Below are 71,282 nucleotides of genomic sequence, written 5' to 3' on the forward strand. Positions count from 1 at the left end.
CTAGCATCGTCCTCGCCATGCCGATGAGCGTCCTGTTCTTCCTCTCTACCACACCATTTTGTTGTGGTGTGTAGGGAGCGGAGAACTCGTGCTTGATCCCTTCCTCCTCAAGAAACTCTTCCACTTGAAGGTTCTTGAACTCAGACCCGTTGTCGCTCCTTATCTTCTTCACCTTGAGCTCAAACTCATTTTGAGCTCTCCTGAGGAAGCGCTTGAGGGTCCCTTGGGTTTCAGACTTATCCTGCAAAAAGAACACCCAAGTGAAGCGGGAAAAGTCATCAACAATAACTAGACCATACTTACTCCCTCCTATGCTCAGATAGGCGACGGGTCCGAAGAGGTCCATATGCAGCAGCTCCAGGGGTCTTGAAGTGGTCATCACATTTTTGCTGTGATGCGCTCCTCCCACTTGTTTACCTGCCTGACAAGCTGCACAAGGTCTATCTTTTTCGAATTTTACATTAGTCAATCCTATCACGTGTTCTCCCTTTAGAAGCTTGTGAAGGTTCTTCATCCCCACATGTGCTAAGCGGCGATGCCACAACCAGCCCATGCAAGTCTTAGCTATTAAGCATGTATCTAGACCGGCCTCTTCTTTTGCAAAATCAACTAAGTAAAGCTTGCCGTCTAATACACCCTTAAAAGCTAGTGAATCATCACTTCTTCTAAAAACAGACACATCTACATTAGTAAATAGACAGTTATACCCCATGTTGCACAATTGACTAACAGATAGTAAATTGTAACCAAGAGACTCTACTAAAAACACATTGGAAATAGAATGCTCATTGGAAATTGCAATTTTACCTAACCCTTTTACCTTGCCTTGATTCCCATCACCGAATATGATTGAATCTTGGGAATCTTTATTCTTGACGTAGGAGGTGAACATTTTCTTCTCCCCCGTCATATGGTTTGTGCATCCGCTGTCAATGATCCAGCTTGAACCCCCTGATGCATAAACCTGCAAGGCAAATTTAGGCTTGGGTCTTAGGTACCCAACTCTTGTTGGGTCCTACAAGGTTAGCACATATATCCTTAGGGACCCAAATGCAAGTTTTATCTCCCTTGCATCTTGCCCCTAACTTCCTAGCAATTACCTTTTTACCCTTTCTACAAATAGCAAAGGGAGCATTGCAAGCATAATAAATGGTAGAAGGTTTGTTCACAACTTTTCTAGGAACATGAGCAATATTTCTTTTAGGAACAACATTTTTCCTAGTAACATTTCTATCATACACATATGAAGAACTAGGATCAAACATGGCATGAGAATCATAAACATATGAATCAAAATCATTACAAGCATTTCTAGCATGTCTCCTATCATGGTACATAAAGGCATGATTCCTTTTTGCACTACTAGCCATAGGGGCCTTCCCTTTCTCCTTGGCGGGAATGGGAGCCTTATGGCTTATTAAGTTCTTGGCTTCCCTCTTGAAGCCAAGCCCATCCTTAATTGAGGGGTGTCTACCAACCGTGTAGGCATCCCTAGCAAATTTCAGTTTATCAAAATCACTTTTGCTAGTCTTAAGTTGGGCATTAAGACTAGCTACCTCTTCATTTAATTTAGAAATGCAAGCTAAGTGTTCACTACAAGCATTAATATCAATATCCTTACACCTAGTGCAAATTTCAACATAATCAACACAAGAGTTGGATTTATTTGCTTCTACTAGTTTAGCATTTAAATCATCGTTTATGCTCTTTAAGTTAGAAATAGAATCATGGCATGTTGACACTTCACAAGCAAGCATTTCATTCCTCTTAATTTCTAATGCAAGAGATTTTTGAGCCTCTACAAACTTATCATGTTCTTCATACAACAAATCCTCTTGCTTTTCTAAAAGTATATTCTTTTCATTCAAGGCATCAATTAATTCATTAATTTTGTCTATCTTAGATCTATCTAAGCCCTTGAACAAACATGAATAATCTACTTCATCCTCATCACTAGATTCGTCCTCACTTGAAGAAGCATAGGTAGAGTTGCGAGTACATACCTTCTTCTCCCTCGCCATAAGGCATGTGTGACGCTCGTTGGGGAAGAGGGTTGATTTGTTGAAGGCGGTGGCGGCGAGTCCTTCATTGTCGGAGTCGGAAGAGGAGCAATCCGAGTCCCACTCCTTGCCTAGATGCGCCTCGCCCTTTGCCTTCTTGTAATGCTTCTTCTTTTCCCTCTTGTTTTCCTTTTCCTGATCACTATCATTATCAGGGCAGTTAGCGATAAAATGACCAATCTTACCGCACTTGAAGCATGAGCGCTTCCCCTTCGTCTTGGTCTTGCTTGGTTGCCCCTTGTGACCCTTTAGCACCGTCTTGAAGCGTTTGATGATGAGAGCCATCTCTTCATCATTAAGTCCGACCGCCTCAATTTGTGCCACCTTGCTAGGTAGCGCCTCCTTGCTTCTTGTTGCTTTGAGAGCAAAAGGTTGTGGTTCGTTGATTGGTCCATTCAAGGCGTCGTCCACGTACCTTGCCTCCTTGATCATCATTCGCCCGCTGACGAATTTTCCTAAGACTTCTTCGGGCGACATTTTGGTGTACCTGGGATTCTCACGAATATTATTCACCAAATGAGGATCAAGAACGGTAAAGGACCTTAGCATTAGTCGGACGACGTCGTGGTCCGTCCATCGCGTGCTTCCGTAGCTCCTTATTTTGTTGATAAGGGTCTTGAGCCGGTTGTATGTTTGAGTTGGCTCCTCGCCCCTTATCATCGCGAACCGTCCAAGCTCGCCCTCCACCAACTCCATTTTGGTGAGCAAGGTAGCGTCATTTCCCTCATGAGAGATCTTGAGGGTATCCCAGATTTGCTTGGCGTTATCCAAGCCACTCACTTTATTATATTCATCCCTGCACAATGAGGCTAGAAGAACAGTAGTAGCTTGTGCACTCTTATGGATTTGCTCATTAATGAATATAGGACTATCCGAACTATTAAAGTGCATTCCACTATCTACAATCTCCCATATACTAGGATGGAGAGAGAATAGGTGACTACGCATTTTGTGGCTCCAAAATCCGTAGTCCTCCCCATCAAAGTGTGGGGGCTTGCCGAGTGGAATGGAAAGCAAATGTGAATTTGAACTTTGCGGAATACGAGAGTAGTCAAAAGAAAAGTTAGAATTAACCGGTTTCCTTTGTTCGTAGTCGTTGTGGTCGTCGTCCTTTTGGGAAGAGGAAGATTCGTCGCTGTCGTAGTAGACAATCTCCTTGATGCACCTTGTCTTCTTCTTCTTCCCATCTTTTCGTCTATGGCCTGAGCCCGAGTCGTTGGACTTGTCATCCTTTGGCTCGTTGACGAAAGACTCCTTCTCCTTGTCGTTGATCACGATTCCCTTCCCCTTAGGATCCATCTCTTCGGGCGGTTAGTCCCTTTCTTGAAGAGAACGGCTCTGATACCAATTGAGAGCACCTAGAGGGGGGGTGAATAGGTGATCCTGTAAACTTCAAAACTTAAGCCACAAAAACTTGTTGAGTGTTAGCACAATTATGGCCAAGTGGCTAGAGAGGAGTCAAAACACAATAACCACAAGAAATCAATCACAGAGATGACACGGTGGTTATCCCGTGGTTCGGCCAAGTACAAAACTTGCCTACTCCACGTTGTGGCGTCCCAACGGACGAGAGTTGCACTCAACTCCTCTCAAGTGATCCAATGATCGACTTGAATACCACGGTGTTTTTCTTTCCTTTGATCTTTTCCCGTTTGCGAGGAATCTCCACAACTTGGAGTCTCTCGCCCTTACAATTGAGTTCACAAAGAAGCACGGAGTAAGGTGGGAATGAGCAACGCACACAAGACTCGAAAATCAGAGCAACAACACGCACACAAGTCGCAACAAGAGCTCGCAACGCAACACAAAGAGTTCACAACTCCACAAGAGCTCTATATGCTATCACTATGAAACGAATGCGTGAGATTGATGTCTTGGTGCTTAGAAGAGTTGTGGGAATGCTTGGTATACTCCTCCATGCGCCTAGGGGTCCCTTTTATAGCCCCAAGGCAGCTAGGAGCCGTTGAGAACAAATCTGGAAGGCCATCCTTGCCTTCTGTCGTCGGGCGCACCGGACAGTCCGGTGCACACCGGACACTGTCCGGTGCCCGATTTCTTTCCTTAACAGTCGCAGCCGACCGTTGCCAACCGTTGCAGATCTGGCGCACCGGACAGTCCGGTGCACACCGGACAGTCCGGTGCCTCCTTCCGACCGTTGGCCAGACCACGTGTCGCGCGCAGATCGCGCGGCCGACCGTTGGCCCGGCTGACCGTTGGCTCACCGGACAGTCTGGTGCACACCGGACAGTCCGGTGAATTTTAGCCGAAGTCGCCGGAGAAAAACCCGAGAGCGGCTGGTTTGCGCCGCGCTGGTCTGGCGCACCGGACACTGTCCGGTGCACACCGGACAGTCCGGTGCCCCAGCCCGAAGCAGCCTTTGGCTGTACACAGCCACTCTCCACTTCTTTTTCTTTTTCCTGTTTCTAACACTTAGACAATTATATTAGTACACAAAACCAATGTACTAAGACTTAGAAACATACCTGTTCTCTTGATTTGCACTTTGTTCTTCCAGAAGCATAAATTCACATTTAAGCACTTGTGTTTGCACTTAATCACCAAAATACTTAGAAATGGCCCAAAGGCACATTTCCCTTTCAACATCCCACCCCGAATTGAGCACGAATCACGACGGCCATCCTAAATCACCGCACGGAGGTCGCCGGCGGCAAGGTTCCCTGAACATGGGATCTTTTGCAGTTTACTGTACCATGTTGATTTCATTCGGTGTGCCTGACAGAGCAACTTAAGGGGCCTTTTTCTTCAATTTCCATGTGGTGAGCTACTAATCCGATTACATCAAAGTTATTCTCCTATATACCAGCTTCAACTTTGTCATAATGATCTTAATCAGTTACTCACTGGATCAAGCACAATCCGGCTACAAAGTTGAGCAAATATCACTGACAGTCTGCTTTTAGATTAATGCTCGACTGACAGCCTGACTTCTATGGCATTTAATCCAATTTCTATACAATTATTGGGCTAAGTCACTTAATCAAACTTAGACTACTATAGTAGCTCTACAACTTTGCTATAACGACCTATAGCAAACTCCTTATAGATCAAGAGATACAAAATCTCAAAGTTAGCTCGCCCACACTGTTTTTCAGAACTCGATATTAGGATGGCCCAAGCACTTTTGCAAATTACTCCAAACTTCACCACAAAACTTGAAAATCTCCAAACATAAAAGTTGCTTAACTTTTGTTACTCTATCACCCTATATGGCACTGTTTAGGGTTTTTGAGTTCCAAATTAGGGTTTTGAGTGTCCTATGGTACATTTAGAACTTAAACTCTCTACCAACTGGTTAAGATAATCCCTTAGTGCTCATCTCATATGGCTACATGCTTCTAATCCTTGAAGAGAGACATTCCAACCTAGGGTCAAGAATCTATTTTACCAAGTTAGATCAGCACACAAGCATCATATCACATATTTGTTTTAAAATTTTAGACTAGTGGATGCATCATAGTTGTATCATATATGATGTAATGTCAATGCATATAATATCATGTCAAAATTTTAGTTTTCGTAACAACATAGAGGTATTACAAATATAGATCTAATTAAATTTAATAAATTTACTTTATCTTTTAACCTTTATATATGTATTTAGCCAAAATTATCATTCGATAAATTTGGCTGAATCGAACACTGCAGCAGCCGCAGCCTCCCTTAGACTGTGTTCAGCTGTTCCCCCTAAATTTCTCCCCCTATATCCCACTCACGTGCCACGTCAGCGTTCTCTTTCCTCCTATATCTCCACGCTCTACAGCGGTTCCCCCTATATAAAACCTCTATACCCCACCACACCAATATTATATACTTTCATCTTTAACTAACTCAACTACCATCCAAATTTTTTTCTTATTTGCTCTATGAACAGTGCGCGGCCGCAACTTAGTACAGAAATAATTAGCACACTACGTAATTAGTATAAATACGTTAGTAAAAAATATTTCTAATTATATGTTTTTTAAATAATAAGAAATTCGTAATCTTCTAGTACACGACTCGGGTGGCTTCCACCACACGACTGGCTTCCACGACACGCCACGACCTTCTGGCTTCTTTGACACGCCCAAGCCATCTATAAATAAGGTATCGTGCGCCTATGGTATACTCATCTCCACACTTTTCTCTTGTGTACCAGCAGCCATTCCATCTAGTGTACGTAGTACGTACTGTTCGTTCAGCTCGTCATGGACTCATTCAAAAGCCTAGTGTTGTCTTCGTCATCCGATGATTCAGACGAAGAGATCGATAACTTGTTGCTTTGTCAACATGTTGACGAACTTGGTATAGGAGCCTCGAGCACGCGACGTAGGCGCTCTTCATTGCCTCGCCGAGTTATCCATAGGGACCACGCTGCTGGAGAAAATCTTATCAAGCACCACTACTTCGGACCTAATCCAGTGTATCCACCGCATGTTTTTCGTCGAAGGTACATTTCCTAAGTAATGCTTTGACTTTGCTTTCGAGGTTCGTTTTCTTATTTTTTGCTTTGCTTTTCAGGTTTCAGATGCATCGTCCTTTGTTCCTACTTATCCTTCGGGCCGTTCAGCGAGAAGACGATTTTTTTCACTATTCGATGTGATGCAACAGGTTTAGCGGGGCTCGGTCCATTGCAAAAAGTATGTGCTGCTTTGCGTATCCTTGCTTACGGGTTACCAACCGATGCGGTCGATGAGTACATACAGATTAGGCAGACTACGACTAGGGACTATCTGATCCGTTTCTGTCGCGCAATCATATCCTGCTTTAGCGAACGATACCTCCGTATCCCTCCACGAAGACATTGCTCGCATACTTAGTGTAAACACCGATAGGGGGTTTCTGGGTATGCTAGGCTCCATCGATTGTATGCATTGGGAATGGAACAACTGTCCTACTGCATGGCGGAGACAGTTTTGTGGGCGCAATTCGAGGCCAACAATGATACTAGAGGCAGTCGCTGGGTATGACCTATGGATTTGGCATGCCTTTTTCGGAATGTCTGGTACTAACAATGATCTGAACGTGTCGCATCGCTCACCTGTGTTTGATCCGTTACGTAATGGGACCATGCCACCAGTGCACTTCACTATTAATGGTACCACGTACAGTTGTTCGAACACACCGGACCACATTACGCCGACACTAGGTTCACAACAAATGTTGTAACAATACTACTCTTCAGACATGATTGTTGATGAAAAACTCGATTAAACCTTTTCTCCTCGCGATGTAGACAGGTCTCACATCCTCTGGTAATACATCCATATCCATCGCTAGGAGTTCCTTCAGCTCTGCGTCCTTTCGGATTTTGTCTTCAATCATCATTTTCGTTTGCTGCATTTCTATTTCCTTGGATTGGACCTCCAACTTTTTCAGTCCAACTTCCTTCAAGAACTCAATATTCTGCTGTTTCTTATCTGATTTTTCTTCACTTTGCTTCAATCGTGCTATTTGAATGTCATGAATTCTTGATAGGTAGTCAGTAGACTGGGAGGAACTGGACATTGCCTTCTTCCTTGATGCTTTCGTGGAGTCCCGACCCAATGGCCTTTTACCTTTTATACCTGCTTCATCATTTTCCATATCATTAACAGAACCTGAAGGTGTACCACTACCAACAGGCTCCATCACCGCATTGCCTCTCCAGGGGCTTCCATGAACCATGGAATCCCATTTCGGTTCATTTTTCAGGCGCGTCCAGCAATGCATGAAATGAAAAGGTTTTTTGTGTGCGGTAGCATATATAGTTGCAGCTTTCAAAGTCTACAAATGAATTAAAATACATGTCAGATCATGAATAAATGTAAGTACACATGAAACCATATTCATACTTAAGTATTACAAAGGAAGTTATTTTACCTTGTCGTTGTCTGTTAGGCCACTCTGATTTTCCCTTAGGACTCTTGCGTAGAATCCAGCATATTTGCCTGTTTCAGCCCTTATTTTGTCCCATCTGCTGCTCAAAGCCCTATTTAGTCTCATTGGAAACTCCCCTCTAAGTTCGTTGTACATTTTCTCAATTCTAGCCCATAGACGCTCCTTCCTCTGCCCTGTGCTAATGAATGGGTCACTACTAATCTCTAGCCAAGTTTTGCAAAGCAAAAGGTCCTCATCAGGTTTGAAGTTCTATTCCTTTGTCCTCCTACCTGTCCCAGGTGTGTCCGAAGGTTTGGTAGGGCTGTTTACTTCCTGGACACTGTGCTCTGCTTCTGATTCCAAATTTATAGGGTCAGTCGTGTTTGTCACATGGGTATAAACCTGGGGAAATGGACTAGGTGGTACCATCTGGGCTTGACCCAATGATGTTTGTGGTGGAGGACCACCTGGATTCATCATAGCAAAATATGGGTTCCATGGATTGCGAAAGGGAAATGAAGATGTGTCATTAGGTCCCTGGGACCAGGTAGGATTGCTCATGTGGATTGTACTACCAGTAATTGTAGCAGGATGGGTTTGGTCTAATCCTTGGCCCTGCAAGAACTGAGGATCCCACATGGGTGGCGGGAAAATCTGGTTACCTGAACTGGGGCCAGCACCAGGAGGTCGAATCGGTGTGTTTCGGTTGTTCTCAACCATTCTGGGAATGAAATACATGAATCAATGAATTGGAACAACAGATAACACACTTTTACTAAAATATAGCAAGTTTCATGCATTCCAGAAAGGTTCATACAAAAGTAACATTAACAAACATCCCACATGTCCTACATCGGCAACCCATGCATCACAGACATCACACATAAGTTTTTATTTATTTAGATGCATTACTAGCACTAAGACTCTACTAGGTACCACATTTACAGGTTCCAAATGCTATACCTAGTGGACCTGTCGGAGTCGTACGAGTCATTGTCACTGGCCTCATACAATTCTGGTGAGGAGGGGGGAGGGGTGAAAGGATTTTGGGGCAGTGGGTTCACATGCTCCAATACTTTAATTTCTTCCTCCATCCTCTCCTTCTCTGGGTCTGACCTTGCTTTGCTCTCTAGTGCATCCTGCTCCATGAGGTCTACCTCCTTTCGAATTGCAAGGAGAGCATTGAGAAGGTAATGCTCGTCACCCAAATGCATGAAAGCCTCTTCTAGAAAGCTTCTAATATTGAATGCACCAGTTTCCACTGAGGATGCAAGATTGAGGACCAAGTTTTGTAGCAATTTGGCATCATGGCTGCTCATCTTGAATCCTATCCTCAGGCAGTTTCTCCTTGGCTAGACAAGGTGCATACATGAAAAAATTAGGCCCACTGTTGTTACTAATTAGTGAAATTTAAGTGGTCATGGCAGCTACCAAAATACAGGAAGTGTGGGTAACATGTATAAAATGTTGGGCCAAAATTGTTATTGTGGAAGAAGAATGCTAAACAAATGATACACATTTTATAAACACTTGAACCATGGGTAGGCAAATTTGTTGGTTACATATAGTAAACTAGAATTAGACTACAAACATGAAAGCATAGACATCATCCATGGAAACTAGACTTATGAAATTGATTAAAAACAATGAACTAAAGCGAAAAAGGAATTAGAACCTCAATTACTTGAAGTGGACGTCAAATAATCAACTAAAGTTTTGAAGCTGCATAATAAGTAAAGGTGTTCGTTAGTTGCATGCAATGGTTACTCTTGTAAGCAAACACTACCGCAAATTGTAGGTTGAGTTAGTGGAAATCATAGACAGCAACACTACGGACCAACATGGTAAAGGAAACTATGGATCCTTACAGTTATCGGAAATGAAAGCTAATTTTGGGATGAAATCAACCTACACAATGGTCGAATCGGAGATCCGAGAAAACCTAAACCCTAACTGTCAAAAAAGTTCAAGAACACCTAAACCCTAACTGTGAAAGGAGTTCAAGAACACCTAAACCCTAGTGTAAATCGAAGCTACGTATATTTGGGCAAGGGATTCAATTAGAGGTGGAGACATTGGCGAAGACACGAATCGTACCTTGGAGCTTGCAGATCGAATGAAGCAGATCGACTCAACGTAGATCTATGCCCGGATCGATGACTTCCCTTTGGACGAGAGCCCACAGATGACGTGCCGGCTGACAGAGAACAACGGCGGCAGCGTCTTCGCACGGATCTGTCGGCTCGTCGGTCGGCCAAGTTTGACGGCGGAGCCATGTCGAGGTCCCCACCGGTGGTCGCCGCCCGGAGCAGGAAAACGGAATCGCGGGAGAGGGCGGCTCGACGGGTACCTTTTCCGGCGGCGGAGACGACAGACTAGGTTCGCCTCCAACAGGCGCCTCGGAGTATTCCGCACCCGCGGTCGTGTGGGCGAAGGAAGCGGTGCAGGGGGATGAAAGCGGCGTAGAGTGCCCCTCCATGTAGCGTGAGAGAGAACGAATTGCGACGGGAGAGGAGGAGGACGCCGGTGTACGAGAGGGGAACTGTAGCCTAAGGTAGTGTTTGGATGGATGGATGAGGAAGGATGAAGAGGGATGGAGTGAGATTATTCTAACTTGACTCATGTTTGGTTTGAAGGTCCAGAGTCAGGATCAAGGAATATTCTTCAAAAATAGTGGATGGAGTCATCCCTCAAAAAAAAGGGACGGAGTCAACCCAGATTGATCACATTCCATCTTTCGTTGACACCAAACCAAACACATCATAAATTGTGGGAGAGCTGCGGCATCCGTTGAAGAGAGTCTTATCCGATCCCGACATTTCAGTGACCGCCGTCACGTATCTCCTCCCATCGACGCCACGGAAAAATTCGCCAGCAAAAATCCCACGCAGAGAACACCCTCGCTCTCTCTCTCTCTCTCCCCTTTCTGCCTCTAGACTCTCCCCAGTCCAAATCAATCCGCACCCACCAGGCCACCACCACCATGTCCGGCCTCCTCCGGTGGCGTCGCCTAGTCAGCGCCGCTACGCGCGCCGCCTCCACCCTCACCGCAGCCGAGTGCTGCCCGGCCGCCGCGACGGCCGCTGGCGCGGTCGCCCCGTCGCCGCCCCCACACCGGCGCCTCCAGGAGCGGCGCAAGTGGGAATCCTCCTCTTCGGGCTCCGGGGGCAGCTCCTCCTCCACCGATGAGCCCGAGCCGCGCCGTATCCGCGCGGAGGCCCACTGCCCGCGCTGCTCCAAGCACATGGACATCCTCTTCTCCCACCGGGGCCCTCCGGCCGCGGCCGCCGGCGCCGGCTACCAGGCACTCAACCTTTGCCCCAACTGCCGCAGCGCCTACTTCTTCCTCCCCCACGTCCTCACGCCGCTCCAGGGCACCTTCGTCGAGATCGGCCGCGTCCGGGCCGACCTCCTCGACCACCCCGCTGCCAGGGCCAGGGACCCCATCTTCTGGGAGGCTATTAGGGCCAGTTCCTCGTCGCGCGACGACGGGGAAGGCGGCGGCGTCGCCGTGCACGTCCCGCCCGGCCCGCCGTTCCACCCCAACCTCAACGTGGTCCGCGTTGCTGGCAGCGGTGGCGGGGGAGGTGGCGCTGGCGACGAGGGTGCGGGGAAGGAGGGCTGGGGTGGTTCCAATCTCGGCAGGGATTTGCCCACGCCCAAGGAGATTTGTAAGGGGCTCGACAAGTATGTGATTGGGCAGGACAGAGCCAAGAAGGTGAAATAAATACTTTCATGTTGGTAGCTTTTCATGGTTAGAGTTGGCATCCTGATGCGGCCAGCTCATGCAAAATGTGCTAAAACCTTTGATGACTTCAATTCTTCACTGGAGGGACTTTTACAGCATTTCTTTAGAAAACTAGGTCTCCCCGTCTCACTTCTTCACTTGATTGAGGGAATTTAACACAGCTGGGTTTGATTGTTTGCTGTTTCAACAAAATGTGAGTTTTCTCCAACTCAATTCTTGTTTAGAGTTGGGATTACAGATTATTTAAAGGTGAGTGGATATAATTGCAATGGAAAATGTTTTCTAAATTAGAGAAAAAGAAATAAGAATATATATATATATATATAATGCTGATTTTGTTGAAATGGTTATTTGGGAACGGACCGTGCTATAAAGTTTGTAATAGAATCAAAGGAATGCGCTTTCCACTGCGGTTTCACTTTGTTAGTCCATTCAGCTCTGCAGGGCCGGGCCAGCAGAATCTAAGGCCCTGTACAAAATTCTGGAATATCAATCTATAAAGTAGAACTATACAAATATAGGCTATAATAATATGATAAAAAGGTTATATTAAGAGTTGTGTCTAACTGTCTATTCAATTTTGTATTGTATAATTTTACTTGGATAGTATTATTTTGTTAGTGTTATTCTTTAAAATGAAATCTTGAACGACATTCATGTTAAAATGGAGATGTAGTCGTGATCAAAGACAAAGACACCATACAGACAGCTGATTTGACTCATGAGAAGAAGATTTTCTTAGAGATTAGTTGATTTATTAGCCTAATGTGCTAGAAGTGGAGGCCCTTGGAACTCGGGGGCCCCCTGTTTCCTTGAACAGGCTGCACACCCACTAGGCTCGGGCCTGCAGCTCTGACTGCTGTGATATGGTTTCTATTGCTCGTTCTGTTTATTGTAAAAATGTGAGCCCCTTAACACTGTGAAACAATGATGAATAATCTGATTTTCTGTCCTGTCTGAATTTTCATCTGATCTAGATCCTATGTAGAGGAGTTTTCTACTTTAGTGTGCATTGGCTTATGTTCTGTCTGTGTTTTGTGCCTGATCTTTGCCTCTTTGACTTAAGTGCGTGACTGTTTTTTTTTCTTTTATATCTCTAATACAATGACACACAACTCACCTGTGTGTTCAAGTTAAAGAATAAGTTTCTTCGTACCTTTTAATTGGGATATATTAGCCACAAATTGTGAAAGTTTCTCCGTAGATATTTTTTTGTTCTAGTTCTCATGATAATCTATTCTGCTTTGTCTGAATACTGATGTATCCTTGTAAACTTGCAGGTGCTATCTGTTGCAGTTTACAACCACTATAAACGGATATACCATCAAACTTTACAAAAGGGGTCAGTTTCACTTTGCTATGTCAATTTGTCTTTTCTGTAAATAATGAATGATATTCATTCCTGCACCCGTAGAAACTAGAATCATAAATATCTTTCAGTGACTAATTTTGCGGTATATAAGCTAAACAAGTAGGTCTGGAGCAGATTTGGGTGGTTTTAATGGGGAAGCTGATGATGACGACAACGTGGAACTAGAGAAAAGCAATGTGCTGTTAATGGGACCTACTGGCTCTGGTAAGACATCTGTAACCATTTAAAATTTTAAAGTTGGATTTATGTCAGCTCTGACTAGTGACTACTATTTTGGATTAACTAAAATGTCTGTAAAAAGAAAGGGCACTCAGCAATATTTTATTTTGACGGTTCATTTCTTTCACAGGTAAAACTTTACTTGCAAAGACATTAGCTCGTTTTGTGAATGTACCATTTGTAATTGCTGATGCAACAACATTGACCCAGGCAAGTATTTACTAACATTGCCCTCTAGAGAGAAGTGCATATTGGTTAAGCACACAACAAACATCATTGTATAGGGAGTATTGCAGGCATTCATCAATGACCATCTAAACTAGGTTAGCAAGAAGTATGCTATTAACAAATTTTGCATAAATGTAGGTACTGATTTTGCAGTACCTAACTACCTATCACATTTCTCTATCTCAACGTTGAGCGTTTGCACTCATAGTCCTAGTTTGGATATCTAGTTCTTACCGAGCCAGTGAATTAAATAATAAATAAGGATCATATCTTGTGTTTTGCTATTGCACATATGGTCTCTATTAGATTCCTTTCCCCAATTCTATCCACTTGGTTTTTAGCACTAAGGGTTAAATTTTCCACTTATTGCAGGCAGGGTATGTAGGAGAAGATGTAGAATCTATATTATACAAGTTACTCACGGTATGCCTTTTGACTTGCACACGTGCAGTGAAACAAGTTGAACTGTGAACTGTTGTAATATCTTGCCTTTGAGAGTAAGCTTTGGCAGTCCTATGTTGTTATTAACTAGGTGGCAGATTTTAATGTGCAAGCAGCACAACAAGGGATGGTGTACATAGATGAAGTTGATAAGATCACAAAAAAGGTATGTCATATCAATCTTTGGCTTGGATTTTCCCTCCTGGTGTGGGCGTTGATTAGTTTGTGATTTGGCATGCAGGCTGAAAGTCTTAACATTAGCAGAGACGTATCTGGTGAAGGTGTTCAGCAGGCATTGCTGAAAATGCTGGAAGGCACGGTAAGGCACATTATTTTTTTTTCTCGAACGCACAGGAGAACTGCGCCTCATTATATATTAAGCAGAAAAAGGGGGTGGTCTAAAAAGACCAATAAGGCACATTATTGACCTCCCAATGGTCTGGTTCGCTCGTGTTTCTTTGGATTGTTGTCATATTTGTTAGAATATAAAGGGAATTGTTCACCTTTCTCTATCAACTTAAGCTGTTGGGTTAAATTGGTTGATGCATGCAACTCAATATGATATTAAAGTCAGAGGTCTCGAGTTTCAAATCCTGGTTAGCGCAATTAAATTAAATTAAATTGCAGCTCGCTCCTATTCCACTTCTGAGGCCTGAGAGAGCCTCGATGTGTGAATCGAATCAACTTGTCTGTGTATATAATGCTTTCGAGAAAAAATGTCTGTGTATATAATGTAGTTTTTGTGATCTGAATTATGATTTAGCCACAAGATATGGGTGGCACACTATCTTGATTATCTACTAGTTTGTCTTCATTGGGGGTATAACAAAAATTATAACTTGTTTCATATTTCTATATAAATGTTTTATTTATTTTTCCTTTTGAAATTATGGCATGCTTAGATAGTCAACGTTCCTGAGAAAGGAGCAAGGAAGCATCCTCGTGGTGATAATATACAGGTAAAGTTTGCAAGCTTATTTATGAATTATGATTTTGTTCTACATTTCTTCTCCACAAGAAATATTAAAAGGACAAAGTGATCAAAAATAGATTTTGTGCCGTCTTCCATCACATTGTCAATTGCTAGAAATCAACATAACCTTCAGTGTACTATGACAATTAACCTGTTGAAGTGTTGATGCAACTGATGCATATAATTTAATTAATTGTTTGCCAAAATTTGTCAACTTTGACTTCCCAGAACAGAATACGACTTGCATTGATCAAGCGTTGGGACTATATATTGGTGCATCTTTTGTTTGTACACTAAATACACATATAATTTGGATAATTGTTTTTCAATACTTACAAATTTTGACTTTCCCTGCCAAAGTTTGCCTGGACACATGGATTATGTTAACTCCATTTTCCCACTGAGAAGGTCAAGAGTTTAGTTAATCAAATAAGTCTTGGACCCCTGTGTTAATGCTGCACTAAATTATATAAGTTGCCAAGTAGTTCTAGTACACCATTTGACAGGGGCATGCACGATCCAATCCCGTTGATCAAGTTCTTAGAATTGTTTTTGACAATAATTTTCTTAGATTTTATGCTTCATATGTCTGTGCATATGGGTGGACACGGACTTGTATAAGAAACAGTGGGAATAGTCATTTTTTGTTGTTGTAAAAGGCTAAAAGCATATAAAAAAAAGTAAATGTATTTTTCGTCAGTAAGCCCCAAACAGCTCTGTGGTGCAAATGTATGGCTTAATGTACGCTCCCCCCCCCCCCTCCCCCCGCACACACAGACAAGAAGAAAAGAAAGAAAATCCACACTGCCTATTAAGTCTTGACCTGTGTTTTGGCTTTTTGTCACAAACATTGTTTAGTTACTTAGTTCCAATGGTATAATGGCATTTATGCACATGCAGATAGATACCAAAGATATTCTTTTTATATGTGGTGGTGCTTTCGTGGATTTGGAAAAAACTATATCAGAGAGGTACTGTTCGTTAACTCATTGCAATCTGCTGTCTCCTCCCAGTCTTCATCTAAGGTTTTTCGGTTTTTCTTTTAAACAAAAAAAGACGGCAGGATTCATCTATTGGTTTCGGCGCCCCAGTTCGTGCAAACATGAGGGCTGGTGGCATTTCAAGTGCTCAAGTGACATCATCCTTGTTGGAATCTGTTAGTAGTATTCTACTATTGATTAGATAACTTTCTGTCCTAGAGGTGTTTCAATGTCCCTCCTTTTTCAGGTTGAGAGTGGTGATCTAATAGCTTATGGACTTATCCCAGAATTTATTGGACGCTTCCCTATCCTTGTGAGCCTGGCCGCTCTAAATGAGGACCAGCTTGTTCAGGTATCTACTGTATATTGTCTTTCCTAGCATCCTGGTCCGTCTAGTAATGCACGCTTATGCCGCTACCTTGTTTAGAGAAGCATGCAGTTTATTTGAATGTGATTGTTACTTATTAGAGAACTTCTCACACAGTACTGGTACCATTTTATCTTGCTAGGTTCTGATTGAGCCAAAGAATGCCCTGGGCAAACAATTCAAGAAATTGTTTAGCATGAATAATGTGAGTATGCTTACCATGAAAACATGCAGAAATTAGTTTGTCATTAGTGTCTCAACTTGGCTCAACATTGGGTTTCAGGTTAAGCTTCACTTTACAGATGGTGCACTTAGAATAATTGCCAAAAAGGCAATGTCAAAAAATACAGGTGCACGGGGTTTAAGAACTATCCTTGAGAATATTCTCATGGATTCTATGTATGAGGTTTGTTGCGTGATGATTTTGTATTCTCTTTCTATTCGCCTAACCCGTAAAGTCTCTGGAGTAGGCATACTAATCGTTGTTGCAATTGACTTGTATCTTTACAGATCCCAGATGCAAAATCTGGGGAGAAGCGAATCGATGCAGTGGTTGTAGATGAAGATGCAGTAGGATCAGTGGACCAACCTGGCTGCGGAGCTAAGATTCTTTACGGTGATGGTGCTTTGGATCAATATCTATCCCAGATAAAGGTAAGGCTTACTAAATCCTGCGACTTTGGCATACTTGTTTGCAACTTGACGTGGAAAGGTAAACAATAGTAATATGATGATTAACCGACAGGTGTCAGGAGACGGAGTGGGGAGCGAAATGGATGGGGAAGCTGAGCTTTCGTCATCGAGAGCCATTGGCATGTGATTCCTGGTTCTGACCGCACCAGTGTAACCTGTAAAAATCTAATCCCAGTTATATCAATGTAAGTAGTAGTAGCCTTGTAAATGAAACGATATGTGCAGCGTCCATTGTTCTTCTGAAGCCCTGGCACACGTTGCCCCGCCCGCGCTCACGCATTGCATGATTTGCAGCAGGATTTTAATGAGTGTAGTCGAGCAGGTTCGTGTAGATACCAGTCGCTTATAAATGGCGCAATGCCATGAATTGTAATAGCTGCCGGATCTATGTTAAAACTTGAAACAAAGAAATGGATCAAGAGGGCATGGAGTTGCAAATTTGTGATCTCGATTCTTTTCGAAACTGCATTGCATAGCGTTATCCTGGCATTGCTTGAAGAGAGGATTTTTTGTTACTTTGTGCACCCCGACCAAATGGGATCACCAGGCCGGAGAAGCCTACCCGAAGACTGACTGAATGCGTCCTAGTCCCAGAACAAATGAAGACGCAACAAGCTTAAGAGATAAGGACAATTTTGCGAAGCATGAAGTGGTTGCGGATCATGAGCCTTGAGTCGTGTCCCCGTTCCCGAGGAGTTTTTTGCTATTATGATTCACCCGTCGGACTGCTCGGATGGCTTCGCTCTCTTGGTATCCCGCAGCGCGCCATCGCCAGTTTGGGATGCCCGTGTGCCAGCACTCGCCACATTGGTACCATTGCCGGTGAAGACTCCATTAACAGCGTACGCCGGCTCCTAACAACGCACGCCGACGGTAAAAGACATCGCTACCCTCACATTCATTACTCAGCTCCCCGCTCCCCTCGATGTTCGAACAAACCCTAACTTCTCCCTGTTTTTGTCCACCGCCGCCGCCATTGAACGCAGCTTCAGCACTGCAATGGCGTTTCGGGGGAAGAATCGCCAGGTCCTCGAGGTCGATCCGGCGGACGATCCTACAGCTGAGGTGGCCACCGCCTTCGATCGTCTCTCTGTTTCGCCCATCCCCAATCCGTCTGCATCTGCCGCCGTCGTTCAGGTCTGTTCTCCTTACGCCCTCGACAACAGTGGTACCCAGCAGCCTCAGTCGTCGTCCACTCGTGATGCCACCATGGTTCCTTTACCTCCTGCAAGTGTGCTGGTAACAACATCTTTCAGCTATATTGGTTCATCTCTGGGATTTTTTGATTGTGTGTAGTAGTAATCGGTTATATAATTTTGTTTTGCAGTCTTACCGGTACCAAGAGGTCCTTAATTGCCTTCACGACGCCATTAACGAGATGCAACAAGTTTCAATGAATTTGAAGTCACTGGCCACTGACCATCTTGTTAGTCAACCTGATTCCGGTGAAGAATTGCTAGTAAACCAATTAATGTGGCGTGTACATGAGCTTGCACAATCACTTGATAAAGCATCAATTTGTTATCAACTTGTGCACGACAATTCTTCGCCACCCTTGTCGGAGTATTGCTACAACGATGATTCAGATTCAGACCATGAACCTGACTTGATGAGGCATTGGCCACTGGAAGATGTTAGCTGGGAAGAGATTCTGGATCGTCAAAGGAAGTAGATTTTCGGGGTTAGTGTTTAGGCACTACATGATGAAGTATGTGTTGGGTTATGATCAAGTATTTGTGTGCTATGATGAATTCTGTATGTGTGTGGCTAGACATTAACTTAGTCTGTTGTTATGTAAGGCCTTGGAAGACCTGAGCCATCTATGTGTAACTTTGTTGCTGTTATCTATGGAAGACTATGGTATCCTATTGTCTGCATTTTGGCCGAACTGAAGGTGTTGTCTGCATTTTTATACTGGTGCCTTTTGGCCGAAATGAAGGTGTTGTCTGCATTTTTAAACAGGGACTGCACCATTTCAGTTTGTAAACAGGGACTGCAATTCAGTTTGTGCCATACATTGTGCCCAGGTTCATACACTGAAGGACATAGTTCATACACTTGGGCATACACTAAAGAACATAGTTCATACACTTGGGCATACACTAAAGAACATAGTTCATACACTTGGGCATACACTGAAGCGACTCCACTGAACCACATAGTTCATGGAGGCGATGAAGGGCCGACCTCCAAGTCTGCAGTTTTCTAAACGGAGCACTTGACTCAATTCCTAACTCAAACTCATTGTTAATCGCGTATTGCCTCATAGCAAGTCTGAACTCTTTCATATCCTTGTACAAACTGCCAACCTTCATAATAGGATTTGGCCTGTCACAAACTAAAATTCGCTCTTCTGGTATAGAATCCCCACAATGTACCACAACTATTTCATCATCAACATCCTCGGATCTGCCACGAACATTAAATGCTCTAGATCTACAAGCATCTTGCCTTGCACTTGTTTCGCGATTATCTTCATCCAATAATCCCAACCTGTCATACAACACTAGCTCTGAAGCAACCTCCTGTGCTCCTTCTTCTTCGCATCTTTCCTCAACTTGTATGGTGCCCCAATCAATTGCTACATCCTACAACAAATGAAAGGAACAACTACAGGCAGTTAGAAAACATGTTGTATGAAACATACACTTAGCCAACAACTCCACAAATACTTAGGAAACCCAACCCCTACAATCTACTAAGCTCACTTTGCATGGCTTCAAACGAGTACACAATCAAGCAAAGTACTACAATCTAATGTCCATCTCAAGCACCAGTGATTGAATCCATAAGAAATACTGAAATCTACAAAACACTGAAGCCACAAACTTACATCTGAAATAACATCAATTGATGAATTAGCAAAGAAATGATCTGCTGGTGGAGGAAGCAGCCTGAGCATAGAAGCATCGGCTCGGATCTCATGGTGCTCGGCTGCGCTACCGAGTGCTCCTGCTGGACCAGAGTGAATGGATGTCGACGAGGGGGGTGCGAATGAGTCTTCATCCATGGAGGCACGGCAACTACTAAGCCTCTTCCTCCTCTCGCGACCGGCGAGTCTAGCCCCTCATCCGCTCCTCAATGTCGGTCACCGAACGGTGAGGAGGAAACTGGAGCGGGGCGCGAGGCGCAGAGTCACGGGCGAGAAGAGGACGAAGACAGGGGTAAATTAGTCCGACGGAGCACAGTTCATATGGACCCGCACTGTTAGGAGCCGGCGTACGCTGTTAATGGAGTCTTCACCGGCAATGGTACCAATGCGGTGAGTGCTGGCACACGGGCATCCCAAACTGGCGATAGAGCGCTGCGGGATACCAAGAGAGCGAAGCCGTCCGACGGGAGGATCATAATCCCAAAAAACTCGTTCCCGAGAGGTGGAATTGGGGAACAAGATTGTCCCGCGGAGAGCCAAGACCCAAATTCTGTACAATGCAGTGTGCACTTGCCAAACAAACAAAATGAAACGAAAGAAACTATTGATGACCCTATGCTGTTTTTTGAAATAGTTAATCCCTTCTATATCTAGAAATCTAGGGTGAATATTGTCTTCACTTTTCAACAGGAAGCTGGCAGGACAGCTTCTAGTTCTATACCATTATAAAAGAGGGAGATACATGATGTTGTGAATATTTGTTCAACAATAGAAATGTTTTTTAATTGAACTATAGAAATATTTGATGATGACATGACAGTGAGTATTTATCAATGTATTTGAAAGAGGTATTCTCTTCGTTGGTGGTAGAGCATCTCCAAGAGCTTCCTGAAAGTCTTCTCTAAATCAAGTTTTTTTAAGAAAAAAACATAAAAACATGCATTCAACAGTTCCCTTAAATACTCCTAACTTTTTTAGAGTCCTTAAAACTCTCTTATTTATAGCTACAAAAGGAGGATTTTTTAGGCTCACGAGAAACACAATCCGCCGCCGCCCGCGCATCCTTGCCATTCGCGCAACCTCGCCGCCCGCTGCCAGCAGCGCCCCGCTATTCGCTATTGAACATCCATCATCAATCAGGTCTCTGTCGTCGCTGGTGCTCCCTCACCGGCCACACGGGACCTCTGATGGTGGTAGGTTTAGTCACTAGGCAAACGTAAAGCCACGGACGAAAAAAAAATACGCTCATGAAACATACCGACGTGGGCCCAAGGCTGACCAGGCCTAGTTTAAATTTTTTTATTCCGTTTTTAAGAGAACTGTTGAGAAAGGATTAAAGCCTACGCACCACGCATGAAGAGCCTAGCAGTCCGCCACCTATACTATACCTATCAGTCATGAATCAATCCGGTTGTGTTAATAAACCAAAGCGCATGACTGTGTTCGTGTGTCCAGCGTGGTCTACGCAAATTTGTGTAACTGAAAAGGGAACCAGACTGAATCATGAGGCAAAAGAATACGCAGTATCAACGGTATTCAGCAGATCAAGCATATCATACAACCAGTGTACCATGGAATCTACATCAATATTCAGCAAATGGCAGAACAATATTGTTGTTCTATGCATGTGCTGCGCTGTGCTGGGCACTCCTCGCAGATGGAAAGCGAAGCGTGGATTGCAAGTGTACATGCATCAAGAGAACATGCAATATCAACACGATCTTCTAGTCTTAGCATAAAATGCACAGCTCGATTCACGATGATTACAACAAGAGCCTGTTGGAGGGGTAATTTAAGGTCACTGCCACTTCCTCTTCACTTGTCACTAGATTACAATATCTACTCGCCCCACAGTGAAAGACATAGGCAATGAAGATTGGTCTAGAAATCAGTGTCGAAGCACGATGTCATCACCTTCGACACAATCGACCTTGCGAAAGGTATGTAGCTAAGGCTGTACCTGCAGGAACCAACAAATTTAAATTTCAGGTTTGTTAGTCAAGTCCCAGGCACCAACGCTTCTGCCATGCTAGTACGCTCCGTGACACGAAGAGATGGAAATGGTTGAAATAGTAGGACCAAATCATTTCGGTTTGTATTTTCTTCGGGGGGGGGGGGGGGGGGGGGGGGTGGATATGTATTGTCAGAATACAGGTACGGTATTGGTGTTAAAGGAAAAATGGAATTATATGGACGAGAACGAATTGATATTGGTGGGGAACTGATAATTCTTAGCCAGAACACAAAACCGTATCGCATCACCATAGATAAGAACGACTAAGGAATGAATGCATGATCGATATTCAAGTCATCATATATATACACATATTACAGCAATGCAATAAAGTACTTGAGAAAAGTGAATCCTGTTGGGTTTGGCTGGGCTAGGTCTTTTAGGCCCTGTTCGTTTACTCTCTAGATTATATAATCCAGCTTAAATAAGGTACAAACAAACAACATAGATTATTAGGTGGATTATATGATCTAGATAACTAGATTATGATAATTCATAAGCAGCTCATTAGGTGCTTCTATAATCCATAAGCTAAATTATATAATACTGGAAGGAAACAAACAGAGCCTTAGTCTTTTACCCTCTTAGGCTCTTGAATAAGGGTGGGAAAAAAGGGAAATTTACCATCAGTAATTATTGGTGAAATATGGAGAACTCGGAAACGATTTTAAAGACCTAAAATAGCTTTATTTTCCATAATTTTGTTTTCATATTTTCGGTTACCATTTCCATATTACCCTAAGATGCAAACCCACAAAAAACAAAACCCGGATGGGAATTTCCATTTTTTCACTTTTATCCCTACTCCCTAGAGACATGTCAAACAATTCTTTCAAATTTCATTCGCTAAATATATCGTCACTATAAATACACAGAAATACCTCATGGGATGGTGTCTGGCTCCGAATGACGGTCAATTATTCTTAAGGTGGCAGGAAAAATAGAATTAACGAGATGAAATACAGCTTCCAGGGATTATGCTTAAATTCATTCATTCAAGGATAACTAAACTTACCAAATAAGGGCACCAAATTCCAAAATGATGGCCACTAGAGTCAGCAGCTTGCTGCGAACCTATTTGGTGCAGAGAAACATTGATTTACAATTAGCATTGACATATAATTTATAAAATACACCTTTTATGCTAGAGCTTAGATTATTTTACTTACGTAGATAGCACAGAATAGAGCAATTATGATGCTTGCAATATATATAGCAGTGGCATATATTCGCACAGAATCAAGCATCATATCAAACTGTCTTTTGGGGCCTATGAGAAATGCTGTACTGCCAAACAAATGATTCTGGTATCAGTTGACATGACAAAGACATTTGGGAGATAAATAAATAATAGAGAATGTTAGCCTGCCCTACAGGACGTACAAGTGCTTATAAGACGATATACACTGTTGCACTGTGCTTAAGTTACACAAGCATCTAGCAGGGCAACTATTTGTTACAAGATAGTTCAAGAAGTTACAACTCCACCAGAAAAACAGATTGGAACCTTCTTGATACAGAAATTAATGGAGAGGAGATGTGCTAATTTATAATCCACATGTAATAGTGAACAGTTCAACATTAGTTCTTAAACTAACATGCTGATATTTCCAGTGCCCAATACAGCAAATATGATTTGGTAGAGGAAGACCTAATGACACGTGAGCAGGTTCTTTGATATAAAATTGAATCAATGACAATCCCACACTTCTTAAGAGTAGTTTAGTTTCAAATTTTAGAAATTAAACAAAACTAAGGATTCTCAGTAATATCATGGAACTAATGACTAACAATGTGAAATCTAGATAACTTAACTTCGGGGATATCATCCCCTTCTAGTCGGTGTAGACAATACAGGCTTGACCAGTCTGTGGAAGTCCCTAGTGCCTGGTGGCATGAATCATCCTCCAGACCAACAGGGCGCTCTCCAGATTGGTTTAGTGGTTTTTGTGGAACAGTTATCACCACTATCCCTAATGACAGTGATTATATAGATGTGCTGCACCCTTCATAATGTTAATGTGCTGCAAACTTATCTCAAACCTAACCATTATTTTTTAACCTCCCAAAGGCAGTGTCACTAAGAGTTAATTTTGATAGGGGAGCTAAATGCAAAAATGTTTAGGCCCCAGGTCAGTTAGCTTTACATTAAGTGTCAGTGGGTTGGGTTACGTTGGGGAGGAGTTCTAACATTTTGTCCATATACAATTTTACTGTAAAACCAAAATCTAAGGCAGAAAAAAATAGATTCTAACAAAGGGTGAAGATATATGAATTGAACAGATCTTTGGCAGCTAGCAAAACAGACCTTCCAAGGGCCATCAAATTGCCAAGGGTGAATGCTACCCCAAATTTCACTGGATTGAAGAAGACAAGCATTGACTGCAATAATAAACATGAAAAATATCAAATAATCCGTAGGTGTTTGATATTGAAAAAATAAAACGGGAGTTGCAAAAGACTATAATGGACACAAGTGCAACCAAAGGAAGCACAAAAATTGCTTTTTGTTCTTCCTGTATTCTTCATACTACACTAGGTTATCACAATGAATACAACCTGTGAGAAGGAAATGAGGGCTGCTAGTTGCAGGATGCTGCCTCAAAATGAAACTACTTCAACAATCGACTTAGTGTATCCACAGATTATTTTAAAGGAAAAACATTGCCATATAGGAAGACTTGAAAAGTTATTTTTTCCTTAAGGAAGGGCACTTTGGGACAGCAATACTGCTTCGATTATGAACATAACATATGCACAGATTATTTTAATGATCCACTTTTCCAAAAAAAAACATGTAAGGGTGGACAATGTTACAGCTTGAATTAGTTACCTAACTTATTAGCAATAACAGACAATTCCTCTTGTGATGTTAGCTAGGACTAATCACAGACAATGTTGTTGAGAATAGCAGCAGGGCAGGTGAAACTCACCAAGAATGTGCACGTCAGTCCGGCAGCCAAGCATATCGCGAAACCATAGAGCCTCTGCACAAAAGAGGCCAGCAAGACGTGGTTAGACAGCAGGACAGCATTGCTCGAGCGATTCTACCGCGACTTGCTCCAAAGTTCTGCGCCGTTACTGGAGCAGGAGAAGAGCTGCAAAGCGAGATCCGCGGCCAGATCTGCGCGGAGACACAGGGCGGGCTGAGGGATCGGTACTTGCCTGAGTGGTGTTGAGGGTGCAGTGCCGATTGATGTCGTCGAAGAAGGACTGCTCCTCGGGCGGTGGCAACGCGGACTCCTCGTCGACCTCCATGCCCACCAGCATCTTGGCCCGCTCCAGCGCGCCCCGCATCGTGTCCATGGCCTTCTGCTCCGTTCGTGTCCCCTTCCCCCTTCTCCAGCGAAGGGAAGAGACCGCGCTGCGCCGGCGATGAATACTCGAGGGATTCAGGTGATAGGAGAGGAAAGATCGAAGCCGCACCGGTTGGAGGGTTGGTCAAAAAATCCCTTCTACAGCAACAGGAGCAGCGCCTTGCTCGAACATTAGCGCCAGAGCCCAGAGCCTATGTGCCCTACGGTGACAGACGTCTTGTCCCCAATGGTGTAACTAATAATTAACAATCAGATGTTTGATTTCTATGACGGGTTGTTTGGATCTCTTCATTTTAGAGAAATTGGAATTCACTCAATAAAATAAATTATTTAGTTTAGAATGTGACATTCCATCATTTTCCAAAGTTCAGATATAAGTATATCTTAAATTAATAGGGTGTAGGATGGGAAATGATTTTATGTATTAGTAGAATTTTTTTCTACTCTATAACTTAAATGACACTCTTTGTCTCACTCCTCTATAGTAAAAATGTAGCACATAAATATCCCTAACATCTTGCTAATGATAGTATACAAATATATTTTGTATAAAACCGAATTAGCTTAATTGATATATGCCTAAATTACTATTATTAGAACGGAATTAAATTCCAATGATCCAAACAGGACGTAATTGATATATGCCTAAATTACTATTATTAGAATGGAATTTAATTCCAATGATCCAAACGGGGCGTGAAATAATTTTTAGTCCCTTCATTTATATTATTTTAGTTATTAAATTATTAAATATAAAAACTTTCATATTTAATAATTTAGAAACTAAAATAGAATAAAATATAATGACTAAAAATTAGTCACTAGAAACCAAACACCCCTATATACAACACGAACTCATATAATGATAGTATGTACTCCCTCCGTTGCAGAAATGATGTCGTTTTGTCTTTTTAAGATTAAGTTTGACTGACTCATCTTATTCAAAAAAAATTATTATTATTATTATTTATTTTCATTCTGATTTATTTTATCATACAATTTACTTTAACTATCAACTGATTTTTTCTATGTTTTCACAAATATTTTAAATAAAATAAGACAGTCAAATTTGGTGTCAACAAAGTCAAACGACTTCCTTTCTGAGACAGAGGGCGTGCAAGAAGAGTGGAAAAAATTTAGTATAGATAGCACGACACAATAATAAAGGTGTTGTTTGAACACCTAACAAACCAGTGACCAGATATTACACAACACAAGCGACAGTTAGGTCATCCATACTTGTCGGGGACCATAATTAGGGGTACCCTCAAGACGCCTAATTCTCAGCTGGTAACCCCCATCAGCACAAAGCTGCAAAGGCCTGATGGGTACGATTAAGTCAGGGATCAGTCCACACGAGTGACTCGATCACGCTTCACCCGAGCCTAGCCTCGGCCAAAGGCAGCCGACCTCGAGAGACTTCCGTCTCGCCCGAGGCCCCCTTTTTATGGCGGACACATCACCGGCTCGCCCAAGGCCTTGGCTTCGCTCGGAAGCAACCTTGACTAAATCACCACACCGACTGACCAAATTGCAGGGGCATTTAACGCAAAGGTGGCCTGACACCTCTATCCTGACACGCGCCCCCGGCAGAGCCGAAGTGACCGCCGTCACTCCACCGCTCCGCTGGCCAGTCTGACAGAAGGACAGCGCCGCCTGCGCCACTCCGACTGCAGTGCCACTCGACAGAGTGAGTCTGACAGGCAATCAGGCGTTGCCAAAGGCGCCACGGCGAACTCCGCTCCACCCGACCCCAGGGCTCGGACTCGGGCTAAGACCCGGAAGACGGCGAACTCCGCTCCGCCCGACCCCAGGGCTCGGACTCGGGCTAAGACCCGGAAGACGGCGAACTCCGCTCCGCCCGACCCCAGGGCTCGGACTCGGGCTAAGACCCGGAAGACGGCGAACTCCGCTCCGCCCGACCCCAGGGCTCGGACTCGGGCTAAGACCCGGAAGACGGCGAACTCCGCTCCGCCCGACCCCAGGGCTCGGACTCGGGCTAAGACCCGGAAGACGGCGAACTCCGCTCCGCCCGACCCCAGGGCTCGGACTCGGGCTAAGACCCGGAAGACGACGAAACTCCGCCTCGCCCGACCCCAGGGCTCGGACTCCGCCCTGGCCTCGGACGAACGACTTCCGCCTCGCCCGACCCCAGGGCTCGGACTCCGCCCTGGCCTCGGACGAACGACTTCCGCCTCGCCCGACCCCTTGGCTCGGGCTCGGCCACGGCAACAGAAGGCAGACTCGACCTCGGCTTCGGAGGAACCCCCACGTCGCCCTGCCTAGGGCACAGACCGCCACGTCAACAGGAGGCGCCATCATCATCCCACCCCGAATCGACTCGGGTCACGGAGAACAAGACCGGCGTCTCATCCGGCCAGCTCCGCCAGAGGGGCAATGATGGCGCTCCACAAGCTCTATGACGACGGCGGCCCCCAGCTCTCTTACGGAAGCAGGACGACGTCAGCAGGGACTCGACCGCTCCAACAGCTGTCCCTCCATCAGGCTCCGCCGCACCTCCGACGGCCACGACATCACGCCAGCAGGATGCCCAGATCTCTCCGGCTGCCACATTGGCATGTACCTAGGGCGCTAGCTTTCCCTCCGCTAGACACGTAGCACTCTGCTACATCCCCATTGTACACCTGGATCCTCTCCTTACGACTATAAAAGGGAGGACCAGGGCCTTCTCAGAGGAGGTTGGCCGCGCGGGACCGAGGACGGGACAGGCGCTCTCTTGGGGCCGCTCGCTTCCCACACCCGCGTGGACGCTTGTAACCCCCCTACTGCAAGCGCACCCGACCTGGGCGCGGGACGAACACGAAGGCCGCGGGACTTCCACCACTCTCACGCTCGACTCCGGCCACCTCGCCTCTCCCCCCTTCGCGCTCGCCCACGCGCTCGACCCATCTGGGCTGGGGCACGCAGCACACTCACTCGTCGGCTTAGGGACCCCCCTGTCTCGAAACGCCGACAGTTGGCGCGCCAGGTAGGGGCCTGCTGCGTGCTGACGAACAGCTCCCCGTCAAGCTCCAGATGGACAGTCTCCAGCAACCTCTCCGGCCCGGGACGGTGCTTCGTTTTGGGACTCTCGAGTTCATGTCCTTCGACGGCAGCTACGACATGACACTTCTTCCACCGCCGCGCGACTACGACAATGGCGGCCGACAACCCGCCCGCCGGCGGCGGAATCGACGACATCTTCCCCGCGTGGTGGAAGAGCAACATTCGGGCTCGCTCCGTTTTCTCCCCCGCCAACGGAGGAGGAGGCGGAGCCGTCAAGGCCAGGCGGGAGGCCGCGCTTTGTCGGCCGTCGAGCGAATCGACGCCCCCGACGCCCCGACGGAAGGCACGCCGGACGTCGACCTCGCGTTCGAGACGGAGGCAAGCGCCGTCCCCCCGCGGCACGCTGACCTTGAGCAAGAAGACGACGCCGGCGCGCTCGCGGAAAGCCTGCAGGACGTCGCCCTCGAACCAGAGATGACGGCGCAACCAGTCCCCGATGTGACTACGTCGCTCCTCGTCGACCAAAAGGTAACGACTAACTCCCATCTTGCGTCATTTCGACTCGGCCTCAACCCGCCAAACGACCTCGTTTTGGCGGGCGCTCTCATTGAGGCGAGTGCAACCCCACTGAGGTTCTGTATGCGGTCGCCTTGGGACCGACTAACGGACGTCTCGACCTACGGGCCCTCTGGGTCCGAGGAAGATGACGATCCCAGCATCGGTTGGGATTTCTCCGGACTTGGCAACCCCAGTGCCGTGCGGGACTTCATGACCGCATGTGACTACTGCCTATCCGACTGTTCCGATGGAAGCCGCAGCCTTGGCGACGAGAGCTACGGCCCAAGCCGCGAATGTTTCCACATCGAGCTAGGGGATCCCACCGAAGGCAACCATCTTGGCATGCCGGAGGACGGAGATCTCCCTAGGCCGGTGCCTCGCGCCGACATCCCACGGGAGCTAGCTGTGGTCCCCGCTCCGGCGGGGGGTTACGACCCACAACTCGAGCAAGTCCGCGAGGCGCAGGCCAGGCTCAACGAGGGAACAGGAGTGCTTGAGCCGATCCGTCGGGACGTCGGACAGGCATGGGTGGGCCAACCCCTGGCCGGAGAAATACGTCATCCGCCCCAAGGTCTCCAGCACCGCGTCGCCAACGATGTCAGGATCAGGCCGCCGCCCACATCCAGCGGGGTCGGTCAGAACCTGGCAGCCGCATCAATGCTCATTCGCGCGATGCCGGAGCCGTCAACCACCGAGGGTCGGCGAATCCAGGGAGAACTCAAGAATCTCCTGGAAGGCGCTGCGGCCCGGCGGGCCGAGAGCACTGCATCCCGGAGGCAAGGATATCCCTCGGAACCTCATGCCGCGACTTCCTGATTCATGCGGGAAGCCTCGGTCTACATCGGGCGCACGCGCAACACCGCGTCTGCGGCCCCGGGCCACCTCGGCAACGAGCACCATCGACGCGACCGTCGGGCTCACCTCGACGAAAGGGTGCGCCGAGGCTACCACCCCAGGCGTGGGGGGCGCTACGACAGCGGGGAGGATCGGAGTCCCTCGCCCGAACCACCCGGTCCGCAGGCCTTCAGTCGGGCCATCCGACGGGCGCCATTCCCGACCCGGTTCCGACCCCCGACTACTATCACGAAGTACTCGGGGGAAACGAGACCGGAACTGTGGCTCGCGGACTACCGCCTTGCCTGCCAACTGGGTGGAACGGACGACGACAACCTCATCATCCGCAACCTCCCCCTGTTCCTCTCCGACACTGCTCGCGCCTGGTTGGAGCACCTGCCTCCGGGGCAGATTTCCAACTGGGACGACTTGGTCCAAGCCTTCGCTGGCAATTTCCAGGGCACATACGTGCGCCCCGGGAATTCCTGGGACCTTCGAAGCTGCCGGCAACAGCCGGGGGAGTCGCTCCGGGACTACATCCGGCGATTCTCGAAGCAGCGCACCAAGCTGCCCAACATCACCGACTCGGATGTCATCGGCGCGTTCCTCGCCGGCACCACTTGCCGCGACCTGGTGAGCAAGCTGGGTCGCAAAACCCCCACCAGGGCGAGCGAGCTGATGGACATCGCCACCAAGTTCGCCTCTGGCCAGGAGGCGGTCGAGGCTATCTTCCGAAAGGACAAGCAGCCCCAGGGCCGCCCATCGGAAGAGGCTCCCGAGGCGTCTGCTCCGCGCGGCGCCAAGAAGAAAGGCAAGAAGAAGTCGCAATCGAAACGCGACGCCGCCGACGCGGACCTTGTCGCCGCCGCCGAGTATAAGAACCCTCGGAAGCCCCCCGGAGGTGCAAACCTCTTCGACAAGATGCTCAAGGAGTCGTGCCCCTACCATCAGGGGCCCGTCAAGCACACCCTCGAGGAGTGCGTTATGCTTCGGCGTCATTTCCACAGGGCCGGGCCACCCGCCGAGGGTGGCAGGGCCCGCGACAACGACAAGGACGAAGATCACCCAGCAGGGGAGTTCCCCGAGGTCCGCGACTGCTTCATGATCTATGGAGGGCATGCGGCGAATACCTCGGCTCGGCACCGCAAGCAAGAGCGCCGGGAGGTCTGCTCAGTGAAGGTGGCGGCGCCAGTCTACCTAGACTGGTCCGACAAGCCCATCACTTTCGACCGGGCCGACCACCCCGACCATGTGCCGAGCCCGGGGAAATACCCGCTCGTCGTCGACCCCGTTGTCGGCGATGTCAGGCTCACCAAGGTCCTGATGGACGGGGGCAGCTGCCTCAACATCATCTACACCGAGACCCTCAAGCTCCTGCGCGTCGATCCGTCCTCCGTCCGAGCAGGCGCTGCGCCCTTCCACGGGATCATCCCTGGGAAGCGCGTCCAGCCCCTCGGGCGACTCGACCTCCCAGTCTGCTTCGGGACGCCCTCCAACTTCCGAAGGGAGACCCTGACGTTCGAAGTGGTAGGGTTCCGAGGAACCTACCACGCCGTGCTGGGGAGGCCATGCTACGCGAAGTTCATGGCCGTCCCCAACTACACCTACCTGAAGCTCAAGATGCCGGGCCCCAACGGGGTCATCACCGTCGGCCCCACGTACAAACACGCGTTCGAATGCGACGTGGAGTGCGTGGAGTACGCCGAGGCCCTCGCCGAGTCCGAGGCCCTCATCGCCGACCTGGAGAACCTCTCCAAGGAGGTTCCAGACGTGAAGCGCCATGCCGGCAACTTCGAGCCAGCGGAGACGGTCAAGGCCGTCCCCCTCGACCCCAGTGGCGACACCACCAAGCAGATCCGGATCGGTTCCGGGCTCGACCCCAAATAGGAAGCAGTGCTCGTCGACTTTCTCCGCGCAAACGCCGACGTCTTTGCGTGGAGTCCCTCGGACATGCCCGACATACCGAGGGATGTCGCCGAGCACTCGCTGGATATTCGGGCCGGAGCCCGACCCGTCAGGCAGCCCCTGCGCCGATTCGACGAGGAGAAGCGCAGAGCGATCGGCGAAGAGATCCACAAGCTAATGGCGGCAGGGTTCATCAAAGAGGTATTCCATCCCGAATGGCTTGCCAACCCTGTGCTTGTGAGGAAGAAAGGGGGGAAATGGCGGATGTGTGTAGACTACACTGGTCTCAATAAAGCATGTCTGAAGGTTCCCTACCCTCTGCCTCGCATCGACCAAATCGTGGATTCCACTGCTGGGTGTGAAACCCTATCCTTCCTCGATGCCTACTCAGGGTATCACCAGATCCGGATGAAAGAGTCCGACCAGCTCGCGACTTCTTTCATCACGCCGTTCGGCATGTACTGCTATGTCACCATGCCGTTCGGCTTGAGGAATGCAGGCGCGACGTACCAGCGGTGCATGAACCATGTGTTCGGCGAACACATCGGTCGCACAGTCGAGGCCTACGTCGATGACATCGTAGTCAAGACACGGAAGGCTTCCGACCTCCTCTCCGACCTTGAAGTGACATTCCGGTGTCTCAAGGCGAAAGGAGTCAAGCTTAATCCTGAGAAGTGTGTCTTCGGGGTGCCCCGAGGCATGCTCCTAGGGTTCATCGTCTCCGAGCGAGGCATCGAAGCCAACCCGGAGAAGATTGCGGCCATCACCAGCATGGGACCCATCAAGGACTTAAAAGGGGTACAGAGGGTCATGGGATGCCTCGCGGCCCTGAGCCGCTTCATCTCACGCCTCGGCGAAAGAGGTCTGCCTCTGCACCGCCTCTTAAGGAAGGCCGAATGTTTCGTTTGGACCCCTAAGGCCGAAGAAGCCCTCGGCAACCTGAAGGCGCTCCTTACAAAGGCGCCTGTCTTGGTGCCGCCGGCGGACGGAGAGGCCCTCTTGGTCTACGTCGCCGCGACCACTCAGGTGGTCAGCGCCGCGATTGTGGTCGAAAGGCAGGAGGAAGGGCATACATTGCCCGTTCAGAGGCCGGTCTACTTCATCAGCGAAGTGCTGTCCGAGACCAAGATCCGCTACCCACAAGTTCAAAAGCTGCTGTATGCTGTGATCCTGACAAGGCGGAAGCTGCGACACTACTTCGAGTCCCATCCGGTAACTGTGGTGTCATCCTTCCCCCTGGGGGAGATCATCCAGTGCCGAGAGGCCTCGGGCAGGATCGCGAAGTGGGCGGTGGAAATCATGGGCGAAACGATCTCGTTCGCCCCTCGGAAGGCCATCAAGTCCCAAGTGTTGGCGGATTTCGTGGCCGAATGGGTCGACACCCAACTGCCAACGACTCCGATCCAACCGGAGCTCTGGACCATGTTTTTCGACGGGTCGCTGATGAAGACGGGGGCCGGCGCGGGCCTGCTCTTCATCTCGCCCCTCGGGAAGCATTTGCGCTACGTGTTGCGCCTCCACTTCCCGGCGTCCAACAATGTGGCCGAGTACGAAGCTCTGGTCAACGGATTGCGAATCGCCATCGAGCTAGGGGTCAGACGCCTCGACGCTCGCGGTGATTCGCAGCTCGTCATCGACCAAGTCATGAAGAACTCCCACTGCCGCGACCCGAAGATGGAGGCCTACTGTGACGAGGTTCGGCGCCTGGAAGACAAGTTCTTCGGGCTCGAGCTCAACCACATCGCTCGGCGCTACAACGAAACCGCAGACGAGCTGGCTAAAATAGCCTCGGGGCGAACGACAGTCCCCCCGGACGTCTTCTCCCGGGATCTGCATCAACCCTCCGTCAAGCTCGACGACGCGCCCGAGCCCGAGGTACCCTCGGCTCAGCCCGAGGCACCCTCGGCCCAGCCCGAGGTACCCTCGGCCCCCGAGGGCGGGGCACTGAACGTCGAGGAAGGGCAGAGCGGGGCCACGCCAGACCAAGATTGGCAGGCCCCGTACCTGCAATATCTCCGTCGAGGAGAGCTACCCCTCGACCAGGTCGAGGCTCGGCAGGTAGCGCGACGCGCCAAGTCATTCGTCTTGCTGGGCGACGAAGAGGAGCTCTACCATCGCAGCCCCTCGGGCATCCTCCAGCGATGCGTCTCCATCGCCGAAGGTCGGGAACTGCTGCAAGAAGTACACTCAGGGGCCTGCGGCCACCACGCGGCACCCCGAGCCCTTGTCGGAAATGCTTTCCGGCAAGGCTTCTACTGGCCAACGGCGGTGGCTGACGCCACTAGAATTGTCCGCACCTGCGAAGGGTGCCAATTCTATGCGAAGCGGACACACCTGCCCGCTCAGGCTCTGCAGACAATACCCATCACCTGGCCCTTCGCTGTATGGGGTCTGGACCTCGTCGGTCCCTTGCAGAAGGCGCCCGGGGGCTACACGCACCTGCTGGTCGCCATCGACAAATTCTCCAAGTGGATCGAGGTCCGACCTCTGAACAGCATCAGGTCCGAACAGGCGGTGGCATTCTTCACCAACATCATCCATCGCTTCGGGGTCCCGAACTCCATCATCACCGACAACGACACCTAGTTCACCGGCAAAAAATTCTTGGATTTTTGCGAGGATCACCATATCCGGGTGGACTGGGCCGCCGTGGCTCATCCCATGTCGAATGGGCAAGTAGAGCGTGCCAATGGCATGATTCTACAAGGGCTCAAGCCTCGGATCTACAACGACCTCAACAAGTTCGGCAAGCGATGGATGAAGGAACTCCCCTCGGTGGTCTGGAGCCTAAGGACGACACCGAGTCGTGCCACGGGCTTCACGCCGTTTTTCCTGGTCTACGGGGCTGAAGCTATCCTGCCCACTGACCTGGAATACAGCTCCCCGAGGGCGAGGGCCTACAACGAACAAAGCAACCAAGCTAGCCGAGAGGAATCGCTGGACCAGCTGGAGGAAGCTCGGGACAGGGCCTTGCTACACTCGGCGCGGTACCAACAGTCCCTGCGACGCTACCACGCCCGAGGGGTCCGGTCCCGAGAACTCCAGGTGGGCGACCTGGTGCTTCGGCTGCGACAAGACGCTCGAGGGAGGCACAAGCTCACGCCCCCCTGGGAAGGGCCATTCGTCATCGCCAAAGTTCTGAAGCCCGGAACATACAAGCTGGCCAACAATCAAGGCGAGATCTACGGCAACGCTTGGAACATCAAACAGCTACGTCGCTTCTACACTTAAGATGTTTTCAAGTTGTTCATATACCTCGCACCTACGCAAAGTTTAGTCGTCAAGGAAGGGTCGGCCTAGCCTCGGCAAAGCCCGACCCTCCCTCGGGGGCTAAAAGGGGGGAGACCCCCTCTGCGTCGAATTTTTCCTCGAAAAAGGATCTCTTTTTAGCAGGATTTCTTTCATGCTTCTTGACTACTTCGGAAAGCGGATCCTGGAAACGACAAGGTACACGTAAGCAGCCAAGGCTGACCGAGCCGAGGGACTCCTACGCCTCCGGGATACGGATACCTCACTCGTCCCTTTCTGCGATAAGTAACTTGCGCTCGGATAAAGCGACTCCGTGGACCGAACAAGTCATCACGTTCGGAAGCTCTCCTGCCGAAGCAGTCCTTCAAGCTTTCTCGACTAAGTCGGGGACAGGGCCTCATGGACGGGTGAAAGTGCGCATAAGCGGCAAGGCCGACCGAGCCGAGGGACTCCCACGCCTCTGGGATACGGATACCTCACTCGTCCCTTCCGCGAAAAGCAACTCTCGCTCACACAAACATCCCTGTTACCGACAGAGTCCAGATGCTCGAGACAGGAGGAAAAAAGACGCAGCTTCGCAAGCGCAGCGAGGGTGTGTTCTTCTGGCCTCGGCGGCCGCAGAAAGCACACGCTACAAGATGATCGGGTCCTGCAGGCTCGAGTCTTCACGCCGAAGGGAGCCGTAGCACCCTCGGCATCGACGACGTCTTCAGCAAAGCCCGACCCAGCCTCGGGCGGCGCCGCGGTCCAGGGACTCCTCCGGGAATCCGGTCTGAGCAGGCGGCTCAACCGGTTACCCCTGGGGCCTCGGACAACCGGCTTCCAAGGGCGCCAGCCCGACCCGAGGCCTCGGCTGATCGACTTTGGCGTCGGCTCCGCTGACGGACAACGTGGCTAGGCTCCGGCCAACCAGGTTCCCATTCTCGAGCCAACTCCGCCTCTGTTCATACTGATATCACTACCCCTGGCCTCGGTCCACCGAAGGGCAGCCGAGGGGTCTCTTTAACTAAGCTAGAGGAGCCCCAGACAACAAGGCCGAACGGGCCGAGGGATTCCTACGCCTCCGGGATACGGATACCTCACCCGTCACCTTGACACGGGGCAACTCATGCTTGGTAAAGCGGTTCAGATAATCAACAGGCGAGACTTAGTGCTCGAGAATGAGGAAAAAACACGGCTCCGTGCCAAAATTACATACACGTTCAGGCCTCGACAGCCACAATGAACAAACACACTGGCATCCAAGGTGCCATCACAAACAGGACTCCGGTTCCGTCCCCGAGGGTACGAGCGACCTCGGGCCTGCGGGGCGACGACCTCTGCAGCGGCAGCCATGGCCCCAGGTGAACGCAGTCACCGGAAGGCTCTTGTTCGCGGTCCCACTCCAGGGATGCGAACAAGCCATCAAAGCCAAAGAGCGGGCCGCTCCCAAGCGCTCCGGTAGATCCTCGCTGCCGTCCTCGCCCCGAATGCGAGGGGGAAGACGGAACGTTGCATCCTAGCTGGACAGCAACAGTTCGCCTTCCCCGGCATGACTGGAGGACGACTCCGTCGCAGCGCGGGAGGACGATTGCCACCACCAGAAGCTGGAAGAGGAGGTGGTTCGCCGACCCGCACGCGAGGTAGAGCCCCGGCTCGCCTCGGCCCCCGCCCCAGCGAGGATGACGAACACACCCGATGCTGAGGGCGGGATCACAGCCTAGTCTGCCTCTCCCCATCCAGGAGCTGGAGGTCACCGTCTTGGGTGGCCACCGGCGGAAGGGAGCAACCAGGCTGCCTGATGAAAATCCTTGAAGCCGAACGATGGCTGAGAGGTACCAACTCCCATGGAGTTGCGTTCCTCCAACGAGGAGGCGGAAAGGCGGCGGATACCCCCCATCCGGGGGCTTGGAAGATGGGAAGACACGACGCTTAAGGGAGGAAGAAGACATGGTTGCCTTGCGAAAGGAGTCTCCCTCCTTTTAAAGGCAGCTCTCCCTACGAGCGCCCCCAGGCGCCGCAGGCTGAGACTTCTCCAGCACGCTCCAAGGCCCTCCCCTGCGACTCGGGGGCTGGGTCCCGCATGTCATGCAAACCGGCTCAGGGCAGAAGAAGCCAAACCGCCGCGCGTGGTGCGCACGACCATCCAGCGGTTACAGGCGACCCCCCATTTTCGCCCAGACCAACGGGCAGAAGGGGCGGGCAGCCATGCAGGCGGCATGCAACCGCGCCAGATGGACGCGCTTCTCCGACTTCTGACACGCCAGCTTGGGAACCCAGGCCCACGCGTCGAGCAACCGGCGCGCCAGTTGCTGCATGCAAGCAACCGCACCGCCACTTGTGCCACCATCGCGCCTCTTCGGTTGCGAAGCCTATGCCACGACTCGAGGCGACCCAACAGCGCCAGACTAGCGCGTCGGTCAAAGCGACCGAAAGTGGGCCGGCAGTAATGGCGGTGGCAGGCGGGCGGGCGCAGCGGTCACGTCGTCAGCCAGGCTCACGTCCCATCCTGAGACAGCAAGAGAGCCTCCTCTCACGGCGTGAAGACGGTGCACCCGTGACCCGTTCCTCGAACGGATCGCACGCGTGCAACGGCCGCCCCGCCAACCACTCGCCCCGTCGCATTAACTCCGCGGCGGAACACGCGGCGCCCCTGGCGGGAGGAGCGCGCGACGCTTCACCTTCGCCGTAATAACCGCGTCAGAAAAGGTACGCCACGTCGTCCGGTTTCGTATCCTTTTCCGTTGTCCTCTTTCTCTATCTCTTGCAACAGGGACCGGGAAAGGGGGATACCCCGAAAGGGATCCTTCTCCGCGAAGGAACCGGGCTCCGAGCCCCCCATTACTGATCAGGGGTTCGAAGGCTGGCCCCCCGAGGGTTCAACAGTCGCCTCAGATCGCGTGGGCCCGACACCCACTACTGGTCAGGGGTTCGAAGGCCAGCCCCCCGAAGGGCTCCATGGCCGCCCCAGGCTACTCGGGCTCCGCGCCCATTACTGATCAGGGGTTCGAAGGCTGGCCCCCGAAGGGTTCACAGTCGCCTCAGACACCAAGCAAGGGATGACCAGGGGTACGTTCGATACATAACCGAGGCTCGGGCTGCGCTCCCGAGGTACCCTAGGACATTTCCGAGACCAGCGGGAACGATCTTGTAACGGAATCCCATCGGAGGGAGGCATCGAGCCCTCGGACCCCGTCGCCAGGGGACCGGGTCCGGCAAATCACCCGCAGGTACTTTTGGGCGTGCCTCTGGGCCCCTAGCCGACCCCCAACGAACGGGGTACGGACGTCCACTCGGATTACCCGCTTGCAGCTCACCGGAGACACCATGTTCGGTGCACATCGAGGGTAACATGGCGCACTCCCCCCTCCTCCTTGCGGAAAGGCGACGTAGGGGCGTATGTAAAAAGTCGAGTCTGTCCCTGATCGTCCTCTCGCCCTGTGCAGAGGCTCGGGGGCTGCTCTCGCAAAAACTGGCTCCGGCCAAATCGTTGACAGCGTCAACATACCAGCCCGAGAACTTGGGCCCCGACCGTGCACCCAGGCTACGGCCAGTTCGCATGAGGGAACGACCAGACCAGCCGAAGCGTTAAGCGAAGTATTAAGACCTCGAAGGAGTGTAACCACTCCTCCGAGGCCTCGGGGGCTACACCCGGCGGGTGCGCTCGCGCGCACCCGCCGGAAAGAAATGCAACCGAGAAAGGCTGGTCCCCTTGCAAAAAAGTGCGACAAAAGCCTCCAAGCGAGTGCTAACACTCCCTTCGAGGCTCGGGGGCTACTGTCGGGGACCATAATTAGGGGTACCCTCAAGACGCCTAATTCTCAGCTGGTAACCCCCATCAGCACAAAGCTGCAAAGGCCTGATGGGTACGATTAAGTCAGGGATCAGTCCACACGAGTGACTCGATCACGCTTCACCCGAGCCTAGCCTCGGCCAAAGGCAGCCGACCTCGAGAGACTTCCGTCTCGCCCGAGGCCCCCTTTTTATGGCGGACACATCACCGGCTCGCCCAAGGCCTTGGCTTCGCTCGGAAGCAACCTTGACTAAATCACCACACCGACTGACCAAATTGCAGGGGCATTTAACGCAAAGGTGGCCTGACACCTCTATCCTGACACGCGCCCCCGGCAGAGCCGAAGTGACCGCCGTCACTCCACCGCTCCGCTGGCCAGTCTGACAGAAGGACAGCGCCGCCTGCGCCACTCCGACTGCAGTGCCACTCGACAGAGTGAGTCTGACAGGCAATCAGGCCTTGCCAAAGGCGCCACGGCGAACTCCGCTCCACCCGACCCCAGGGCTCGGACTCGGGCTAAGACCCGGAAGACGGCGAACTCCGCTCCGCCCGACCCCAGGGCTCGGACTCGGGCTAAGACCCGGAAGACGGCGAACTCCGCTCCGCCCGACCCCAGGGCTCGGACTCGGGCTAAGACCCGGAAGACGGCGAACTCCGCTCCGCCCGACCCCAGGGCTCGGACTCGGGCTAAGACCCGGAAGACGGCGAACTCCGCTCCGCCCGACCCCAGGGCTCGGACTCGGGCTAAGACCCGGAAGACGGCGAACTCCGCTCCGCCCGACCCCAGGGCTCGGACTCGGGCTAAGACCCGGAAGACGACGAAACTCCGCCTCGCCCGACCCCAGGGCTCGGACTCCGCCCTGGCCTCGGACGAACGACTTCCGCCTCGCCCGACCCCAGGGCTCGGACTCCGCCCTGGCCTCGGACGAACGACTTCCGCCTCGCCCGACCCCTTGGCTCGGGCTCGGCCACGGCAACAGAAGGCAGACTCGACCTCGGCTTCGGAGGAACCCCCACGTCGCCCTGCCTAGGGCACAGACCGCCACGTCAACAGGAGGCGCCATCATCATCCCACCTCGAATCGACTCGGGTCACGGAGAACAAGACCGGCGTCTCATCCGGCCAGCTCCGCCAGAGGGGCAATGATGGCGCTCCACAAGCTCTATGACGACGGCGGCCCCCAGCTCTCTTACGGAAGCAGGACGACGTCAGCAGGGACTCGACCGCTCCAACAGCTGTCCCTCCATCAGGCTCCGCCGCACCTCCGACGGCCACGACATCACGCCAGCAGGATGCCCAGATCTCTCCGGCTGCCACATTGGCATGTACCTAGGGCGCTAGCTTTCCCTCCGCTAGACACGTAGCACTCTGCTACATCCCCATTGTACACCTGGATCCTCTCCTTACGACTATAAAAGGGAGGACCAGGGCCTTCTCAGAGGAGGTTGGCCGCGCGGGACCGAGGACGGGACAGGCGCTCTCTTGGGGCCGCTCGCTTCCCTCACCCGCGTGGACGCTTGTAACCCCCCTACTTCAAGCGCACCCGACCTGGGCGCGGGACGAACACGAAGGCCGCGGGACTTCCACCACTCTCACGCTCGACTCCGGCCACCTCGCCTCTCCCCCCTTCGCGCTCGCCCACGCGCTCGACCCATCTGGGCTAGGGCACGCAGCACACTCACTCGTCGGCTTAGGGACCCCCCTGTCTCGAAACGCCGACAATACTCATACTACTCTAAATTCATACTCTAAAAGAAATATTCTATAGAACAGTAAGATTATATACCTCATACCACACTCCTCCACGGTCATGTTTCCTCTATATCTCAACCCTATATAAATTACCACATATTATATTATTTTCTTCCACTTCACTCCCTTTTACCGCACCAGCTGCCACCTCGCAGGCGCCCCCATACTGCTACGTCGGACAGAAAATACATTTGGAGTAGGAGAGAGTATACGATGTAAATGTTGTTTTCCAAGCCCACCCTATGTTTACAGTCGCTTGTGAAGTGCCCCACTGCGGCGTTTTTATTACTACATCTATTGGCAGAGTTTGGTTTACAGTCCTCACTGCCGATAGTCTTAGGACAGCACCACAAAAGCAAATACAATGTGTTAAGCACATTTGACACGTCTAGGAAGAAGCAAATTACATATTTTTGGGTGAAGACTGTTATTTAAATATAGATGGAATGCAACAGTCAGTTTGATCCACACATATACATATACAATATGTAATTCACTTTTTTGGCATGGGTAAAAGGCATTTCATCTCTCGAGCTCTAGAGATTAAGAACCATCTTCACTGGATTAATACACAAAGGACTTGTAAGCAACACCAAACCGAATGGAGAAAGGCAACATAAGTTTAGTACTTAAATAAACACTTTGTAAATAACAACTAAGTTGTCTTGAAGCCGGCATAGGCGAGGCATAGGTAGAACACTTACACACTTACATATTTGGTGACTTTGTCAAGTCACACTATGACTTTTGATAAGTTTGGATTAGGGTAAGATTTTGAAGGTAGTGGTCGATGTTCTAGTTGCTCATTTTGTAGAAATTTGAATAGCATAAACCTTGTTGACCTATATAAATTTTTAGTTGTGTATAGCTGGTTAGAAAGCAAAGCCGGAGCATGGAAGTACATCTGGTCAAACATCGAATTGATAAGTAACAAAAAATGACAATGTCTAGATGTTTCGAAGGGAAGACATGAACAAAGATTATTGATAAATGACGCGAGATACACATGTAAATAATCTGTAGAAGTTATGCAGTAAGCATAAGAATATTAGCTGTCTATGTCCCGAGCTAAAATCATATGAGTTGAAAACTATTGCTAGGTGAAACACGAATATAGTGTGGTGGTGAGGAAGAGTGTCCATATTTGGGCAAGCACATGTAAAAGTGGAGTAAGAATATGCTTGAGAACTGAGAATCTTACAATTAGGTTCTGAAGAAAATGTACAATGATCTATGGTAACATATTTTTTCAGTTTGGTGTTTGGTTTGTGAACCAAATCATATAGCATTGCCTTAATTACTCCATAGAATTAATCATCTAACATTGCCTTAGCTACTTTATAGAGTTATTATATGGGCGTTAGGGCACGATGTCTTTTGTTATATGTATTTTTTGCCTTGTATCCCAATAGCAATGAAGCAAGTCTTTTTGCTTTATTTTCACCCTTTTCTATTTCTATCACCATTTATTCAACATAATGTGAACAAAGCGTGATCACATGTTGTTCAGAAATATTGAGATGTATACGCTATCTATCGTGTGTCGTTCAGAGCATGGACTAGCCAATCTATTACAAGTTTAGATAGACAGGGTTACCCCATCCAATCTCTTATTAAATCTTATCAAAGAAGGAGGTGATGTAAGCATGAGGGTATTGCTAAGGGTTGTTTTGTGTGGCTAGGTAATGGCATGACAATTATGGCCAAGTACTATACTATGAACATTCAACAACACAAAACATGGATGTCTGCATTAGAAGAACTTGAAAGCATCTAGGCACTTAGTTGGTTTTAGTGATTAATGACAACATAAAATTATTTGTGACTAACGTGTGTTTTGCAGAGCAAATGGTAAGTTAGGTCACAATGGAGGAAGTTGCGCTCCAACCGGTGAAAATAATCCCTCAAATGAGAACTTGAAGCGACGATTGAAAAAGGTGAATCAAAGATGAAAGTCTTCATATCCTAAATGTCGAAGGAGTTGCGGAACACTTGATATAGAGTTAGGACTTCTATTTTTACTTTAGCCATACTATAAAGAGGGGTTGTGGATGAGTAGTTTGACCAAGAGATAACTAGTGTAGTGTTGGTGCATGTTCACACTCAAAACTAATCCTAGGTGTCACTCAAGATCTCACTCACAAGTTAGAATCAAAATCAGTTTAGAAAAACACTAGATAAGAAACAAGTGTTGCTGCTGCGAGGGCATCGGACTGTCCGGTGTGCGTCGTACTGCCCGGTGGTCACTTCGACAGCTGGCCAGAGAGCAGACCAGAGAGCAAGCACTTGGCGCCAGCCGAATTTTAGACAGGCATCGAAATGTCTAGCGTGCACCGAACAGTCACTGTGCAGTGTTTGTTGCTCCTCTGTGTAAAGGATAATTGTCAGAACTAGCTGTTGAAAGAGCACCGTTGGCACACAGTTGGCGCACCGGTGGCGCGCCGAACTATCCGATGCACCCATGCACAGAGAGCACAATAACAACTAGTTTGGGGGTGGTTGGGGTATTTATATCCCCTCCACCAGCCATAGTTATTGTCTTTCTGCCCCCAACCAACTAGAATTCATTGCTAGGGCATTGCAAATCCACAAAGCCTAGTGAGGTGATTAGCAAAATCACAATCCTATGTTAGGACCTAATTAGTGCGCATGAGAGTCACCTAGAGCACACACCGCATGCATTAGGCTTCTCTTGGTCAAATGAAATTCTACGTCTTATTACTCTTGGTGATCGGCATCACCTAGACGGCTTGGTGGCGATTGGAGCTCTAGGATCACCCCGGAGGATTTGTTGGTGACCCGACTCGGTGATTATACACAGCCGTGAGGGATCCACCGCACGGAGAGGCAAATGATCATTTCATATTGAACACTTGGTTCTTGCAAGGACCAAGGAGGAGCGATACCCTTGCGTGGATGCTCCAACGAGGACTAGTGGAAAGTACCGACTCTTCGATACCTCGGGAAAAATTGGAGGAGTTTTCTTGTCCCTACATTACTTTCCACATTTACTTTGAGCAATTTACTTTGTGTATTTGCTTTGCTAGTATCTGCCATAATGACTTAGGGTTGTTTTCCATTTCATAGCTTCTATATTCTAGCTAGTAGATTGGGTGAAGTTGGGCTCTTGTTTAGGGTTTAATCTTTCATGAGATTTTTAGAAAAGCCCAATTAAACCCCCCTCTAGGGCATCGTGATCCTTTCAATTGGTATTGGAGTCGTGTTGCTTCTAGTTTAGCTTAACCGCTAGAGTAACGATGTCCAGTGGGGATGGACCTCCTCCTGTTTTTGATGGTTATGATTTTCCTTATTAGAAAATTCGTATGGAAGCTTACTTAGAGAATATAGACATTGGAGTCAACAAAACCACTACCCAAGGGTTCCCCCAACCTAGAGATGCTACAAATCTTTTGGGTGATGAAGTCAATTATGAGAAATGGAATGCAAAAGCCAAAAACACTCTTTTTAGGGGCCTTTGCAAGGATGTTTTCAATAGAGTAAGAAACCATAAAAATGCTCATGCTTTGTGGTCGGATATTTGTGCCCTACATGAAGGAACAAAGAGTGAGAGTGAGGAGAGATCATATTACCATGAGAAAGTTAAATTCTTTTGAAATGCTTGCTAATGAAAATGCAAATGATATGTACTCACGGCTTAATATTCTTGTAGAGGAAGTAAATGGATTGGTACTCACTCAAATCTCACAACCGGGTGTTGTGAGGAAGATTCTTAGTGTGTTGCTAATTGAGAAGTATGGCCACATTGTCACGATGCTTCATCAAATGGATCTTTCCACCGCTACACCAACACAAATATTGGGAAAGGTCAATGCCCATGAAATGTATATGCACATCAATGACAAAGATGGGTCTTCTTCCAAGAAGAAAGATTTGGCACTTAAAGCTAATCAAGAGAAGAAGGGTAAGACCAAAGTTCTAGTTGAAGAAGAGTCTTCAAGTGATGATGACATTGATGTAAATATTGTCTTGATGGTGAAAAAGACAACAAAGATGTTGAAGAAACTAAACCGAGAAGGTATAAAATTTGATTCAAGAAAGAAGAAGTTTTTCTCTAGTACTAAAAGAAAGGCCATCTCAGAGATGGATTGTTTTAATTGCGGAGAGCTTGGCCATCTTGCTCATCAATGCACAAAGCCTAAGAAAAACAAATTCAAGGACGAGAAAGAAGAAGAAAGTGAAGATGGGAAGAATGAAAAGAAAATTTTCAAGAAAAAGGATGGCAAACAAAAGAGGTTCCACAAAAGAAAGGATGGGAAAACATACATTGTTGGTGATTGGCTCACTGACATTGAATCCACAAGCAACTCTTTCTCATGTGAAGAAGATGATGAGAAGGTCACCACTGTTGTCGTGGATTTCATCTTCACCACCACCATCGCCTTCATCCACAACACACCTATGCCTTATGGCTAAAGGTGAACAGAAGGTACAAAACGATGTTATTAGCGAGGTTGATTGTGGTAGTGATAATGGTGATGAATATGATTCTCCTACCTATGATGAGCTAGCCGATTTGTTTAAAGAATACACTCAAGTCATTAGAAAATCTAAAGCAAAATGTGACAAGCTAAAATATGAAAATCAGTCCTTTATTGCTAAGTATGACTGTCGGAGAGGGAATTCTCCGCCCGGGTGGCGGAACGCACCCGCCCTAAATCCTAAGATGAGGAGGGGCCTAAGCGTTTTGCCTGCTAGATGGAATCGGGAAGAACACAAGAACACACAAGGGTTTAGAGTGGTTCGGGCCGCCGGAGCGCAATACCCTACTCCACTGTGTGCTGTATTGAGCTTGAGAGCTCGTATTAACTTGTGAGTCTGAGAGTCTAAGTGAGCTTGAGCCTAAGTTGGGTCTATCTTGTAACGTCGTGTGCTCTTCCTTTTACAGCCCAAGGGGGCACGTACAGGGTGCTGAGCCCCGACATGTGGGCCCAGGGGCAAAACGAAGGGAATACATATCGAAGTATCCAATGCCAGTGTCGCCGAGAAGATCCCCGAGCGCCATAATGTCCGTAGTCCATATATTATTAATATCTCGTGGCTGCTTTCTCGGTAACGCGCGAGCCATGATGAGCATAGTGTATGCCACATCATGGGCATACTGCCTGCCAACGGAATGGACAGGCACGCCACCTGCAGGATGGTTTGGTCGCCGCCCGTCTGCGGAGTGGATAGGGCACATTTAATGCTGAGGTGGCACATCGCCTGCTAGTGGAGTGAAAGGCTCATTTAATGTTGAGGCGACACATCACCTGCCAGTTTAGCAGGCGGCGCACCTTATCCGCAATAAATGCAGAGGACGCGCGACCCAGAGGCCTTACGTCAGGCTCCGCCCGCTGGCTTACGTCACGGGCAGTGGGCCACGTGGGAGCATCGGGTCTCCGCCTGAGCGGGGAGCAGAAGCGTACACGGTATGGTTCAGACACGTGTCGGCTCCGAACCCCCGCCTGGCCTTGAGTAAGGTTCGGGTACTCTTTGTCCCAGAATCTCGGGACCCTACTATGAGTGGCCCGGACCCCACACAGAGAGGTCCGAGACCCATCCCAGGGGTTTGGTCTGTACCCGTGGAGGTCCTAGACCCTGCCCCAAGGTCCAGTCCGTATATGTAGGGGTCCGGCACTTTCCCATGGGGGTCCGGACCCACTGTTGATACCTTGGAGGATATTGTCTTCTTTGGCCACGTGGCGGCCCTAGAGCTGTCCACGTGGTGGGGTCGGGTGTTGTTCTCCACGCGACTAGAGATAGCCGCGCGGACACCGTGCCTTCACACTATAGTAAGGGGTACCCCTGTTTCAGGGTACCGACAGTGGCTCTCGAGCCCACCTCAGGGGAGGATACGAGCCTGCAGGTGGGGGCAAAGCCTGGTTGGCGATTGACGCGCCGCTTCCGTGCGCTCGCTGACATAATCCCTGCCAGACCGCCTTCGATCATGCCAACTGCCACATCTGTCCCCGTGGTTGACTGACCTGCGGTCCCCACGTCTGATGGTTTCGCTAGGCCACGCGGGAGGCGCCTCGATACTGTTGCATTGGTTTTGAAAAACCCTCCTTCTTTGTCTTCTACAATGGTCTCGAGGAGGTGCAGTACTGGTGCAAGCGGCGATTCGCTCTTTCTGTACCAAGGAACCGACGCCTAAGGAGTATGACTTGTGGGCCTGGCCCCCCATGTCATAGACTGGACTGTTGTTTCCGGCGGAGACGGAGAGGCGTGCAACTGTGGGCGGCGGTTCACTTTTCGGGCGTGCGCGGCGGTTTGCCTTCTTCGCACTCGGAGACCCGCACACCAGCTGTATGACTTGTGGGCCCGGGCCCGCGTGCCATAGGCTGAGTTGCATTGGTGCGCGTCGGGTGAGATTTCCTGTGGCATCTCGGGGCGCGAGCGGGAGAGTCTGCCTTGAAAATGGATTCACCCCGCGCGCAGTGGTTACGCTTTCGCATTTTCTTTGATCGCTGCGCCCTTTCGCCTTCGATCTCTCTGCGCCCCTTTGCATCCGCACTCCTCCGCTTTCTGCCGCCGTAGTCACCATGACTTCGCTAGTCCATCCCGAGCGCTTCCAGTCCGAGGGGGCACTCAACCTAGTGCGCAACCTGCTTGGATGGAGTGCGCCGGCGTTCGCCGGAAGGATTCGCGCCGGCGCCACTCCCCTCGGCGACCTCGTCGCTGGGGAGTTCGTGCTCTTCATCTCCTACCTCTCCTGCGGGTTGGCGCTACCGATCTCGCCTTTCTTCCTATGGTTGTTGGAGGAGTTCGGGCTCCAGCTTTAGCACCTCACCCCCCATTCCATCCTCCAGGCGGCCATCTTTGCCCACCTCTGCGAGATGTTCGTGGGGGTGGCTCCCTACACTTCCCTCTTCCGCCATTTCTTCGTGCTGGTCAAATCCAGAAAGTCTAGGGACCATCTTGGTGCCTACTATTTTCAGATGAGGCCAGATTCGGCCGTGTCCTACATCTCCTCCCTCGGCGGCACAAGGTGGGAGAACTGGCGCGCGGACTGGGTGATCGTCAGCGTCGATGCCAATGACCGCCTCGTCCTGCCGAGCAACAGGACAACTCTCGACCGCAAGCTCTGGAGGACCCAACCATCGCTATCACTAGAGCTCCTGCTCGTGCTGGACAGGATCGAGACCTTGGTGACCGGTGGCCTAACCTCTATACATGTGGTCAGAGTCTTCTTGAAGCGCCGGATCGCGCCGCTGCAGGAGAGGCCACACCAGAGCTGCTGGTTCACCGGCCCAAACGATATCTGCCGGATCCAACGCGGGCTGGGAACCGATCTAACCTGGGAGGGGCTGGAAGTCCTGGTGAAGGGGATTACTGGTGAGTCCTTTATCCCCGAATCCCTGATACTTCCCCAGGGTATCCCGGCGCTCTGTGATGACCCCGCGTTGCGAACGGCAATGCTGGCCTCGCTGCCGACCCTCGATGAGAGCGGCATGGCAGTTCGTCAAACCGGCGGCCGGGACCCCCATCGCGGGATTCGGATCCCGCTACGTCGGCTGAAGGCCCCCAGCCTGCCGGCTTGGCTCCCAGTGCCACCGCCAGAGCTTCCAGCGCCTCCGCCGTGGCTCCCCGCCCCTTGGATAAGGGCAAAGGGGCCGCAAGCAGCTCCTCCGCCCGAGGCGGCGACGGCTGCGCCACGCTGACGAGTCGTTTGTTTCGGACCCCCCAGTGGGACCGAGGAGGTCGGCTCCTAGAAGCGTCAGAGGGCCGCTGGCGGGGCCGAGGAGACTGGCTCGCAGGCCCAGGGCGTGCAGAGGCGCGTCAGCCTTCCGCCACCGCAACCATCAGGTCCGTCGCCACCACAACCACCGCCACCGTCGGGTTCGCTGCCGCCACCAACACTTGGGGGTGATCTCCCCCAGGGCCGCCAGCAGCAAAAGCAGCGGTCGCCCTGCTTCCAAGGCCGTTGGAAGGTCCAGGGCCCCAAGTGAGTGAAGCCCCTTTCCTTTTGATTAGTCTTTTTATCATGTCGGCGGGTCTTAACCCATCCATTGTTTGCCAGGGCTTCCTCCCCCTCTGCTCCTAAGGTCATGCCTCCCCCGCCTCCGGCTGCTGTTGCCGAGACAACGCCACCGGGCCCCAAGCTCCAACTGGGGGTCCGGCATCAGCGACGCCAACGCCAAGCGGTGCCGCAGCGGCAGAGGAGGTCCCCACCGCTCCGATGGCTGCCACAGCCTCAACTACGGCGATGCCGTCGAGTACACCGTCAGCAGCGACAGAGGAGGCCCTAGCTGCGCCTGCCTCCACCATCGAGGTCGACGCGGGGGCGCATCCAGCTCCATCCCACCGCCCATTCTAGAAGAGACAGAGGTGATTTTTGGGCGGCGGCTCCGGTTCGACGCCGAGCCAGAAGCGGCGCCGGTTCCCCTCCCCCAGGTGCTATCTCGCGCCCATCAGGCCCTCCAAGAGACTGAGGCGGCGATCCTGCGGGAGTGGAAGGCGCTCGAGGCCGAACACCAGTGCCTCAATGACTAGCGTACTCAGCTGGAGGAGCGGACCAAGGCAGCGTCCTGCCAGTTTGCCTTCGAACGGTCCGAGCTTGAGTGGGACCGCAAGGACTATAGGAAAGACCTCCATAAGGTGTTCGCCCGGGAGCTAGAGGTGGCCCAGAAGGAGAAGAAGGTGGCCAAGAAGGAGGAACACTTGGACCAGAGGGAGGAGGTCATCACGGAGCTCCAGGCGAAGCTAAATGCCTTCAACAAGATGCTGTAGGAGTAGCGGGTCCAGCAGGTCGCGGCTGTGGAGAGCCTACAAAGGCTACAACGGGGGCTAGATGACAGGGCCAGCAGCCTTGCCCTGGCCGAAGAGAACCTCAAGGAGAAGGATGCTTCCCTGGATAAGCGGGCGGCGGATCTCGCCTGGCAGGAGAAAGACCTCGCCTTCAGGGAGGAGATGTTTGAAAGGCGAGAGAAGCTGCTGGCCGATCATGAGGTCGAGGCGGAGGAGAAGGAGCGAGCGCTGGAGGAGCAGGTCCACCAGTTCCATGCGGCGTAGGCGGCACAGGCAGCACTGGCCCCCAGGCGGTGGAGGCGATGAAGAAGACGCTTGAAGATCTCCAGGCAGAGCAGCGCGCCGGGGTCCAGCGAATCACCGCATGGGCTGGCGAGGCGATCACGGCACTGGTGCCGCTAGGGGTGAGCCCCATCCCGGTGTCGGAGCCGCCGATGTCCATCTGCGATGCGCTCCCGGTGCTGGACTCTGCCGCCGACCGCCTCCGACGCCTGGACCAGATTCTGGGCGCCCGCCTGGAGGCCGAGGGCGGCAGACTTTGCTGGGCGGTAGTCGAGTACATCTTGACGTGCTTCCGGAGCCACGACTCGGCCATATCCTTGGAGCCGGTGATCGCTAGTCCGGTGGCCGACACTGAGGACGCCGCCCGAGAGGGCATTAAAGACACCGTGGAGCTGGTGGCTGAGCGCTTCCAGCGGGATCCTGCTGATGATGAGTAGCCGAATCTGCAGAGAGAAGGCAAGCGTCCCGCTGGGAGGCAGCTTGTAATATTTTCTTGTTTTGTAAGATACTTTTGGGAAGTATTAATCTAACAGTGACAGAACTTATCTGTATGCTATTTGCCTTTGCTGTGTGCGTTTGTTACCAACTTCTCCCTGGTACTTGGCCCCCTGGTATGAAGGCTCGATATGTCGAGGTTGGATGCTAGTAGACTTAAGAAAAATTGATGACCTGGTCCCCAAGAGGTAGTCTCGACTGGGACCCGGACCTGCACACAGCCTTGGCTTGGAAGCTTTAGTAGCGCACCCATAGGACGCACTAACTGGTATCTTTTATCCTTTGATTCACGCAACAGGACCTGCAGGATTTAGACCGGGAAGCCAGTCCGTGTGTCTGGACCCCCTGGACCACAGCTCCAAATACTAGGGCAGCGTCGCAGAGTGGTGGAGCATGTAGGCTTAGGGTACAGGACCAGGCTAAGCGACCACACAGCTCAGGACCACCCCAGGGGACATGTGTCAGTTCTCTAGAACCGGACCCCCGGTTGTCGGACCCACAGGACTATAGTCCCAAATACTAGGGTACCCGTCACAGAGTGGTGGAGTGTGTAGGCTTAGGGTATGGAACCAAGCTAAATGGCTACACAGCTCCGGACCACCCTAGTAGACAAGTACATATTCTCTAGAACTGACCCTAGGCTGCCGGACCCCCCTATCGAGGGACCCCAAACTGCAAGCCTGGCTACTCAATTCGGATGTCCATATACCAGCAAGGGTGGGAACTGTATGGGTGTGTTAGATAAAAGATGATGCTCGTAAGTTGAAGCAAAATAAGACCGCCACAAAAACAAATCTGGGGGCGAATCTTTTCTTTATAACTTGATATTCATGAGTGTAGGCCAATAGACCGGGTTTATGAGGGCAGACCTCACCGGGCTGGTGTACATATATGCGCAACTTAGTTACAAAGGAAGAAAACTGAATCCCCAGGTTTGTTTCTATGGGAAAAACTTACGGAGATGCTCTATGTTCCAGGGATTGGGAAGAGGCTCTCCTTCAGTTGTAGCAAGGCGGACACACCTGGGTCGGCATATTTCCGTCACCTTGAAGGGTCCTTCCCAGCTGGGGGAGAGTTTGTGGAGCCCTTCTCGGTTCAGTACTCGCCTTAGGACCAGGTTCCCGACCCGGAGCTCCCTACTATGCACGAACCGTTGGTGGTAGTGCCTGAGCGCTTGGTTGTACCGTGCATTTCGGATCGCCGCTTGCCATCTGCGCTCGTCGATGAAGTCCACGTCCTCTCATCGTAGCTTTTCCTACATAGACTCATCGAAAGCCTGGACCCGTGGGGAGCCCATAATGATTTCTGAGGGAAGGCAGGCTTCGGCCCCGTAGACCAGGAAGAACGGGGTCTCCCCGGTAGCTCGGCTGGGTGTGGTCCGGTTCCCCCATAGCACTAACGAAAGCTCGCTGACCCAATTTGCACCATGCTTTTTCAAGCAGTCGTAGGTGCGTGTCTTGAGCCCCATGAGGATTTCTGCGTTTGCCCTCTCCACTTGGACATTGCTCCTTGGATGAGCCACGGACGCAAAGCAGAGCTGGGTGCCGATGTCCTCGCAATACTCCTGGAAGATCTGACTTGTAAACTGGGTCCCGTTGTCCGTAATGATACGACTTGGAACCCCAAATCTACAGACGATCGATTTGAGGAAAGCGACAGCGGCACCCTGGGTGATATTGACCACAGGGGTGGCCTCTGGCCACTTTGTGAACTTGTCGATGGCGATGAAGAGGAACCGATACCCGCCGACGGCCCTGGGGAATGGTCCCAGGATATCCACCCCCCATACGGAGAATGGCCAGGAGGGTGGAATCATCTGCAGAGCCTGAGTTGGTGTGTGTATCTGCTTTGCGTGGAACTGGCACACTTTGCAGGACTTTACCATCTTAGCTGCATCCTAGAGAGCGGTTGGCCAGTAAAAGCCATGCCGGAAGGCCTTACCGACCAGTGTGCGGGATGATGAATGACTTCCGCACTCTCCTCCATGGATCTCCGTGAGCAACTCACGGCCCTCCTCCTAGGTAATGCATCGCATGAGAATGTCGTTGGTGCCATGGCGGTTGAGATCCCCTTCTACCACCGCGTAGCGTTTAGCCAACCGCACTATGCGCTCTGCGGACACATGGTCTTTAGGAATGATATTTTCCTTCAGGTAGTCCCGGATCTCGGAGATCCATGCATTGGGACCACTCTGAGATATTAACTGCGGCGCTAAGGGAATGGCAAGATTTCCTATAGCACGCACAACCTTTGGTGGGTTCTGTAGATGGGACGCCACCGGGGCCGCTAGCTTCGAGGTGCTAGTCTCGCCCCCTTCACCCAGCTCGGCCGGCTAGGCGGTGGGTCTCAGCAGCCATCTTTCGAAGATGCCCTCAGGCACAGGTGCCCAAGTTGATGCCCTCATGGAGAGGTCATCTGCCGTCGAGTTGTCAGCCCAAGGAACGTATTGCAGTTCTAGGGCAGTGAAGTCCTTTTCCAGCTTCCTCACATGAAGTAGGTACGCTGCGAGCCTGGGCTCGTTGTAGCTACACTCCTCGCGGACTTGCTTGATGATCAGCTGGGAGTCCCCCTTCACCAGAAGCTGGCAGATCTCTAGGGATAGGGCCGCCGACAAGCCGAAGATCAGTGCTTCGTACTCCGCCATATTGTTGCTGGCCTTGAACTCAAGGTGCACCATGTACTTCACTTGATCTCCACTTGGGTCGATGAGGACCACTCCCGCTCTGCCAACTTGCTGACGGGCGGATCCGTCAAAGAAGAGCTTCCAGTGGGGCTCGGTGAAGACCGGACCCCTGGGCTCCGCAGGCGTGGGGTCCGAATCGGGATCTAGACCCCTAGGAGCGTTCGAGGGAGGCGTCCACTCCACGATGAAGTCGGCCAGGACCTGGCTCTTGATGGCGTGGCGAGGCTGGAAGTCCAGCTGGAACTCAGCGAGCTTCGCGGCCCACTTGGCGATGTTGCCTGTGGCGTTAGAGTTGTGGAGGATGGCCCTCAACGGAAAGGAGGTCACCACCACAACCCTGTGTGCCTGGAAATAGTGGCGCAACTTTCTGGACGCGACCAACACAGCATAGAGAAGCTTGTGCGTCTCAAGGTACCTGGTCTTTGCCTCGTGGAGGACCTCGCTGACGTAGTAGACCGGTCTCTAGACAGTCCGGACCCCGGTAGCTGGTCCTGAGTCCTCAGGTTCTTAGCCTTCTTGTGCTGTCCTTTCAACGACCAGCACCATGCTCACCGCTTCCCCAGTCGCCACGATGTACAGATACAACGGCTCCCCAGGCTCTGGGGCTACCAGTATTGGTAGGGACACCGGGTGTTGCTTCAACACCTGGAAGGCTTGTTCCGCCTCTTCGGTCCAAGAGAATGGACCAGACTTCCGCAATAGCTTGAAGAAGGGTAGCGCCCTCTCAGCCAGCCTTGAAATGAAGCGGCTAAGGGCGGCTAATGACCCCATAAGCTTCTGGACGTCCTTGATACGGGCCGGAGGCCTCATTGCCTCAATCACCTTGATCTTCTCCGGGTTCGCTTCAATGCCCCGGTACGAAACCAGGAACCCCAGCAGCTTCCCTGCGGAGACACCAAAGATGCACTTGTCCGGGTTCAGCTTCGTGCGGGTTGCCCGCAGCCTGTCGAAGACCAGGTGTAACACACCAGGTGTTTATATTCCGCTCGACAACGAGTACAGATTTAAGCACGCAATATTAGTGGATAAAACGGATGCTAAATTTTAAACATCTTCGCCTATCGTGATGTTAATATCGCATCTGTCTCGTTTGTCGCGAGTGCGACATCGTTTTTATTTCTATTTATCCAGGCTCTCCCTAAATTTTCGTATTGTTCGGAACATAGTCGTTCCGAACATCGGTGCGTTCGATGGTTATTTAAAATTCATCGCTCGAGCGAATACGAAATTCGGAAGCTCGACCCACTCGAACGATTTTTATCCCGGACAAATTAGTTTGAACTCGACAACTAAAATGTTCGGGGCAAAATAATCTAAATCGCGCAGTGTCTGAGAGAAATCTTGCGCGAGGTTATGATCAAATCTATCCTTCAGCACGCTATTTTGGCGATGAAATCATGTGTGCTTTAGCAGATATGGTTTCGGCTAACTTCATTCAATTTATGCAGAGCAAATCCTCGAAGCCAAAACTATATTGGTTCGGTCCATTTGTTTCTCGCCTCGATTGACTGGTAAATTATTCGTGGCTGTGGAACCAGATGTTCAGACTGCAGGTAAATTTCTCAGATTTCGAATTAAATTAAACTATGTCGTAAGTAGTGTCGACCTTTTTGTTATCGCTAAAAATCTCAATCCAAAAATATCTTGCCATCGCTATCCCTCTCTCCCCGTTGATTTTTCCAGCCGCTCTCTCAGATATTTTTTTTGCCGCGCCGCTCGGGAGAAAAATCTCCAGCCGCCCCTTGCCTGATATTTCTATCTCACGATGCCATCAGACTTATCTCTCCCACGCAGACTCCATCATCTTCCTCGGTGCCGCACGCGCGGTGCTCAGAGCCCCAACGCCGACCGCCCTTCTGCCTCCTTGCTCTGCGCGACACCTGCTCCTTCCCTTGGTGCCCGGCGACCTTCCATGGCCGGCTGCCAGACCCTGCTCCACTCCATCGCCGGTTGGTCGCGTGCCCCTGGCCTCAACCTCTTTGCTCGCTGCGCGCGCTACTCCCTGGGGTCGTGCCCTCCTGCTTCCCTGCTAGTGCTGTCCGGCCAGCCGAGGTCCCTGTCCATGGCCGAGCTCATACTACGCGCGTCCCTCAGCCTTGCGCGCGAGCTCAGCGTCTCCCTGCGTACCGCAGCATCGCCTCTCCCTGGTCGCAGTTCCTCCAAGCTCCTTGCTGTTCGCCCATCCACGCGCCACTTCGTCCATGGCCGCCGTCCATCGTCGAGTCCATACGTGCGCACCTCTGCTCGGATTTCGTCAGGCCCGCGAGCTCCCCTGCCGCGCCCCTGTCCACCGCGCCTCTCTCTCTCTGGTGCTCTGCGCTGGCCGCAAATCGGAGCTTCGCGCGCATCTTGCTCGCTACTCGCCCAGCTCTCTATTCGCCGTCGAATCACCTACTCGCTGTCCGCGCCGTCGAAATTCCCTCGCCGTGCGCTCTTGCGTCGGCTGCCGCTGATTCTGCCATTGAACTTTCGTGCTCTCCAACGCTCCAGCTCGTTGTTGTTGCCAAGTCCGAATATCATAGCTCATTCTCGTAGCCGTGAGTTCTTCCCTGTGCACGCGCGAGCTCCTCTGCTTGGTCCGTCGTCATTCTCCAGCTCCTTACCGCACTCGGCTGTTCGTCGTCATCGCTCGGTCGCGCGACAGGCTGACTGCGTGTCATGTGTCACACATCCTAGGCCCTCGTCCACGCGTCGTTCGTCTTCGCACTGTGTGCGACAGTATCGTCTTTTTCCCTGTCCTGTGCTCGCGCGGTTTCCTGCTCGCCAGCGTGCCATCTCGGCTCGCTCGGCTTTAAAATCCCTATCTCGTCGTCGACCTCGCCGTGACTTAGTTCGTCCGGCGTGCTGGTCGCTGTCCCATACTGTGCCTTTTAGCTCGGATTCTGCCCTAGCTCGTCGTTGCGTCGTTCACAGTCGAGTCGTCGAACCCGTCATCCCCTGCTCGACCCCCACCTCACCAGCTTGCTCCAGACTCAATCGAAGGTCATCGTCGATCCGTGCGTCATCAAGAAATCCCAAGAATCAGGTGAAGACGAAGCTAGCAGCGCTATATTCCCCAAGCGCTCGACAAATTGGCTGGATCAGAAAATCGCTACTGATCTCGCGGATTCGAGTCAGCTGTTGAAACAGTAAGCTGATGAATTATTCAGAATAGTTCGATCGTTGAATAAATTAATGTGCTAGTGCGATGCTCATTAGGTGCTCGATAAATTGCGTGAGTCACGAAACTCTCGTCGACTTCGCGGTTCTTGCGATTATCGAGCCAGATTCAGCTATGGCGAGTTATTTCGCTATTTCGGTCAATTCGCTGAATTAGTGTACCGAGCAGAATATTAGTAGGTCTGTGTGTTGATGAAATATTTTAATCACTTATAAAGATTGTAGTACAATTTATAAGGCAAGGGATAAGTTTAGAATTTAATTAATTAATTGATAAGTTGTGATTAGGCTAATTGTATTTCATGTGTATAGTTTGTTGTTCGTGATGTTTGCATTAGGTTCGAGAAGTGTAATTATTGCGCTTAGTCATACGTCGATAACTAGTATTTTCGTATAAAATTGTACCACGCCTCGCCGCTAGGTGTTTCGGTATCGCGTAGCACTATTTAGGTTTGTGATATTCTTGTCGATATGCATTCATATGCATAATGCATTTCATTCGGGTACGTTAATTAATCGCGTAACGCGGAAGACAACCCAAGTCGACCACAAGCGTAGGCTACTCCGCATAGTAAAGCGGATGGACGAACCTGAAGATGGGATGATATGATCAAGTGCTAGGACAAGGATGATCATCAAGTGGACATCGCCTAACAAACACTAACCTAGTGTTATTCAGGCAAGCCCCGGTGCATTTGCCACCTCCTTGTGTTTTAAAATCTTTATCACCTTGTTTGATAGGAGTTGTATGCTAAACTGTTGATGCATTTTCTTCCTTGGAAAATTGATTACCCTTCCTTGATACCCTTTTTTAAAAAAGATTTTTATGATGTTTAGTCTTGCTTTAGAAAAACAAAATGTTTTGTTTTAAAACAAAGGTGATGCTTCAGTGGGTGGGAATGTTTTCGAAAAGAAAAACTTGTGATGGTGGATCCATCAGGGCCTTGATGGATTCAACATCTGGAAAAGATGTACCTCTGCCAGGTACAAAAATTTGGGTTTTAAATGATAAAGCTGAGACCGGGCGGTTGACTTGCACGAGAAGGTAGTCTCGGTGTAATGTCTCCGTCTGAGTCGATTAAGGACCGTGCCGATGTAGGCTTGCTTATCGAGGACCCTTTAACTGGTCACATGCCTCGTCATGGGTAAGCTTTGCCTTGGGCAGACTAATACCAGAATAAGATAACACACAATGGGAGTGGATAGATGGCGAGAGTAACGTGTACCCTCCGTGGCAAGAGGCTGGACGGTGGTGTATCTGTGCTCTCGGTTGGCGTGAACCTGATCTGGTCTTAAGAACCCTGGTGGCGAGTTGACATATGCTAGGGTTAAGTGCTACATATGTCATGTGATTGGAGATACTCAGCTGAGTATAATCGATTCGGATCGCCGTAACTTCGCGAACATGAAGACTTGGTCACTGCCCTACATGTAGCAATCCAGTGAACTGAAGGGATGATAAAAAGACGGCTAGTGCAGGTCAAGTGATTGAACTAGGGTAGAAAGAACTCTAGATGCAGGTAATTTTACTTAACCTGACAAGTAAAAATGGATTTTTAAGGATCCACTTTTAGTAAGCATTTCTGCAAAATAGAGTCTTTGATACTTGATAAACCATACCTTGAATCCCTCTAGCCAGCATACCCTTGAGAGTCTTTTCTTTAGTCGGGTAAGTCTTGCGGAGTAATTCCGTACTCAGGGTTTTATTCCCTGTTGTTTTTAGGTCTTAACTTTGTGCTGTTGTTGATGGTGTTAAGTGCCGATGGGCTCGACCTTCTCATAAGTCTAAGTAACTCTCATATACTTCTTATTGAGGATGGTCACTTGAGCTAGAATATATTTCAAACTTATACTTTTGTAACCACTCCGATAAAATAATGTGTTGGTGACTTGTTCTCAAATGCTATGAATCAAGAACAAGGCAACATAAAATGTTAAATATCAAAGCCCTTCGTCCTTCGGATCATTATTTCCCTTCGGATATAATGAATCTAGGACGAAGGTCATGAAGGATATACCTTCATGATCATGATAAAAGATGGAGAACATTCATACAAAGTACAGAAAGTAACATAATTTTTGTAAACATTCTATTTCCATTTATATTACTTGTGTAAACAATAGTAAGTTACAAGTGTACCTTCGGCTTGAAGTAATGAGAATATAGGTGTGACGCAAAAGTGAATGCCAAGTCAGCGTGAACAGTACGGGAATACTATTCACTTATTTATAGGCACGAGTCGCAGCCCATGCAAAATTACATTAATGCCCTTTACATTTATCAATAACTCTATAGTAATTCTTCGAGGTCTAATTTGGCTTTTCATCTTTAAGTCGGTTTCCCTTTTCCGCCGTTATGCCGAAGCTCTTCTGCACATAGCTTCGTGATCGTCTTATCCTTCGTCGTGATCGCCGTCCCAGTCCAGCTTCGTCTTAACCATGTTCTTGTATACTCGCAATCTGACTTCGAAGGTACCTGCTCACATATTTCTCTTGGAAAACATAGTCAAATTATGTTTTTGAGGACCTTCGGAAGCCGAAGGCCCCCAACAGTAGCCCCTCGCAATATTAATTTGCTGTAAAGATAAGTTTATATTGCGATATGGACGAAGGCTATGGGCCGAAGGTCCAAAAAAACACCTTCCTTTTGCTAGAATAGCAACAGTCATTGACAAGCGGGACCCTCCAGTTTTCGACATACTGGGTGTATAAATAAGGGCTCACCACAAGTTATTTGGCACGCTCTCTTGCCATCTGTTTTACCTGCTCAAATAGCTTTCTGCCCACAAATATTTGACTGCCTCCCTAGTTTTAAGCTTCGGAGCCGAGAGGCAGGATTTCCGAAGGGATGTCTGAGGAAAAGAAAGTTGCTGCCGGAGTGAAGCTGAGCCTTTCTGAGGAGAAAAATCTGGGCTTCATTGAATCAATAGAAAAAACAAATACAGAGAAAATTACTAGGGAAATTTTGGAAGGCTTATCTGAAGATACTAGTGAAAGTGATAGCTATGACGCAGACAGTGGAGGTGAGGATTCCGAAGATCGACCATGGCGACCAAGCCATTCAGTCTTTGGAAAATCAACCATTGGACAAAGTCATCTTGAAAACATGAGGGGAAGATATTTTCGAGATATATCCATCGTGAGGGCAGATGACGGAGAGAAGACTGTGCCGACTCCCGAAGATAATGAAGTCGTGATCTTCCGAAGCTTTTTTAAAGCTGGGCTACGATTTCCTTTAAGCAGGTTTGTGGTAGAAGTTCTGAAAACATATCAGGTTTATCTTCATCAACTTACCCCTGAAGCAATATTAAGAATGGGAGTCTTCGTCTTGGCTGTGAAGAGCCAGAGCCTGGAACCAAGTGCGAAAAGCTTTTGCAATGTTCATGAGTTAATATATGAGACGAAGCCCTGGGGTAAGGAGCAATATCATAACAACTTTGGTTGCTACAGCTTCGGTGCTCGTTCTGGATCAAGCTGTCCTGTGCCAACCTTTCGGAAGAGATGGCCCGGGGAATGGATGAAAGAATGGTTCTATGTAAAAAATGATTTGAAGGTTCGAGAAGATATTAAGGATATCATCATGTGCCCTATCTGGCAGCGCTTCGGACTCCGAAAACTGAAGGTAGAAATGGATGAAGCAGCCGAAGAATGCCAACGGGCCTTCAGCGTAGTCTGCTCTTTTATTGGGACAAGGGATTTAATACAAGAACACATTGCCTTCAGAGTGTGGCCACTTGCAGATAACTGGGAAATGCCGAAAGAAACTGTTAAAGAAACTGACGAAGGTGGGCTAGTCAGGCTGAAGTATGCATTCAAGTACGGAGACAAGTTTGTTGAACCAGATGATGATTGGTTAAAGAGCATTGAGACTGTAAGTGATGAATTGCTTGGGGTATATTCGAAGGCCGAAGACACTGCATTATTAGCGGCCTTCGGAGGCCGAAAGAAGAAAAGACTCAACCGAGTATTTGACGCAATTGGGTTTGTCTACCCTGACTACCGCTATCCAGCGCAGGGTCAAAAAAGAAAAAGCACAGCTTCTGCAAAAGAAACTACTTCAGCCGCTCCTAGCGAGCCAGCGCCGAAGAGACAAAGGGTAAAGGTTCTTACACACCGGCCACGCTATATCGAACCAGCCACGGTGCCTGAGTTCGCCGGTGAGACCTCTTCGGCCACCGAAGCTAAAGAACCAACCTTGCTGCCGGAAATCAAAGAGTTGGCCGAAGTGCCGGTAACAGAAAAGATGGAAGAACCAAAGACTGAAGAAGCAAAAACATCAGCTGAGGGAGTAAAAATATCAGAAATTTTAAGTCCTTCAGGAGAAATTGAAGTAGCAAAAATTAAAAAGGGGCCAACAGTGACCCCGAAAAGAAAAAGAATGGTTAATGTGTTAGATGTTTTGGAGACAATTAAATCTTCAAGCATAACTCCAAAGAAGACTGCTGAAACTTCTGAAGCGTCTGCTGAAGCATCTGTTGCTAAAGCTTCGAAGCAACAGACGGGAACTGAAGCCGGGCCTTCAGAGCCAACCAAGGTAAAACCTTTGGAAACAGAAGAAACGAAAATTGCAAAGGCAACCGAAAAAATGAAAATGTCAGAGCCAATTTTGGTTGAAGAAATTGATACTGCTGCCCCCGAAGCACCTTCCAAAATATACGATTATATTGTGCGACACGCTTTGGGGAAAAAATTATCCGAAGAAGAAGTTTTTGAAGCTAATCATTATGCCAAAGAATTGAAATATCCGAAGGGGGCACTAGTGTTCAATGGGACAAACGAAGATGACTTCCTATACTGCCTCCCAGACAACAAAGAATTATCCGTCTGTCGGGAGATGGCTAGAAGTATGGGGTTTCCGAAGCTTGAAGCTGGACTCTGTGCTATGACGAAGGACGATCTTGCAGATAGTCTTGCATATAATAGCCTGAAGGTATGAGAACTGCGTGTTTGGAAATTTTATAATTTGCAAATCATTCTTTTATTCTTATACCAACTCTTTTACATATAGGGTTTAATACTAAGCAACGCGTTGAGAGCGCAAAAGAATGCCGAAGACGAGAGCTATGATATTGCTTTCAACAACCTACGATCAGAAGTTATTAAACTGAGAAACGAAGCTCTGGAAAAGGATAAAATTCTGCTTACATTGGTGGACAAGATAAAAGAGGACGAAGCTGCTTCAAAGGCCCAGGCTGAAGCCCAAAAACGCGAAATTAAAGATCTTCAGAAACAGCTAGCTAGAGCTAAAGAAGAACATATACTTGAAGAGACAAAGCGAGAGCTTAGTGATCAATGGGCCAATCATTTAGAAATAAATGTTAAAGAGCTTCGTGCATCCCAGAGAAGATGCTATGTTAAATCCATAGAGTGTGTTAAGAAGATAAAATCCAGCTTCGCCAACGTTGGCGCATTCTCTAGTGAAGAGAATTTCTCAAGGGGTAATCCTGAAGGTCCGATTGAATGGATCAGTCACGAAGCTGAGGCATTCGAGGAAATCCTGAATAGCCGCAGAGACATATGTGCTTTTTCGGGTGCTAGAGGAATTGCTACTGTTTTGGAGAGGAAAGGTTGCGAGCATGTAAAATCTTTAGCGCAGTCCGAAGCTACTTTGTCCTTGGAAGACATTAAAGACCCCTCAGCCGAAGCAAGCATGGTCGGCGGAAAATTTTTCACCGATATTTGGGACAACGGCGGACGAGAAATGGCTCAAGAGATTATTCAAAAGAGCGAAAAAGGCATCCACGATGCTAGAAAAATAGCAGAAGCTGCTGAGAAAAGTACAGAGCCCGAAGGGCAAATAGGTACTAATTAGTGATAATTGGCTCTTCGCTGTAATCTTTTGATTTTGAACTTGTTCACGGCTTGTAATAATATATATGTACCTTTTCTTTTCTCAGAACCTGCTGAGCTAGCTCCAAGCCCTCAGACAAAGGGGGATAACGAAATTAGACAAATGGCAGAAGCCATCATGGATAGAGTTGTTGATCAACTTTTAAATGAAGCTGTAGAAGTAGTCTTAAAAGAAGATTAAATGCTACTGTAAAAACATTTAGTTTGTAATGTTTGTCAAAAATCGTGTAACATTGTGTAACATATTAGCTGTTTATAATTCCATTTTTGATGATGCATGAAACATCATACACATACCATTTTTGAGCCTTCGGCGAAAAAACACCTTCCCTTCTTTTCATGCTTCGTAAAAATCAATAATCAATCCTTGTAAAATCAATAACCAATAGATCCTTTTATTTCAGTAATTGACGAAGGTATAACTCTTCAGCGGCTATTTCTTGTGCCCTGTCAGTAATTCTTTAAAACAATCTTCGGCCATCAATATCAAAACCCTCCCTTCTTGCATTGTTGATGCACTATGATGTATGATGCTATGCTATGCGAATGATGTAATGATGTAATGTTGTGCAAAATGATATTTGCCGAAGATTGATGAAATCAGCGTTTATTTTTCACTGTAAGCCTCCCTTAGGAGCTTCTTCGCCTTTTACTTCAGCGGAATCAGCGTTTATTTTTTGCTGTAAGCCTCCCTTAGGAGCTTCTTCGCCTTTTACTTTCAGCGGAATCAGCGTTTATTTTTCGCTGTAAGCCTCCCTTAGGAGCTTCTTCGCCTTTTACTTTCAGCGGAATCAGCGTTTATTTTTCGCTGTAAGCCTCCCTTAGGAGCTTCTTCGCCTTTTACTTTCAGCGGAATCAGCGTTTATTTTTCGTTGTAAGCCTCCCTTAGGAGCTTCTTTGCCTTTTACTTTCAGCGGAATCAGCGCTTATTTTTCGCTGTAGGCTCAGAAAACTTACACTGCGCTCCCTTAGGAACGACTTTTTGTTGCTTCGAATAAATTGTACTTTGTTCCTTAGAACAAGTTTTTGATAACTTTGAAAATCCTCCTTGCCAGCATAAATTCTCATGCTTCAGCAGCTTAGGCCTATGGAGAAGATATATTTTTATTGCAGAAAAAGCGAAACTATTACAAAAAATTGAAAGGCGATAAAAGACATTAAAACTACCCTTAATTGTTCCTTATTAAAAAGAAAGTAATAGTGAATATGAAAATGCGAAAGAGCTGATGCTGAGGTAGGATATTTGTCAGTAAATGTGCTTCGACTCTGGCACAGTGCTATTGACCGTGCGAGCTTCGGACTCCTCTTTGAAGTCCCGCTGAAGGTTAGTGCGCTGACTCCCTTCTGGCTGCTGACCTCTTTGTGTTGGTGGTGGCGGTGGAGGCTGCTGCCAAGATGCTTGGGGTTGGCTTGCCGAAGCAACAGAAGCTGCAGGGTGGTTGCCTACATATTCTGGAATATAAGGCGAATGATACGAAGCAGTATGCATGACCTGCTTCGGCTGACTTTGTTGTGCTGCTGCTTCTGCTATCTCCTTCTGCTTCTGGATGGTGACGTGGCACATCCTGGTGGTTTGGCCCTTGTCTTCACCACAGAATAGGCAGTAAATTTTTCTTGGCTGATCTCCAAACCTTCCCCCGAAGCCCCTGGCGCCTCTGCCCCTTGGCGCTGACGGCCGAAAAGAACTTTGCTGCTGCCCCGAAGCTTGTGAAGAGTATTGTGGCCTTTGCTGCTGGCTCCCTCGATCATCACTTTGAGTAGAGTTATGAATTGACCTAACGTGCCTCAGGTGAAATCTTCCTCCGAAGCCCCTGGTCATTTCAGAGAACCTGAATGCTTCCTCTCTTCTTTGGCGGAAGTCATTGTCAGCTCGAATATACTCGTCCATCTTCTGGAGCAGCTTCTCCAAAGTTTGTGGTGGCTTCCTGGCAAAGTATTGCGCTGAAGGTCCCGGCCGAAGCCCCTTAATCATGGCCTCAATGACAATTTCATTGGGCACTGTTGGCGCCTGTGCCCTCAGACGCAGAAACCTTCGGACATACGCCTGAAGGTATTCTCTGTGGTCCTGGGTACACTGGAATAGAGCCTGAGCGGTGAATGGCTTTGTCTGAAATCCTTGGAAGATGGTTATCAACATATCCTTCAGCTTTTGCCATGAGGTGATTGTCCCTGGCCGAAGAGAAGAGCACCAAGTCTGAGCAACACTCTTAACGGCCATGACAAAAGACTTTGCCATGACTGTCGTATTGCCACCATACGAAGATATGGTTGCCTCATAGCTCATCAAGAATTGCTTCGGGTCTGAATGACCGTCATACATGGGGAGCTGAGGTGGCTTGTAAGACTGGGGCCATGGTGTAGCCTGTAATTCTGTTGACAAAGGAGAAGCATCATCAAAAGCAAAATTTCCATGATGGAAATCTTCATACCAGTCTTCCTCATTGTAGAAACCCTCCTGATGGAGCTCTCTGCGCTGAGGCCTTCGGCTCTGGTCATCTTGAACAAGATGACGAACCTCTTCCGACGCTTCATCTATCTGCCTCTGAAGGTCAGCTAGACGAGCCATCTTCTCCTTCTTCCGTTGAACCTGTTGCTGAAGCATTTCCAGGTTTTGGATTTCCTGGTCCAAGTCGTCCTCCGGAAGCGTTGGACTAGTAGCCTTCCTCTTTTGACTTCGGGCCTCCCTGAGAGAAAGGACGTCCTGATTAGGATCTAGCGGCTGTAGGGTACCAGCCCCTGTCGCTGAAGCTTTTTTCGGCGGCATGACGAAGGTGATGCTTGCCGAAGGTGTTCAAGGCTCAAAAAATGGAAGTGAGTTCACCGGAGGTGGGCGCCAATGTTGGTGACTTGTTCTCAAATGCTATGAATCAAGAACAAGGCAACATAAAATGTTAAATATCAAAGCCCTTCGTCCTTCGGATCATTATTTCCCTTCGGATATAATGAATCTAGGACGAAGGTCATGAAGGATATACCTTCATGATCATGATAAAAGATGGAGAACATTCATACAAAGTACAGAAAGTAACATATTTTTTGTAAACATTCTATTTCCATTTATATTACTTGTGTAAACAATAGTAAGTTACAAGTGTACCTTCGGCTTGAAGGAATGAGAATACAGGTGTGACGCAAAAGTGAATGCCAAGTCAGCGTGAACAGTACGGGAATACTGTTCACCTATTTATAGGCACGGGTCGCAGCCCATGCAAAATTACATTAATGCCCTTTACATTTATCAATAACTCTATAGTAATTCTTCGAGGTCTAATTTGGCTTTTCATCTTTAAGTCGGTTTCCCTTTTCCGCCGTTATGCCGAAGCTCTTCTGCACATAGCTTCGTGATCGTCTTATCCTTCGTCGTGATCGTCGTCCCAGTCCAGCTTCGTCTTAACCATGTTCTTGTATACTCGCAATCTGACTTCGAAGGTACCTGCTCACATATTTCTCTTGGAAAACATAGTCAAATTACGTTTTTGAGGACGTTCGGAAGCCGAAGGCCCCCAACATAATGTAAAAGATTTGTAACTTGTAAAATTTGGTAATAAGATTTCTGCTGCAAAAATATTGGTGTGTGTGATTTGTGTTACTTAATCCCGCGGTTCTGGTTGTAAGTGGTTTATCCGATGTCCTTGGGGCAATCGGACGGATCCTGTTAAGTTATCTGGTGCACATGCATAGCCGTCTGAGGTCTTTGAGACAAGGACAGGTGCATGTGGGCCCAATAACTTGGGAGGTTCTGCCACAGGCTGGTATCGGAGCAGGATTAAGTATCTACAGTCACATATGTATTTTCAAAACAAAAGTTTTGGTTTTGAATAACCTATTTTCAACTAAACACATTGTTTGGCTTTAAAAAATAGCTTTGAAAAACTATAATGCTAGCGACATCCTCTATTAAGCCCTAAAGTAAGGATTATCAGGTGGCTTAGTTCAAAACCACTAACCCACAACCGGGGGTATTGCATACATGTGTAATGTTATTTTTGAGGCCATTCAGTTTTGAATGGATCGACGCTCAAGGTAAGGTGAGATGTGAGGGCATGACCGAACAAACGTCGGTCTAGGGAAGAGTATAAAAAGCGCTTGATTATATACATGTTCCACATATGTATATATGAAGGCTGCGATATGGAGTCATTACTTTTCCAGGAATTCAGTACCCCATGGATGTGTATGGGTATACAGACATGGGAATACTGAGAAGTGTAATGTACTTGCAACGACGCACCTATGCTCAGGTAAGAAGGTGAGTTACCATAATGAGTTGCCCTATGGTTAAAGTGTGGCAACAGCGCCTATGCGTGGCTTGGCGCTTAATGATGAGCTGGCCTCCATATAGCAATATATGGAGTATAAATTGTGATAAACTGTCATGTGTGACTTGCATCATTGAGCAAATGGGCTGTGATGGAATTTTCTGCAGGTACACTAACCTCGAAAATGTATGTGTAGCTGACGACTAGCAAAATACCGTGAGAGTCGTAAGTATGCCACCGAGATAGAACGTTATTGCCACATTATGTTGGCAAAAACTCAGTGAGGACGAATAAGACGAGCATGCATCCTGATTGTTGCATTATGTTTGTCACCTATACACCCAAAATGCTTCTCTCATCTTTATTCCAGTAACCATTGATTGTAGATAATGTGGTGTAATGCTGAATTATGAACTTCGATGAAATAGGTGTCCTCCATTCTTTAGGTAACCTATTAAGGTCTTATATGGTGTTTGCTCTTGTGCTTGATGTGTCGATAGAAGGTTAGTGACTTGTTTGCCTAAACCCAGAATTAGGCCATGTTCTTATTTAGTGAACCATGACCCAAAATTTGAAATTTTCATTATCACTCCATGACCAAACACATACAAATAAATGCTTAGATAATTTATTTGTTGGACATAAAGTGTACCCAAGCTTAAAAAAAGAATCTCAAGTCATGCCTGATCATTTTCCTTAGTTTGATGCCTTTGGTTTCCCCATACTTATCGAAGGCATACCAACTTAATCCTTGACCCTTGTGATCTCTATGATGGGCATAGAAATATGCTTGGGGCTGAATAATAGTCTCCCATCATACTCCCTCATCAACCAGTTTAGGTTATGGCCATACCTTGTTCATTTCATCGGGCCATGATCTGTTTGGCTCTCTACTTGTAACCATCCTTACAGGTGGAGTATCTCTTTGTATAGTCACCCTTGCCCAATTCATTTGTATCGCGTGAGATTTCTTATTGGTTATGTCTGATAATGGTGTTATGACTAAAACCAGTGCTGCCGTGACGAAACCGAGGGCCTTCTGTGTGTGCGCACATGGTTGCGCTACTCGGCACACGCTAGTATCACAGTTAGTAGTCATAATCCATTATGAGATTATATAAATATGTTATCTTCCGTAGACCTCTTCCTTGAATCAATTTCTATGTTGTTTGTGAAGTGATCAAGCAACATCTGTCATCTCCGTTTGATCAAAAGGGCATACCACTTTCATGTGTGGTCTCTTTTCTTTTGATCTTGGTAGTGACTACTCATACAAGTTCCCTTTACATACTTTGTGTAAAGGTGAAGCCTTGGAGCTTTTTAGTGTCGAGAGACAACTGATTAGCTCTCAATATGGAGATCTGTTTCCCCCGCTACTGAAGTGCAGGAGTTTGTTCATTCGCTCTCCTATTTAATCCATGTATTCTCGAACCAAGTCTATTCATCTTGCATGAAGAAATGGATGAACAATCTGACCAAATGGATTTCTACCCAAATGCATGACCTTTTGCTAGCAAGTGTGAACTCTCAACCCTTGGCTTACCGATGGTACTAAGAGGACATGTCCAATGTCAAAAGTAGTTCAACAAGTTGGTTTTGACTAACTTTTAACTATCCAATGAATAAATGTTGAGTTTGGAGATCGTTTTATCGAGTTGTCTAAACTCACTTTTGTACAACCCCTCGTAAGGAAGTGTTTATAAGAATCGAGAGTAAGTCGACCAGTAACCCCTAATCATCATTCTAGTCACGCCTCGATCGCCTCACGTGTGCTTTTCCAGCATGTGTGATCAAGTTGACTCGTGCTAAGTATTTGATGAAATGGGTTGGTCGCGAAGTCAACATCAATGGATCTCTTGATTGATATTTTCTCGAATTTCTATCTTCTTTCGTGGACTTGAATTCTCTAGTTAGCCATATGTTAACCGTGACAGTATTCGACATCCACACTCGTCTCATGTGCTATGAACTTACTGTAACCACTTGTTGGTAAACCTCTTTCTGTGTGTTTTACCCAAGAGGTTGCATCTGATTCGGCTTGGGTAAGATCGCGTATTTGCCACTCGCTCAACAGACTCAGATAGTACAGTGTCATCAGAAAAAGCAAACTGCACACATGGAACCCTATGTGTTCTTCTGGCAGATATCGTCTCTATTGGTGGACATCTCTAAAATTAGCCTAAGGCGATACATGTTATGTTCGCTAGAGAAACCACATTCTGAGACACTTGCCTTCGCTCAAAATTGCCTTATGATTACCGCTGATATGGACATGGGTTACATGCTTCTCTACTCTTAAAAGTCTTTCGCTCCAAATCTCGAGACGAGATTCTTTTAAGGGGGGAGGGTTGTAACACCCCAGGTGTTTATATTCCGCTCGACAACGAGTACAGATTTAAGCACACAATATCAGTGGATAAAACGGATGCTGAATTTTAAACATATTCGCCTATCGTGATGTTAATATCACATCTGTCTCGTTTGTCGTGAGTGCGACATCGTTTTTATTTCTATTTATCCGGGCTCTTCCTAGATTTTCGTATTGTTCAGAACATAGTCGTTTTGAACATCGGTGCGTTTGGTGGTTATTTAAAATTCATCGCTCGCGCGAATACGAAATTCGGAAGCTCGACCCACTCGAACGATTTTTATCCCGGACAAATTAGTTTGAACCCGACAACTAAAATGTTCGGGGCAAAATAATCTAAATCGCGCAGTGTCCGAGAGAAATCTTGCGCGAGGTTATGATCCAATCTATCCTTTAGCACACTATTTTGGCGACGAAATCATGTGTGCTTTAGCAGATATGGTTTCGGCTAACTTCATTCAATTTACGCAGAGCAAATCCTCGAAGCCAAAACTATATTGGTTCGGTCCATTTGTTTCTCGCCTCGATTCACTGGTATATTATCCGTGGCTGTGGAACCAGATGTTCAGACCGCAGGTAAATTTCTCAGATTTCGAATTGAATTAAACTACGTCGTAAGTACCGTCGAACTTTTTGTTATCGCTAAAAATCTCAATCCAAAAATATCTTGCCGTCTCTATCCCTCTCTCCCTGTTTATTTTTCCAGCCGCTCTCTCAGATATTTTTTTTGGCACACCGCCCGGGAGAAAAATCTCCAGCTGCCCCTTGCCTGATATTTTTATCTCACGATGCCATCAGACTTATCTCTCCCACGCAGACTCCATCATCTTCCTCGGTACCGCACGCACGGTGCTCAGAGCCCCAGCACTGACCGCCCTTCTGCCTCCTTGCTCTGCGCGACACCTGCTCCTTCCCTTGGTGCCCGGCGACTTCCCATGGCCGGCTGCCAGACCTTGCTCCACTCCATCGCCGGCCGGTCGCGTGCCCCTGGCCTCTCCCTCTCTGCTCGCTACGCGCGCTACTCCCTGGGGCCGTGCCCTCCTGCTTCTCTGCTAGTGTTGTCCGGCCAGCCGAGGTCCCCGTCCATGGCCGCTCGTACTGCGCGCGTCCCTCAGCCCTATACGCGAGCTCAGCGTCTCCCTATGCACTGTGGCATCGCCTCTCCCTGGTCGCGGTTCCTCGAAGCTCCTTGCTGCTCGCCCGTCCGCGCGCCACTTCGTCCATGGTCGCCGTCCGCGGTCGAGTCCATACGCGCGCACCTCTGCTCGGATTTTGTCAGGCCCGCGAGCTCCCCTGCCTCGCCCCTGTCCACCGCACCTCTCTCTCTCTAGTGCTCTGCGCTGGCCACAAATCGGAGCTTCACGCGCGTCTTGCTCGCTACTCGCCCAACTCTCTGTTCGCCGTCGAATCGCCTGCTCGCTGTCCGTGCCATCGAAATTCCCTCACCGTGCGCTCTAGCGTCGGCTGCCGCCAATTCCACCATTGAACTTTCGAGCTCGCCAACGCTCCAGCTCGTTGTTGTCGCCAAGTCCGAATATCATAGCTCATTCTCGTAGCCGTGAGTTCTTCCCTATGCGCGCACGAGCTCCTCTGCTTGGCCCGTCGTCATCCTCTAGCTCCTTACCGCACTCGGCTGTTCGTCATCATCGCTCGGTCGCACGACAGGCTGACAGCGTGTCGTGTGTCGCACATCCTAGGTCCTCGTCGACGCGTCATTCGTCTTCACACTGTGTGCCACAGTATCATCGTTTTCCCTGTCCTGTGCTCGCGTAGTTTCCTGCTCACCAGCGTGCCCTCTCGGCTCGCTCGGCTTTAAAATCCCTATCTCATCGTCGACCTCACCGTGACTTAGTTCGTCCGTCGTGCTGGTCGCTGTCCCATACTGTGCCTTTTAGCTCGGATCCTGCCCCAGCTCGTCATTGCGTCGTTCACAGTCGAGTCGTCGAACCCGTCATCCCCTGCTCGACCACCACCTCAGCAGCTCGCTCCAGACTTCAATCGAAGGTCATCATCGATCCGTGCGTCATCAAGAAATCTCAAGAATCGGGTGAAGACAAAGCTAGTAGCGTGATATTTCCCAAGCGCTCGACAAATTGGCTGGATCGGAAAATCGCTACCGATCTCGCGGATTCGAGTCAGCTGTTGAAACGGTAAGCTGATGAATTATTCAGAATAGTTCGACCGTTGAATAAATTAATGTGCTAGTGCGATGCTCATTAGGTGCTCGATAAATTGCGTGAGTCACGAAACTCTCGTCGACTTCGCGGTTCTTGCGATTATCGAGCCAGATTCAACTATGGCGAGTTATTTCGCTATTTCGGTCAATTCGCTGAATTAGTGTACCAAGCAGAATATTAGTAGGCCTGTGTGTTGATGAAATATTTTAATCACTTATAAAGATATAGTATAATTTATAAAGCAAGGGATAAGTTTAGAATTTAATTAATTAATTGATAAGTTGTGATTAGGCTAATTGTATTTCATGTGTACAGTTTGTTGGTCGTGATGTTTGCGTTAGGTTCGAGAAGCGTAATTATTGCACTTAGTCATACGTCGATAACTAGTATTTTTGTATAAAATTGTACAACGCCTCACCGCTAGGTGTTTCGCTATCGCGTAGCACTATTTAGGTTTGTGATATTCTTGTCGATATGCATTCATATGCATAATGCATTTCATTCAGGTACGTTAATTAATCGCGTAATGCGGAAGACAACCCAAGTCGACCCCAAGCGCAGGCTACTCCGCATAGTAAAGCGGATGGACGAACCTGAAGATGGGATGATCTGATCAAGTGCTAGGACAAGGATGATCGTCAAGTGGACATCGCCTAACAAACACTAACCTAGTGTTATTCAGGCAAGCCCCGGTGCATTCGCCACCTCCTTGTGTTTTAAAATCTTTATCACCTTGTTTGATGCATTAGGTGATAGGAGTTGTATGCTAAACCGTTGATGCATTTCCTTCCTTGGAAAATTGATTACCCTTCGTTGATACCCTTTTTTAAAAAAGATTTTTATGATGCTTAGTCTTGCTTTAGAAAAACAAAATGTTTTGTTTTAAAACAAAGGTGATGCTTCAGTGGGTGGGAATATTTTCGAAAAGAAAAACTTGTGATGGCGGATCCATCAGGGCCTTGATGGATTCAACATCTAGAAAAGATGTACCTCTGCTAGGTACCAAAATTTGGGTTTTAAATGATAAAGCTGAGACCGGGTG

The 71,282-nt window shown here is 48.9% G+C and overlaps 3 protein-coding genes across 3 annotated transcripts; 2 read left to right on the plus strand and 1 right to left on the minus strand.

Moving 5' to 3' along the window:
* Window positions 1-10,874: 10,874 nt before the first annotated feature.
* On the plus strand, window positions 10,875-17,378 carry LOC100272327 (CLP protease regulatory subunit CLPX3 mitochondrial). Its single transcript, NM_001362666.1, has 15 exons — window positions 10,875-11,637; window positions 12,948-13,009; window positions 13,143-13,243; window positions 13,389-13,468; window positions 13,859-13,909; window positions 14,019-14,093; window positions 14,169-14,246; window positions 14,830-14,886; window positions 15,801-15,871; window positions 15,957-16,056; window positions 16,128-16,232; window positions 16,390-16,452; window positions 16,531-16,653; window positions 16,758-16,901; window positions 16,993-17,378. Exons 1-15 carry the CDS (start codon window positions 10,903-10,905, stop codon window positions 17,065-17,067), a joined length of 1,920 nt encoding a protein of 639 aa, NP_001349595.1. The 5' UTR covers window positions 10,875-10,902; the 3' UTR covers window positions 17,068-17,378.
* A 545-nt stretch (window positions 17,379-17,923) lies between these two features.
* LOC103634778 (uncharacterized) lies at window positions 17,924-18,750 on the plus strand. Its single transcript, XM_008657370.2, has 2 exons — window positions 17,924-18,179; window positions 18,268-18,750. Exons 1-2 carry the CDS (start codon window positions 17,940-17,942, stop codon window positions 18,610-18,612), a joined length of 585 nt encoding a protein of 194 aa, XP_008655592.2. The 5' UTR covers window positions 17,924-17,939; the 3' UTR covers window positions 18,613-18,750.
* Window positions 18,751-21,524: 2,774 nt separating this feature from the next.
* Window positions 21,525-25,222, minus strand: LOC100193749 (uncharacterized). The gene is made up of 6 exons (NM_001138835.1): window positions 24,992-25,222; window positions 24,760-24,813; window positions 24,135-24,208; window positions 22,996-23,113; window positions 22,842-22,900; window positions 21,525-21,772 (listed from the first exon to the last, which is right to left on the minus strand). Exons 1-6 carry the CDS (start codon window positions 25,130-25,132, stop codon window positions 21,694-21,696), a joined length of 525 nt encoding a protein of 174 aa, NP_001132307.1. The 5' UTR covers window positions 25,133-25,222; the 3' UTR covers window positions 21,525-21,693.
* Between the last annotated feature and the right edge of the window lie 46,060 nt (window positions 25,223-71,282).

This window comes from Zea mays, chromosome 4 (genome assembly GCF_902167145.1).
Source record: "Zea mays cultivar B73 chromosome 4, Zm-B73-REFERENCE-NAM-5.0, whole genome shotgun sequence".
Classification (NCBI taxonomy): domain Eukaryota; kingdom Viridiplantae; phylum Streptophyta; class Magnoliopsida; order Poales; family Poaceae; genus Zea; species Zea mays.

Coding starts and splice junctions, on each gene's coding strand:
- LOC100272327 (NM_001362666.1), top strand. CDS start 10,903: ATGTCCGGCCTCCTCCGGTGGCGTCGCCTAGTCAGCGCCGCTACGCGC. Junction 14,887..15,800: donor CTCGTGGTGATAATATACAG/GTAAAGTTTGCA, acceptor ATGCACATGCAG/ATAGATACCAAAGATATTCT. Junction 16,453..16,530: donor AATTGTTTAGCATGAATAAT/GTGAGTATGCTT, acceptor ATTGGGTTTCAG/GTTAAGCTTCACTTTACAGA.
- LOC100193749 (NM_001138835.1), bottom strand. CDS start 25,132: ATGGACACGATGCGGGGCGCGCTGGAGCGGGCCAAGATGCTGGTGGGC. Junction 23,114..24,134: donor AATTTGATGGCCCTTGGAAG/GTCTGTTTTGCT, acceptor TTTGTTTGGCAG/TACAGCATTTCTCATAGGCC. Junction 22,901..22,995: donor CTCTATTCTGTGCTATCTAC/GTAAGTAAAATA, acceptor TGCACCAAATAG/GTTCGCAGCAAGCTGCTGAC.
- LOC103634778 (XM_008657370.2), top strand. CDS start 17,940: ATGGCGTTTCGGGGGAAGAATCGCCAGGTCCTCGAGGTCGATCCGGCG. Junction 18,180..18,267: donor TACCTCCTGCAAGTGTGCTG/GTAACAACATCT, acceptor TTTGTTTTGCAG/TCTTACCGGTACCAAGAGGT.